Genomic DNA, 72,089 nt, shown 5'->3' on the forward strand with positions numbered 1-72,089 from the left:
TGTGTCGATTATATTGGGTTTTTTTCCTACAGAGAATATTAATTTCCATAGCACTGTACAGATTATGTTGGTTACTCACACAACAATGTTAAATACAGATACTTTGCCTTGGCCTACTATGTTTTGTCTCTGGGCGATTCAACTTTCAACTTTCAAGGACATTTCTGGATGTTTCTATATTACTTCATCTCCGGTAACAACCTTAATCTCCTTTCTGAGTTTTTGTTTAATTTCTATTTCATCCATGGACCATGATAGAAAATCCTCTGCCATCAATTGTACATTAGCCACAGAGCAGATACAGAGTCTTATAAATTTGATTCAAAATTATTTCCCAATTGAATTAATTCAGTTATATATATGCTTTCTTGATAATTTAAACTTTATTCCTGTGTGTTAAACTAATGCAAGGTGGTGCCATCGTGACTGTCTTATTTCTGGTGAACAGACTCTAGAAATCTTATCTACAAACTTCAATAGCTTTGCTCATGTCTATCAGAATTCTGGAATAGTCATATCCCTGTATTGATATTTTATTCCACTTGGCAATTTTTTTGTCATTCACACATTAAGAAAGCAGAAAACAAATACATGCATGTTCATTTGCATTTAGAATGCATGCAGAAATTGATTTAGGATAGTGCATCTTACTGTGTGCTCTCTGCTTTATGTTGAAACAATTTCACTTCTCTTTCCTTAGTAGCTAGGATTTTCACTGTAAAAAGAAAGTAGACGACTGCTTATCATCTTAGATTTCATATTTAGGAATTGTATATGTACATCACGCGATCAAGCTTAAAGGAAAACTTCTTAAGAAATATCAACTGTAAAATAAATTTCAATAAACATAAAAATGCTTTGGAACCCAACATACAACATTTAGAAGTCTAGGCTAGAGACGTATTCTAGCGTTGTAAAGCCTGGTAACTATTGCTTTCATCGTAGGTTTGGTGATTCCTCCTCTTTGAAATGACGAGTAATAGTACGGACTTGTGCTCTCACGTATCGTTGAGTATATATTGGGAGACCATAGTAGGCTATATCCTTTATCCTTAGGAAGTCGTGTCTGTTGCCCTATCGATTGCAATGCACCGAACAGATCGTTCGGGAAGATTGACTGCAATACCATAAAAAGTATTCTGCAGTTTTACGATTGGTTTGGTAATCCCCCTGTCTAGATAGCCAGAGTAGTCACTTTCATTCCTTTTTAGACTCCTTAAAAGAAAAGGTCCATTTGAGCACTTGTCACTTCAGGCTCATTAAAAATCGAAGGTGACTAGAGTCATCTTTAGCTTTTTCTCGACTCTTAAAAATTGAAAAAGCAAGTTGTGTCAAAGCGTCATAAAGTTTATTTAAAACTGAATAACATCACTGTTCCCTCGTTGGTCTTAGGTTGAGAAAATGGAGTCCACCAATCAAGGATTTCCCCTTGGGGGAATCCTACTCCCTTTTCCTCTAGGGGAGATGTTGGTGCACCTCATATGGCTACATTGTCCCTTTCAAGGCTTGCAATTGGCTCGCCAGTATGGCTTTTCTCAACCTTTGTCATTCAAAACACCATGATTCTTGAGCAATCAAATCAGCAACCAAATGATACTAGAGTTACCAAAATCGAAGGCAACTAGAGTCATCTTTAGCTTTTTCTAGACTCTTAAAAATTGAAAAAGCAAGTTGTGTCAAAGCGTTATAAAATTTATTTAAATTGGAATAACATCACTGTTCCCTCATTGGTCTTGGGCTGAGAAAATGGATTCCACCAATCAAGGATTTCCCCTTGGGGGAATCCTACTCCCTTTTCCTCTAGGGGAGATGTTGGTGCACCTCATATGGCTACATTGTCCCTTCCAGGGCTTGCAATTGGCTCGCCGGTATGGCTTTTCTCGACCTCTGTCATTCAAAACACCATGATTCTTGAGCAATCAAATCAGCAACTACACGATACTAGAGCTACCCCCAACCTTCTACTTCATTTGTTTCTCCCTCTCCTTCTTCCTCTTCGCTTGGTGAAACTAGTCAAACTAAAAACCAAGTAACTAAGCAGAAGAAGAAGAAGAAGGAGCCAACGACGAAAGGGGGCAACCATGCATCATCTGACGAAAATCCACACACTGCACCATCCAAACCTAAATCTCCATGTGTCATTTGCAAAGGAAATCACAATCATCAAGATTGTCCTTGCATCCCATGGATCTTACGGGACTGGTCTCCCCGCTTGCCATTCCTTTATAGCACTACTTTTGGCTATTGCATATTCCTTTACTCTTTTGAATGACATACTTCATTTTATCCTCTCATCTAGCTTTCACAAGAGTTGTCCTTTCTTTGTTTTTGAATATGTCAACTAAACAAATGCCAACTGATGCTGAGGATTAAAAACATCTAATTCTAGGCCCGTACAACATACTAAGTACTAGGCAAGTAAGTTGTTCAGAGCTTTTAGATGTTTTAGAATGGTGCAAAAGGTGAAGTTGTTTGGCTTAAAAACACTCTCCTCATTTGACCTAAAACATTTCGGGCCTCATGGCATTACCCAACGCAGGCCTTGACAATGGTGCCAAAGCTGAAGTTGTTTGGCTTAGAAACAATCTGCTTATTTGAGCAAAAACATTTAGGGCCTCATGGCATTACCCATTCTGTGCATATCATCAAATTACAAATCTTGAAATTACATAATTTTATGTAACCTCATCTAACATAGGCATTGCATTAAATAGTTTTAGTGCTTGGTCATTGGACCTATGTTGAGCTTATCCACCTATCATTGCATTTTATGCAATTGCACAACTTCTCTCCACCATTATGTACAACATTCGTTTTCTCTGGAAACAAAATAGTCATGCAAAACCCAAATTTCGCAATACAAATTTGCCCAATACAAAACCCACAATGTAGCTCCAACGTAGCTCTGGTGTTGCTACTTCCAAATTCCCTAAAAAATGTATACATTATTTGGCACGGGAAACTCAATCATCATGCCCTATCTGATTGTTTCTATCTAATTGTTTCTAACATGTGTAGGTTTCTGAAATTGTTAATTTGCAATTTTAACTATGTTTCAAAAAAAATGATCATATAAAAGTTGTTGTAATAAATATCTTTCTTCATTATGTTTACAAGCTTAGATACCCACTCATTTAGAAACAAATTGAACATGTTTCTTTCCCTTTGCCCTTTAATTCATATATTTTCAAGTAATGTTATAGGAATGTAATGAATATTAAACATCTTACCCGAAGAAAACAACATTTTTGTGTTTTGTTTTGTACCAGAAAATGACAACAAACCTTACTCAGAATGCAATTTCCTCAATGTTATCTGGATCAACTCATATTCAACCATACCTACAAATTGTTGAACTTGAACCAATACAATCAATGCAAAATTCAACTCCATGATATCATACTGCAATTTCAGACGGAACACATAAGAAACACATCATGATTCCAAAAGATTTCAATGATCGCGTAGCAACAGGCTTGCTACAAAAGGGTTTTGTTTTAAATGTTAAAAGTTGGACTACCTCAGCTATCGGTCCATCAACGTAAGTTTGTTATAAATTTCTTATTTCAAATTTAACATTTTTAGTCATAACACATCCGCTTCTAACAGTTATTCCTATGACTCTCATTTGTCGTGTAGGTCTATAAAGCTAATAGACTTTGAAATGTCTACTTCATTTGCACCCTTAATTAGCAATCCAAAAACTATGAGTATCCCGATCACATCTTATGAAAACACTCCATCCTCATCGAACCCAAATCCTTTATCAAAAAGACACTGCCCTCTTCCAACTACTCCAACTCCATCCGTTCTGCCAGTTAAAATTCCCACCAAATCGTTAAACCCTTACCACTCAAATTGGTGCATAAAAGGATACGTCCAAAGGAAAACAACTCTTCGACAGTTTCAGAATAAATAGGGACCTGGTAAAGTGTTTGATTTTGACCTGTTCGATACAGAGGGTGGAGAAATACATACTACATGTTTCAGCAATGTCACAGATTATTTTTTCGACAAAATCCAAAATGGAAATGTCTACATTATCTCTAAAGGGATTGTAAAAATAACTAATAAGTAATACAACCACTTGAACAATGACTGGGAAATTTTGTTGAATGCAACATCTACCATAGAACATGTTGCCAGCGAAAAAAAACATAATCCAACAGTGCAATTCAATATAAAATCAATTAATGATATCAGAACAACAAACGTCAACTCCATTGTTGATATTCTTGGTATTGTCATAGACATTTCCAGTGTATGCACTATACGTAGAAAAGGCGGGTCTGAAGTTAATAAATAAACAGTACAACTTCAAGACATGTCAGGGTATAACATAGATGCAATCTTTTGGCGAGATAATTTTAATGCTGTGTCATAGGAAATCTCCTCCCCATGTGCTACAGGAAATAACCCCATCACTGCAATCAAATCTGCGCGTGTTAGAGAATTTAATGGAAAAAATATCGGCACTACAATGAGATCCATTATTCTTGTAGATCCTGACATTGAAGAGGCCCATATGCTAAAGTCATGGTTTAAAAAATAAGGTTTGACTGCAGCTTCTACATCTTTGACAACAAGATCTCCTTTTGGCCATCAACAAAAAAAAATAACAACTGCTGATATTTACAGTATGGATTCCTTAGAGAAACCAACATTTTTCCAATTAAAGGGCACAATAACAAAAATTGCGATGAATAGTTTTTACTACATTTCTTTCCTGTCAATCGTTGGTGGGAAAAAATGCATGAAAAAACTTATTCCACAAAATACAGGGATGTGGTTCTGCCCAAAATGCAACGTTGAAGTAAGTGACTGTGATTACAGATACTTATTGAAAATCGACATACAAGATCACACTGGTGAATTAGCTTCAACTGTTGCCTTCAAAGATGCAGGATCTACAATTCTTGGAAATAATTCCAAAGACTTCTATTTATTATCTTCAGATCCAGAGCTGATCAAGGAAATTGTCTCTAAAGCTCTATGGACAGATCATATCTTCACATTATCAGTGAAGACAAAAACTTTTAACGGAGTGCCACGATTCAAATGCGTTATCATAAAAGAAGAAAAGTTGCATTTCACGACAGAATGCAACAACATCCTTCGAGAAATTCAGAACATCTCGATATTGTAGATAAATATCGCAAAATGTATTCCTTGCTTTTTGACAATTCCTATTGTCTAATTTTATAAATACAACTTTACACGATATACTATTGCATGCCTTCTTACGAAATTTTCTTATATACCATTGAAATAAGTATTCGTCCTCCATTGTATCTAGCATTATGTGAGTAGACAAATTTACATTCTTTTTTTCCTTTATCATCTTCTTCCTTTTAAAAATGACGTAACTTGCTACATTACACATGAAACTATCTACATGTATAAAGAAAAAATACTAATATGTTCTTTCAAACACATTATTCAAATAAAAAAATTCACATAAACTATTCAAAACTTAGATTTTTTTTTCCCTTCTTTCGCTTTCATACAATGACATGGTTGTTGTCTCCAAATAACATTCTTCTTTTCCCCTCTCTTGCTTATAGGTACCATAAATTTTGCGAATGGATTCTTCTTCTAATAATTAATGTGCTCAAAGATACTATGCAACAAATAAAGAACGAATAAATGCACGTCGTCGTGAGCTTTATCAAGAAAAAAAAGACATTAGAGAATGTCAAAAACACAAAAAACAGAAGGAAACCCAACATTCCCCGTCTGAAATGGCCCACCCCGGAAACAATCCTCCCTTGCAATTATCAAACTCTTTATCTTCTAAGAAAACCTCTCAAACAAATACATCCATACCTCATTGCCCTAACCCCTCCTTCGCACATGCTTTCAGCAACGTTTATACTAATCAAGCACATCAAGATTTCCGTGCAAAGATTGATAAACTTCCACCTAAATGCCCTTGCTCCATTTTTCTTGAATCATATCCTGGAATACATATCCTCAATTCCAACCACATGTATCGCTGCTCCAAATGCGTCTCTGAAACAAAGGGTCATCGCTTCTCATTATCAAACAATATCGACCCTAGTCCTCAACCAGCTATCCTTACATCTCTTTCACAAATAGAAGAATTCTCATTGTTAGGGTTAACCCTATACTGCAAGTAACACATGCACGTGGTGGCCAATATAAATACAGTGGCCACACAATTTGTTTTCCTCAAGACATTACAAAAATCACAAACATGATACCACGACGTGTTGAAAACTTGGACATCCTAATTATCACTCGTCATATTAATGACCATAAGGCTTATGATTTCATTGTTAGTAGACATCGCGTTCTCGCTGCATTAGAATACAAATTGGCAAATGACCCATAGTATAAGAATGTTCGTATTGATAACAACGCACTGGCATCCTTACCAGCAATCCCCACCGATGTCTCCTCCTCCCTTAACCATTCCAATACTATAGAAACCACTGTCCACCTTTCACTTGAACCACCATATGAGCTCACCGAAGATTCCGTAGACCCATCCGTAAACCAAACATCATCATTCGTACCCATCATACCTAATATAAATACAGAAATCCAAGAAATCCGCCATTATTTACATGCTTACAACCACCAATCTGATGCTACAATTGAGTGGCCAACAATTGGTTTATCTCTAATCAATGAATACAACACAGAAGGTCTACTCTCTATGGCTTTCCCCACCCTTTTTCTGACAGGAGCTACAATGCCAAATCAGCCAAGAATGAAAGTAGTGCAGTTACATGAATATGCACTTCATCTCATACGTTACTACGATAATAGATTTGGAAAGCACCCATGCTTTCATTATTACATATATAATCTCATGACGCGACATCACAATCAAGCGATAACATCGATTTTTGTGAGAAAGAACATCACAGATAACTTCCCAGTATCTATTCAAGATCTAAACATCCGATTAGAACAATTTCCAGGTGAGCAATTGGCAGAGCAAGTCATGTGATTCGGTAGCTCTTTACGTGGAACAAGATCATTTTGGCACAAAGCTAAAAATGAACTAATGGACATGATATCTCAACTCGGTTGCCCGACGTTCTTCTTCACATTAAGTGCAGCTGATACAAAATGCCCTGATCTTCATGTAATCATGCCCGAATGTCTACCTTCTGATATTGCAAAACAACAAAAGTGGAGAAATGATAACATTATCTCTAACCCACATTTAACATCACTATATATGCACCATAGATTCACAGCATTTCATGAGATTATCTTAGAGAAACACTTGAAGAAAAAACATTACTGGTACAGGTACGTTTTCCAAAAACTCGAAACAAAATTCCTCACCTATTACAAAATTATCTTAGAAAAACGCATACTTGACAAGTATGAATGGCAACATAGTGGATTTGCACACATCCATGGTTTCCTTTGGATAGAAAATGCACCTGATATGGAAAACCTCCACTGGGAAGACACAGAAGTAGTTGATATTACAAGGCAGTTCTTCAACGAATATATTTCCGCTTGGAACCCTCGTACTGCTTCAACTTCAAACCAACCAATTGCTTGGACCAATCTCGAAGAGCCTTGTCTATTGTCCACACTGCAAATCTTCAGAACCAATCCTTTCAATGACTATGAACAGCTCATCAATTGTGTTGAACGTCACACAAAATGCTCAGAAACCACATGCCTATGAAAAAATGGATCCTCATTCCAATGTCGTTATAAAGCACCATGAGAATTACATCCAAAATCGACCTTATTCATTGATTCCAATGGCCAGAAAACATACACCCCTGCTCATAACAATGATCGACTCAATAGCCATAACCCTACCATCCTATCTATTTGGCGTGCAAATGTTGATTGCTAACCAGTACTCTTCATACACGCTATACAAAAATATATCGCCAAATATGCATCCAAAGCAGAAAAAAAAAATCTAAAAGCTTCCACGACATGCTACATAGAATTGTCCTAGCTTCACCCATTGCTGACCCAAAAACATCTACATTTCGAAAATTTCTTGCAGAAACCCTTGTTGATCGTGACATTGGAGCACAAGAAACCTGCCATATGCTCCAAAAATTACCATTAACATTATGTAGTCGACCATTCATTTCTTTAAATGTAAACCAAAAAATTCTTATTCGCCTTTCACAAATGAACACGACCTCCACTACATCCCCACACATCATAGATACATTTATCCAGCGCCCTTCTACCCTAGACACCACACCACTAATAGAATTAGCAATATCCTAGTCATATGATCCTCGTCGCAAAACAAACAAATGGAAACAAAGACCTACAAAAGCAATTGTTCGGGTCATACCACATTACTCCTCCATACCATCCACAACTGAACCTTGCTACACTGACTTTTGCAGAGTTGAACGTATTCTATACAAACCTTTTTGCCATATCGTACAAGATATAGGAGATTCTGTTGCAGAATTCATCAAAAATTGGCAAACATTTCGTCCATTCTACAAACCTTGGCATCAACACCGCACACTATCTGATATTGAATCTGTCGCAAATGATACCTCAACTATTCATGAAACCAATCCTCCAGACACCATGGAAATAAATGAATGGGAATTACTTTCCCAATTACACCCTACAAATGAGCTTCTCATAAATGACCTTGACATGCTTGGTCTTCGTGGCTTTGATGACACCCATAACTGGAATCATACCACTATCCCATTAGATCTACAAAATAATGCCATACAATTCATTGAGAATAGCCACTCCATCCACCGCATTCTTCAAACACATCAACATATCCTGGCGACCCTTACTACATTATCTCCAATGCAAAGAAAAGCTCTAAATATTATTTCTAATCATTTTGCTAAGAAGGATTATTTACCTGTTCTCAAAATGATAATACAAGGCACTGCTGGTACAGGAAAATCCCTCCTTATCAATTGCATCAAAGATATGCTCATGAGCCTTGCAAGCCCATAACCTTCACCGATCATGCTCCTCGGCCCCACAGGGGTTTTTGCCTTCAACATACAAGCATCGACAATCCGTTCTGCTCTTCACCTTCCTATAAAGGATATTATGCCCTTAGAAGGTAATGCTCTTGTAAAATTCCAAGAAGAACTCAGGCATATAAGATACATACTAATCGATGAAATGAGCTTCATTGGGCCAAAGCTTCTCAGCCATATTGATGAACGTCTTCAAGAGGCATTTCCACAGCAAAGAAACACTCCTTTCGGTGGATGTTCCATTATATTGGTTGGTGATCTTAGTCAACTACCACCCATCAAAGACATACCTCTATATGTAGGGACGGGCCATGGAAGCGCACTGTGGAACACCTTCAACACAGTCATCACATTAGACACAATATTTCGTCAACAAGGTGACAACATCGCACAGGTTACTTTCAGGAACATTCTCCAGAAAATTAGAGATGCAAATCCAACAATCGATGACTACAATGTACTCATGTCGCGCACAAATTCCTTTTTATCAGAAGAAGAAATATGTTCATTCCATGATTCCATGCATCTATTTCCAACAAATGCTCAAACAATGGTCCATAATAAGCAAATGATGAAATCTCTAAACACTCCAATCGCAAGATCCATTGCTAAAGATGGCAACACATATTCCAACATTTCCTCAGAAGATGAGCAACTTGAACGAATTGTATTACTATGCAATGGTGAAAACGTTATGTTGACTTGCAACCTTTGGGTTTCAGCCAGACTTGTTAATGGTTCCCTTGGAGAAATTGTAACCATCTTTTACAAAGAATCAACTGCACCACCACAAATTCCAATATTTGTTGTTGTAGATTTTCCCAAATACATCAGGCCTCCTTGGGATGAAAGAAACCCCACTCACTTGCCTATTCCAGCAGTAAAAAGAAATGGGCGTACACAAATTCCACTGAAGATGGCTTGGGCTTTAACCATACATAAATCTCAAGGTATGACACTTCCAAAAGCAACAATTGGCATTCGAAAAATAGAACGTCAAAGTCTCACATTCACAGCAATTTCAAGAGTACCTTCTCTACAAGATATCCGGATTAGCCCCGCATTCAGTTTCGATCGTTACAGTAAGATGAAGAACAACAAAAACATTACTCGCAGAAAACACACAGAAGAAATTCTTTGTTCAATGCCGCCTCCAGATAATCTGCTCCAACCCGTACTTTAACATCACAAAAAGGTTTCCTCCATTTATTTACCTCATTCTATTTCATAACATACTTTTCATATCTTTCAGCAACAACCAACTTTAATCAATATTAATAATTAATAAAATACTAGAATGTCTTTATATTATCTATACATCTCATTCTAACATTTTCTTTCTTTTGCAACAGGACACATGGACTTAGAAATATCATACCTAAGCAACTACAAGTAGAATGGCAAGAAAAAAATTCATCTCCAACTACGCATAAACCTCCAATGGTGTTCAATATTCCATTATTCACCATGCATCTTCCACTAAAAATATATAAATCCCCATGGCAAAGGTAACTTCATTTCCATTCATTCCAAATTCATTTTAACACAACTCACATGCAAAGTATTACTAATAAATTTCCACAACTGATTTACATATTACTAATTCTAACAAAATATACATTTTGCAGGTCCATTACTGCTTCTTCAGGTCTTCGATGCCTCCAACATGTTTTGATACAACTTCAAATATGGAATGACAAGCACAATGTTCTTTAGAATATTATATTCCTTCTCGAACCTCTTCTGTTACAATTCACTATTTGTATTTTCCATTTCAAACTTAAAAAATGATGTTTCAAGATCAAATACCATTTTGATGGTTTATGTCCTCACAACTATTTGTATTTTCCATTTCAAACTTAAAAAAGGATGTTACAATTCACTATTTGTATTTTCTATTTCAAACTTAAAAAATTATGTTTCAAGGTCAAATACCATTTTGATAGTTTATGTCCTCACAACCAATTCATTGTCAATGGGTTTTAACATATTTTGTTAACAAAATCAATTGATTTTAATAAATATAACACATGTTTTCAATATATCTTCATATTAATTTAATTTCCCGTTCGAATAATGATTCCAAATCAATATGGATACCCTATTGTTGTTCGTGTGGATTCATTCGTTTACCTTCACCTTTAACTACACAATTTTTACCAACTACAAACAAAGGTCTCTAAACAAGTTCAATGGATATTTATGGCTACTTGCATTCCATTTCAATGGTTTTCAGCATGGCTTCCTCAAATTAAAACTCGGAATCATCGACCCTTGCTTTCAAAAAATCCCACAAAAGCCCATTCACATTTCAATATTCTTCCACACACTATGCCTTACGACGTTTCCTTTGCAACATTAGGTGCAAATGCTAGTTTTATTTGAAACTTCAATTTTTTGCAAGTCATATAAACTGTATAATCAAGGTAGATAATCACTTGACTGGTGACTTCTCACTTTCCTTCAACTTTCCATCCCCATTCAATACGCCGATTTTCTCGTCAAACGCTGCAAGACCGCCACCCCACGACGAGCAGCAGTCAATACGGCAACTCTCTTCACCTTTCATTCGCCAATTTCCGGGCCTATCGCTCCAAGACCACCGCCCCAACACGACCAGCAGGCAATACATCGAGTTTCTTTGTGGCTATTTCTATCACATTTCCCTTTTCCAACCCAGTCACGCCATTTTTCATGACTTCTTTATTATATAAATAGATTAATACTCTCAAAAATTTTAAAATATTTTTATTATGAAAAATTTAACCTAGTCATTTTTTCTTTTTCCAACCTAGTCACGCCATCTCTTATGACTTTCTCATTATATAAATAGATTCAATACTCTTAAAAATTCTTAAATACTTTTATTACTATAAATTCAACCCAATCACTCATCTCTCATGACTTCTTCATTATATAAATAGATTAACACTCTCAAAAGTCTTAAAATACTTTTCATTATGAAGAATTTAAATTTGAAATGAATCGCTAAAACATTCTGAACCAATTAAATCAAAAAATAAAATGAAAATTTTTGAAAAAATCTCACATGTAGAAAATTGCCTGGTTTACCAGTCCGCATGGGGTAGCTCAAGTGGCAATGGCAGTGGAAATGAAGTCTCACCGAACCGGAGATCTTGGGTTCGATTCTTGTGCTACCCTCCCTGGAAATGGGGTGAATAACGGACATGTAAAATCTCAAAAAATGAGAAGGTCCCACCTAAGCTTACAAAAAAAAAAAAATTTCCTGGTTTACCCACTCACGGCATCTGTAGCCACTTACTTCTCTCATGAAATTTCCGATGACTCCGAGTCAATACCCGAACCTTCCTGCACCTTTCTATCTCCCATTCTCTACGGCCATTGCTGCAGGAATTGAGAGTATGAGGACTGCTCTACCTTTATATACACCTATATGGCTAACAATACAACTCACTAAGTTTTTGAAGGACGATTGAGTTTCAGCGAGGGACCAATGGATCATAAATGCGCTGTTCTTCTGATGCTACCGTGCTTCCTCATCATGGTGGCCACTGCAGCAACTATTGATTATCTTAAGCTACATTCTCGTGATCATGTCTCTGGTCACATGGACGGATTGAGTTATCATCAGATTGATTCTTCTTATGATGAATTTGCTTTTAATGGACGTGCTCTGCTGGAGGAGAAAAGCGACGAATTCAGATCATCCATGGATCGTCACGAGAAAAGGGATGTGGAAGCCCTTCTGGCTTTTAAAAAGCAGATAAAATCAGATCCAACTGGAAAGCTGTCCAACTGGACACCGGAGAACTCGCAGGAGGTGTGCTCCTGGCATGGTATTACCTGCAGGAAACACACCAGAAGAGTTGTGGCTGTTATACTCTCTGTTCCTGTACCTCTTCTTAATCCTGCATTTGGGTTTGAAGGTACCCTCTCGGCATCTCTTGGCAACCTCTCCTTGTTGCATACGCTGAATCTTTCTGGTAATCATTTGACAGGAGGAATTCCAGCCGATTTTGGGCATCTTAAAGCTTTGGAAATACTGGATCTCAGCTGGAATTCTTTAGGAGGACCGATTCCGGAAGCATTGTGTAACTGCACAAGCCTTAAATGGATCGAACTTTCATGGAACAGCTTCAGAGGGACCATACCAGCAGAGTTTGGTCGTCTAGTCAAGTTGGAGCATCTGGACCTGAGCATCAATAATAATCTCGGCGGCACTATTCCAAGTTCTCTCGGCAATTGCACCTCCCTCCGAGAATTGTCACTCGGATCCAACAATTTCAGTGGTCCAATCCCTTCCACTTTGGGATCAATAAAAAGCCTGGCCTCTCTTTACCTCGGAATCAACTATTTCACTGGTCCAATCCCTTCCACTTTGGGTTCAATAGGAAGCCTATCTTCTCTTCACCTTGAACGCAACCTACTAAGTGGTCAGATCCCTCCATCTCTGGGCAATTGTACTCAATTATCGGGGTTCGACTTGTATGATAATGATGTGAGTGGGGAAATACCAATTGAAATGGGGTTGTTGCAGAGACTAGAATACCTAGACTTAAGCAACAATAAATTGTTAGGGAGTATGCCATTTCAATTAGGTAATTTGAGCAACCTTTTGTCTATGGATTTTGTTGGAAATAATACTGAGAGGGGGGGTGAATCAGTATTATCAAATTCTTTTCAATATACCATCCAAATTTATACTTTAAATTATTCTTCAGATATTGATGATTAACTTATCTGTCAGTACCATATAACAATGAACAAGAGCAATGAAAAACAAATAGTCACACCAAAGAACACCAGATATAAGGTGGAAACCCAATGTGGGTGAAAACCACCTGCTGTAATATGTCTCTATCTTCTTTCGATTAGAAACTTCTTTTACAATGATTTTGTACTGGTGCAATCCTTTACCAGTACGCAGGCTGCAACCTGCAGAGAGCTACAACTCTCTCTTGTTTTCCAGTCTCTCCTAGAAGGGAGTTACAACCCCCTACTTCTTTTCTTTCAAGGACCACTTTTCATTAATTTTCAGACTGGATCCAAGAACATCAAATAATCAAGTACATGTGAATCAACCAATCTCCTTATACAATTAATCCAATGAACCACCCAAACTTCTCAGAATGCTGTAAACAGAAAACCAATACCAGTAATATAAACCCAGAATACTGCAGCAATAGATAATGGGAAGCCAATAGATATTTCAAAACAAGCCCGCAACTTCACCAATATAAATCTACAGATATCCGCAACTTTTCTTTGCTTGGACTGCGCAGGTCCGCACCTGGTCCTTCTGCTACTCTGCGTACCAATGCACCTACTCCTTCTGATGAACTGCATACCGCAGCTCAGATCTGCACCTGCATTGTCTGCTTGACGGCGTACCTCCGCACTGGTCCTTCTGTGCCTATGCGTACCTCTGCACCGTGCTTTCTTCTGCGCTGTGTATCTCGCACCAGCGCCTTTTGCTTTGCTGCGGACCCCCACACTGCATCTCTTGCTCCGCTGCGTACCTCCACACTCACACCGTGGATCGCCTGCAAACCTTTGATTAGGGCCAAATTAACAGTCCTCTAATGTGCCACAGATAATCATATCCACAGATCTGATCATGCGCTCGAGAGATCACGACTTCTCAATAGATTCGCCTTCAATTTCACCTTCATTTAGGTCTAGCCTTTTGAAACTGATAACCCAATATTTCAAATCTTAAGATATTCAAATTTCACAAGTGACTAGCCAAATGATCTCCTTTCCTTTTTATAGGTAAGCCCTTACTAAAACCATGAAGTAAAACCATAGAGAACTAATACAAGGGACACAAAAACCTGGGGCTCAATAATTTAGATGCTATACCACAGGCCAAAACCATAGGATCATAAATGACGGGCTAAATACCACGGGCCAAACATAAGAAACCCCACGTGAGCGCGCTTCTCTGCATTGGAGTGAGTGAACTGGGGTCCGCACCTTCTGAATGGAGCACATGTGGGTGTGTCCACACCTCTTGGTCGAGGTACCTGCAGGTCCGCACCTTTTGAACTATGCACCTACGAACCTCTTATTTTCCATCATTTTGAGAGCCTGATCAGAGTTTTTCCACTTGAATGAGTTGCCATCAAGTACAACACCTGTACCATATAGCCAAACCAGAATCATAATGCTAACAATCTCCCCCTTTGAACTTGATGGGAACCTCAAGATCCTCAACATCATTCTGCCCCTTTGACATCAAGGGCAAAGGGTTATGCTCCCCCTGAGAACATGCTTAAGCCTTTGCTTTGCTGATCATGATCCCCTTGACTGTAAACTAGATCTGCAAAAGGAAAGAAGTTTCTGCAAGAAGAACCATACTCCACCAAACACCATAAATGACCATGAAAGAGATAGAGACATATTGCAGCAATATTCAGATTAGCATCCATGATCTCCTTCTGTACTTCCTCCAAGATCTTCTACCATAATGCCAACAATGCATTATATGCTCCCCTGAAACTGTTCCATTCGATCTTCGACCAATCCACAACCCAGAAAATGTACGTGTATACCCCATATGGACTTGCGTACAACCAACAATCTTTGGTACAGATGAGATTCAACAACAAGATGATGCATCAACAACCCCTAACTTTTGCCTAAGGTATTCAAAGGTCTCCATGGGCAATGGTTTGGTGAGTATATCAGCAACTTGTTCCTTCGAAGGAACATACTCCAACTTGAAATTTTGTTCAAGAACTTGTTCCCTAAGAATATGATACTTGATCGGTATGTGCTTGGTCTTTGAATGCATGACTGGGTTCTTTGAAATGGTGATTGCACTTGTATTATCACATAAGATGGAGATAGGTGGTGTACAAGTGATTTGAAAATCCTATAAGGTCTGCATCATCCAAAGAAGTTGAGTGCAACAAGATGCAGCAGCCACATATTCTGCTTCAGCTGTAGATAAAGCAATCGAACTCTGTTTCTTGCTGAACCAAGATACTAATCTGGAACCCATAAAGAATGCACCACCACTTGTGCTCTTCTTGTCATCCACGCTTCCGGCCCAATCTGCATCAATATAAGCATGAAGTGTGAGATCTGTATCTCTAGGATACCATAAGCCATAATTTTGAGTTCCTTGGAGGTACTTGAAAATTCTCTTCACTTCTTGAAGATGAGTTTCCTTTGGATTTGCTTGAAATCTTCCAACTATTCCCACTGCATGCATAATGTCTGGTCGGGTACCTGTCAAGTAAAGTAGACTTCCAATCATAGATCTATAGGTTGGTTGATGCACTGCTGTTGATTCATCATTTGCACTAAGGCTACATCATGTAACCATGGGGGTACATATTGGTTTTGCATCTTCCATGCCATATTTCTTCAAGATCTGCTTGAGATACTTGGTTTGAGACAAAAAGATACCATCTTCATTTTTTTGGATTTGTAAACCAAGAAAATATGTCAGTTCTCCAAGCAAATACATTTCGAATTCTTTCTACATCACTAAGGAAAAGCTTTGACTCATAGCTTCTTCATTGCTGCCAAAGATAATATCATCTACATACACAACAAGTATTAGCAATTTGTCATTTTCAATTTTTATATAAAGATTGCTATCTGCTGATCCTTTTGAAAAACCTTGTTGATGAAGATATTTGTCCAAGTGGTAGTACCAAGCCCTTGGAGCCTGTTTAAGACCATAGAGGGGCTTTTTCAGTCTGCATACAAGATTTGGGTCATTCCCAAGAATGAAACCATCTGGCTGCTCAATGTATACTTCTTCTTCTAAGTCTCCATTCAGAAAGGCTGATTTCACGTCCATTTGAAATACTTTGAACTTTTGAAAGCTTGAGAGAGAAAGGAACATTCGAATGGCCTCAAGTCTTGCAACAGGAGCAAAGGTTTCTTCAAAGTCTATTCCTTCTTGTTGAGCATACCCTTTACAAACAAGTTTGGCCTTATTTCTAATTACTTCCCCATTTTCATTTAACTTATTTTTGAAGATCCATTTTGTCCCTATGACATTCTTATCTTTTGGTTTAGGAACTAACTCCCAAGTGTTGTTCTTTTCGATCTGCTCAAGTTCTTCATCCATTGCCTTGACCCAGCATTCATCTTTGCATGCCTCTTTTACATTTTGTGGCTCAGTGGAGGAGAGCAATGCCAAATAGCTTGAGGCTTCTGCAATTGTTCTTCTTGTTTGTACACCTGCCTCTTTCTGCCCCAAAATCTAAGATTCTAGATGATTCTTCTGAACGTACCTGGATGGAGTCTTTTCTTCTATCCTTATCTGTTCCTTTGGTACTTCTTGAGGTTCTTCTTCTTCATCAGTCTGTATTTGAGGGTAGTATTCATCCTCTTCGATATTTTCATGATTTACTTGCCTAGGAATGTATCATTTTTCATCAACGACTACATCAATGCTGTCAACAATTCTTCCAAGCCTTTTATTGTAGCATTTATATGCTTTTCCGTGGGGAGAATAACCAAGAAGAATGCCTTCATCTGCTCTAGGTTCAAGTTTGCCAAGTTGTTCATCATTATTCTTAATATAGCATTTGCTCCCAAAAATTTTGAAATGCTTTGCTGAAGGAGTCTCACCATACAAGAGCTCATGAGGAGTTTGAGTGCTGTTCACTCGAACATTTGTTTTGTTGAGAATAACAACTGCAATAAATGTAGCTTCACCCCAGAAAGTTGTGGGAGTTCCAGATTCATCAAGCATAGCACGAGCCATTTGTTGAATTGTTCTATTCATCCTTTCTACCACTCCATTTTTCTGAGGAGTCCTAGCTGTAGAGAATTCCCTTCTTATTCCATGTTCTTCACAGAAATCGAAAAATTCATTTGAGGTAAACTCCCCACCTCTGTCAGACCTGAGGCACTTAATTTTGTGATCTGATTCGTTTTCAACCAAGGCTTTGAATGATTTGAATTTTTCAAATGCTTCGTCTTTGTGCTTCATAAGTCCTAACCAAACCATCCTGGAGAAGTCATCAATGAATAAAATAAAGTATTCTTCTCCTCGAGGTGACCTTGTCCTAAATGGACCACATACATCTGTATGGACTAGTTCAAGAGGCCTGCTGGCTAATCCTTCCTTCTCAGGCAAGTTAGTTCTGGTTTGCTTACCAAACTGACATGATTTACATATGGTGTTGTCTGGAATTTTGATATCTGGAAGACCACGAACTGCCTGGTATTTGCATGCTTTCCTTATTTGTGAAAAGCTTATATGCCCTAACCTTTGGTGCCATAACCAGTGTTCATCATCCTTGCTCAAATAGCATTGTTGTTGTCCTTCTTCAAATATGTATAGATTATTTGGAGTTCTTCTGCCTTTGATCACTGTTTCTCCTGTATCAAGATCACGAAAATTACATCCATTTGATCGAAATATTACCTCGGTTCCTTGATCGCACATCTAACTGACTCTCAGTAGATTATGCTTCAAGCCATCAACATACAAAACATTTCCAGCTTTGACCTTTTCTTTTAATTGAGCAATGCCTTTTCCTTTTATGGCTGCAGGAGTATCATTTCCAAAAGAAACTTTCTTTCCCTTCTCTAAAGTAGTATATGATTCAAGTTTTTCTTTATCACCTGTCATATGCTTCGAACATCTGCTGTCGATATACCATTGATTTTCCTATCCTTCTGCATAAAAGGCTATCCCACATATTTCTGGTCGTGGTTCCTTTAGTCTCCACGTTTGGTGCTTGAGGTCTGTTCCTTTGTCTGCCGAAACCTGCTCCTGCATTCAGAATCTTCATGACCAAAGTTATTACAAATAGAGCATTCAATTTCATTTTCAAGGGCCGAAAAGTTGTTATAGGTCCTTTTTGTAATCCCAGTCATACTTCTTTGTTTTTGAGCTTCTCTAGTCATGATTGTCTTATAGGCAACACATTGAGCTGCTTTGTGACCAAAGTTATGGCAAGAAAAACATTGGCCATTGAAGAAACTTCTGTGATTATCAAATTTACCAACCATATGATTGTAGTTTCTATTGTCATCCATTCTTGAGGCAAATTGAGAAGATCTTACCTGTGGTTGATTGTAGTTTTTGTTCACTCTTAAGGTGGATTGTCCCTGTTTTACCTGGTGATCTCCATTTGGCTTTTGCTCATACCTCCTTGCTGCATCAAGATAACTCTTTGAGGTGGATGTTTGAGATGTTTCTCCATTATACCCCAGACCTGTCTTGATTAGTGGAGAACGCTGTACATTGATAATTTCATCCAGAGTTTCAGATCCTTTAACAAACTTAAGATTAAGAGCATTTGTTTTCTCAATTTCTTTTCTAAGGCCAACAATTTCACATTCTAACTTTTCAAGAAATTTTTCCTTTTCATCAAGTTGAAATTGTAGAGTATCAATGATCACATTCTTTTCTTCTAAACATGTCTTGAGACTAGAAATTTCTTCATAAAAGCTATCCATATCTATAGCATCCATGTAATCATCATCTTCAAAAGCCATTAAAATTTTATAGTGATTACCTCGTTCATCTTCATCACTATTTGATATTCCATCACTATCTTCATGAGTGTAATAGCTTTTCTTATTTGCATTCTGTTTCTTGTTCCATCTAATAGGTTCCTTCCCTTTGTCAATCTTATCCTTATGAGGACATTTGGAAGCATAGTGACCTACTCTTCCACAAGCAAAACATATGAAAGGTAACTTACCTCTAAATCTTCCAGTACCCCGTTGAAGATTTCTGACAAAATTTGATTCTTCTTCTTCTTCTGACACATGTCCTGACTCATAGTACTTTCCTTTGCCTGAAGCCTGGAAGGCAGCTTCTCTCTTATCTGATGGACCTCCTTTCCTCATTTCATAAGCAGTTAAAATTCTATGTAGTTGTGACATCTTAAGGTTTTGTAGATTCTCTTTTTCTTCTATTGTAGAAACTTTAGATTCAAACCTAGGGGACAAAGATCTTAGAACTTTTTCAACCACAATAGCCTCTTTTATTTCTTCACCCAAATTTTTCATACAATTAACAATCTCATCTACATGAAGAAAATAGTTAGCAACACTTTCATCATTGTACATTTTGAGATTTTCATGCTGGATTCTGAGGGTTTGAACTTTTGCTCGTTTCACTTGATCATCTCCTTCATAGCTCAGAACAATCTTGTCCCATATTTCTTTTGCGGATTTATACTGCATAACTTTCACGAATTCTGATTGAGATAGACATCCTAGAAGAGTATTGACTGCCTTTGCATTTGTTTCATATTTCTTCTTCTCAGCTGGATCTATAGGAGTAGCTGATGGAAAAGTATACCCTGTTTCTATGATGTCCCAGACTTCTGTACCCAGAGATTGAAGATAGGCAGTAACTCTTACCTTCCAATATACGAAGTTTGTCCCATCAAAAATCGGTGGCCTGATTGATGCTTCCCTCTTGTAGTTGCTCATGATGGACGATCTTCCTTCAAGCGATCAAGCTTCTTCTGAAGGACCTGCTCTGATACCAATTGTTGGAAATAATACTGAGAGGGGGGGTGAATCAGTATTATCAAATTCTTTTCAATATACCATCCAGATTTATACTTTAAATTATTCTTCAGATATTGATGATTAACTTGTATGTCAGTACCATATAATAATGAACAAGAACAATGAAAAACAGATAGTCACACCAAAGAACACCAAATATAAGGTGGAAACCCAATGTGGGTGAAAACCACCTACTGCAATATGTCTCTATCTTCTTTCGATTAGAAACTTCTTTTACAATGATTTTGTACTGGTGCAGTCCTTTACCAGTACGCAGGCTGCAACCTGCAGAGAGCTAAAACTCTCTCTCGTTTTCCAGTCTCTCCTGGAAGGGAGCTATAACCCCCTACTTCTTTCCTTTCAAGGACCACTTTTCATTAATTTTCAGACTAGATCCAAGAACATCAAATAATCAAGTACATGTGAATCAACCAATCTCCTTATACAATTAATCCAATGAATCACCCAAACTTCTCAGAATTCTGTAAACAAAAAACCAATACCAGTAATCTAAACCCAGAACACTGCAGCAATAGATAAAAGGCAGCCAACAGATATTTCAAAACAAGCCCGCAACTTCACCAATATAAACCTGCGGATATCCGCAGCTTTTCTGTGCCTGGACTGCGCAGATCCGCACCTGGTCCTTCTGCTGCTCTGCGTACCAACGCACCTACTCCTTCTGTTGAACTGCATACCACAGCTCAGATCCGCACCTGCACTGTCTGCTTGACAGCGTACCTCCGCACTGGTCCTTTTGTGCCTCTGCGTACCTCCACACCGTGCTTTCTTCTATGTTGTGTATCTCGCACCAGTGCCTTCTGCTTTGCTGCGGACCCCCGCACTGCGTCTCTTGCTCTGCTGCATACCTCCGCACTCACGCCGTGGATTGCCTGCGAACCTCTGATTAGGGCCAAATTAACAGTCCTCCAATGTGCCATAGATAGTCAGATCCACAGATCTGATCATGCGCTCGAGAGATCACGACTTCTCAATAGATTCGCCTTTAATTTCACCTTCATCTAGGTCTAGCCTTTTGAAACCGATAACCCAATATTTCAGATCTTAAGATATTCAAATTTCACAAGTGACTAGCCAAATGATCTCCTTTCCTTTTTATAGGTAAGCCCTTACTAAAACCATGAAGTAAAACCATAGAGAACTAATACAAGGGACACAAAAACCTGGGGCTCAATAATTTAGATGCTATACCACGGGCCAAAACCATAGGATCATAAATGATGGGCTAAATACCACGGGCCAAACATAAGAAACCCCACGTGAGCGCACTTCTCTGCATTGGAGTGAGTGAACTAGGGTCCGCACCTTATGAATGGAGCACCTGCGGGTATGTCCGCACCTCTTGGTCGGGGTACCTGCGGGTCCACACCTTTTGAACTATGCACCTACGAACGTCTTATTTTTCATCATTTTGAGAGCCTGGTCAGAGTTTTTCCACTTGAATGAGTTGCCATCAAGTACAACACCTGTACCATATAGCCAAACTAGAATCATAATGCCAACAGATTTAGGTTTGAATAGGCTTATTGGTGTTATACCTGAAACCATTACAAATTTGAGCAAGCTTCAGTCTTTTCAATTTGAGAACAACAATCTCACAGGTATCATTCCAAAATCTATTGGGAATCTTCAATCTCTCCAATATATGAATTTATATGCAAACAACTTAGTTGGATGTATTCCATATAGCATTGGCCAACTAAAATCTCTCACCACTTTGAACATAAATAGTAACAGTATATCAGGGAGTATTCCTAATAGTATCAGCAGTTTGCTTTCACTTAAGATCTTAGTTATATCCAAAAATAAGTTAGAGGGACCAATTCCTAGGGGCATCAACAACTGCACTTCTTTAGTTATTTTCTCTGCCTACTCTAACAATTTCTCTGGCAGTATATCCACATCTTTGGCCAACTGTACCAACATTCAACTGCTCGATTTAAGTGAAAATGGACTCACAGGGGAATTCCCTAGTCATCTCACATTTTTTCATGATTTGGCTATTCTGAGACTTGGTTATAACAATCTCCATGGTGATATTCCTAATTGGATTACAAATCTCACTAAATTAAATTATTTGGATTTATCCAACAACAAATTTAGTGGAAGAATTCCAATTGATCTTCAAGGACTTCAGGGATTTGCACTCAATGTATCTTGGCTTGGAATAAGTCAAGGACCATCTAATATATTGTCAATTCCAGACATTAAAACAATGGAAGTAATATCATTTGGGATATCATATGTGGATGACACTTCATTTGATTTGTCTAACAACAATCTTACAGGGGAAATACCTACAAGCATAGGAAGTTTGAGGAGCTTGCGATCATTGAATTTATCTGGGAACCACTTGGAAGGCCCAATACCCAAATCTCTTAGTAACATATCTACTTTGGAGGTGTTGGACCTGGCAAAAAATAATTTGAGTGGACCAATCCCTCAAGAACTCTCTCAGCTAGACTGGTTGCACAAATTGGATGTTTCATCTAACAGCCTATGTGGGACAATTCCAACAGGGACACAATTTTCAACTTTCGATGCAACTTCATTCCAAAATAATAAATGCTTACGGGGGTGTCCATTAGATTCATGTAGCAATCAAAGGGAAAATCCTATAACAAAAGGTAATAGCACTAGTAAGAGTAATCATGTTAAAGTGGAATGGTTGAGTCATGTAAATGAAAAAATGTCATTGTTTGCATTGGCAATCGGAATGGGGATTGGATTTGGGGGAGTTGTTGCTATGTTCATATTGTGGGAGAAGGCTAAGTGTTGGGTATTATGTGTGGCACCCCCAAAGCCACAAATATTTTATGGATTGTATCGGCTCCCTGCATAATAGGTACTATAACCTATTATAGCAAAATATGAAGTAGAAGTTGTGTAGTATGTATTTCTTAATGATAATTATAGTAGGCTTAACATATCTAAGTTAACCTCCATTCTATAATATAAAGTGATATTTATAAACATGGGAAGATTTCTAAGGTTATATATTTGACAATTTTCCTTCTTAATTGTCATTCTTGGGTTTTGTGTAGAGATTTTATTTTAAATTTACTTTGATTCATGGTATGTAATAATGCATGTTTTCTATTAGCATTTAACATTTTCTTAAAACTTTCTTTACTTTAATGTTAATATTTTATATTTATTAAAATTAAAATTTTAAAAATATTTTAAATAATGCTATTTTAATAATCCCCATGGAGGGTGCCATCACCGATGGAGGACACGCAGTAGAAAAAGCTAGGCAATGATTACACGCAACAAATACCAGTTAGGTTGCGAGTACCAGAGTCTTAAAGCTAGCCTAGATTGCAGGGCAACTAATATTTATGGAGGCTTACAACGCCCAAGTTTTTCTATGAAACTCAAACACATCTTTTCCTAATGAATTAGTAAATATATCAACCAATTGATCACTAGATTTACAAGGCTTCAAGTGAGCTTATCCATTGCTCACAAGTTCTCTAATAAAGTGATATCGAGTATCAGTATGCTTGCTCTTTTGATGAAACAACTATTCTTGGATAGTGAAATCGCTGAGGTGTTGTCACAATATATTGTTGTTGATCCTTGTTGTTTCTACTTGAGTCCATCAAATACTCTTCTTAACCACACGGTTTGACATGATGTTGATGTTGCTGCTACATATTATGCTTATGCTAACGAAAGTGTCACAATAGGTTGCTTCTTAGATTCCCATGAAATCACACTTGAACCAAGATGGAACACATAACCAGAAGTATTCTTCCTATCATCCAAACTGCCTGAAGAATCACTATATGTGTACCCAATCAAATCCTTCTTCTCTATGCTAGCATACATTATGCCACAATTTCTAGTTCCTGATATGTATCTCAAAATTATTTTTCCTGCTCTCTAATGTGTGTCTTTTGGAGTCTCCATAAATCTCGAAATCAGACTTACTCCTTGCATAATATCTGGTCTAGTAGCTGTGAGATACATGAGGTTGCCAACCAAGCTTTTGAATAGAGTTGGATTGACATCTGATACTTCATCATCCTTGCTTAAATTTTTACTTGTTGCAACTAGTGTAGGGACAGGTTTGCAATTTTCCATCCTCAATCTTTTCAGCAAATCTCTAGCATATTTATTTTGACAAATAATTTTTTTTTCATATTTCTCAACTTCTATGCCAAGAAAATATTTCATGAGACCAAGATCTGTCATTTCAAATTCTTTCATCATGGCTACTTTAAATTCATCCAACTCAAAATCACTTGTATAAATCATGTTGTCAACATATAAGCAAACAATCAAAATTTGTCCATGCTCATTTACCTTTGTATACAAGGTAGGCTCAATGTTGCTTTTGCAAAATCCATTCTTGATCATATAACTATCAATTTTTCTATACCAAGATCTAGGCACTTGCTTGAGTCCATAGAGCACTTTCTTCAACCTATAAAATTTATCTTCTTTACCTTCAACTTCATAACCTGGAGGCTGCTACATAGATTTCTTCTTCTAGAATTCCATTCAAGAAGGTTGATTTCACATCCATATGATATACTTTCCACTTGTTTTGAGTTGTTGTGGCTAGAACTGCTCTACCCTCCTCCCACATATACCCAAGTAACCATGCCAATCGGGTAAACATGTGACGAGAGGCTACTATGATTGGATTAGACCTCCAATGTGACCTTAAGGAAGTGGAATCGATGGAGCACAACAACCAACCTATCCACATTAGCAACAAAACCCTCTAGAGACATGTCAGCCACTCAAACATCTTGTCCCTGGGTCCCACTGATGATCTGGACATCTTAGGCCTTAGTTTCTCCTATTCTATAGGCAAGAGAGCATCTAGAAACCCAATGTCACTCTCATAGGCTTGCTACCAATGACCAGAGACTAAATTTGTCAATGATATGCCAGTGACCTCAAGATTTGAGACACTTTTTCAGGCCCACAACCCAGGTCACTGCCTAGAATGGAATGATAACTCAGGAACAATAAAAGAGTTGGGAAACAATGATGTAAAAGCAATAAGTTGAACAAGACCTTAATCAGATCCCTACTAGCCATGCCATGCATTTCGTCAAACATATCATCATCATGTAACCTACATGTGTAAACAACAAAATTAAGCATATGTGTCTCATACTTATCTGAGATTCACCATGAAGCATTGTTTCCTTATCACTTTAACTATCATTACATCCATTAGGTCATATATACATTGTTCATTCATTTACAAGAAAAAACATGTTGAGAGCCATACATAGTTGTCATAAAACACACCTATAACTAGCATAATAACAACATAAATATTCATGAAAGTACATCCATATAGACCACATATAATCCATCAAAATGCTCATAGAAATATGAGGAGAAATAACCTTTCATTAATGATACAATTTCCAAACCCGAGATGGGACTTCCACGTTCCACCCGACCATAGAATGGTTGATCCAAATCTCTCTTCAACCATTCACCCTTGTTCGATATTCCAAGCATGAATGTGCGACCCAAAACAAAAGAACCACCAGGGCATACCAAGGCTAAACTACCTCACCCTCATCAATAGAAAACCAAGCTTTACCATAATCCATCTCGGATCACTAGGAAAACAAAATGAACGCATCATAACAGGCTTTACAGTGATCTCCACCTGATCACTAGGCCAAACAAGCATGGATGCCACTGGATTTCTCCACCTACACCATGAGGAATTTTCCTATTTCCTAGCCTCTTAGGCTTTACTGCAATCCAAACCCGAATCACCAGGCCCTAAACTAAGACCCACTCTCTAGGCTTTATCGCATATCCCAAACCTAGGATTAATAGGCCCAATAGAGAGAAAACCACGTCTTAGCTTTACTGTATATCCTGCCATTCACCGACAAGGATTCCTAGGCCCACTGAGGCAACACAATCCTACCTTGATCGCGACCCACATTCTAGCTTAGGGGTCACTAGTTTAGTGGCTTTACCATGATCCACGGTCTAGTTCAGGGACCACTAGGCCATGTGCTCTATCATTCAGAGATCCACCCCACTCTACTTTGAATCCATTTGGAAATCCAACTCAACTAAAACATGAGAACCCCATCACACCATGGCTATCCATAAATGGAAAGGCTAGGCTAAAAACACGGTTACACCTGGAAAAACCCATGCCACAATAGCAAAGGACCACATGAAATACCATGCATGCCAAATCTAGCAAGGAAAATACACATGAAAATTGATACATGCAATGAATCATGATGTAGCTACTTGATCCTATCTTTCCCTGCTTGATCTTTTCTTCCTCTTGCCTTCTTTTCCTTTCTTGCTCCAATGCCAAAATTTCTCCAAGAAACTCTAAGCATCCAAGAGTGAGTGTGTGTGAGAGAGAGAGAGAGAGAATAATGAGAGAGCTCCAAAACTCAACTGACAAAAGGTTACCAATTGATCCTCAGAAGCCTTTTTATGAATGAGGCCTCTATTTTCTTCATTTTCCATTATTTTCCTTCAATTTCCTCCTCACATGCAACCTGTGACATTTCACCTACCTTTTCTCATAATTTCCATTATTTTCATAAATAAATGTGCCAAAAATGCCATTTTTCCTTTCCAAAGCCTTAGCCATTTCCTTTGCCAATTTCCTTAGCCATAAAAAATCAAATGAACACCCCCTAGGATGTCTTGCCCAACATTCAGCTTGGAATAAGTGTCCCATCAACTGTGGTTATTGATTTTGCCTGTATTAACTTTTATTACATGGAATTTTCACCAGGGTTGTTATACAACCCTCCCCCTTGGGGAACACCTTCCTCGGTGTTAGACCACACCAAGACCTCAACAAAAACCACTGAAAATAAAACATACTACTCATGGAGCTTTATAACATAGCTCAATGTAGTATTTACAATGATCACCCTGCTAAAAGCAAAGCACCATAACAACATAATAAGATGACATCATAATGACATCACACCCATACCGCTTATTGGATATTTATAACATAGCTCGTGGCGATATTTACATCCATATACATATGTACATATAGAAAAATCATCAAAAGATATACCAGAACATATACCAAAATCACACCAAAACACCAAGCCAAAACTGGTTTGCCTCAATCGGCAAACAAGGAAGGATACATAGCCCACATCTGATCCACCATCTCCCATGTAGCTTCATCATGCCCAGAGTGCTTCCATTGCACTTTAACTTGCTCGATTGCTCAGTTCTGGAGCATGAACACCTTTTTTTGCAATATACACTGAGGTTCTAGCTGGAATTCTCCATCTGGTTCCGCCTGTAATACACACCAGTCAATCATATGATCAACATCTTTAACATACTTCTTAAGAAATGATACATGGAAAACATCATGGACTTTCACTGTCAAAGGTAGTGCAATTCGATAAGCTACTAGACCAATCCTCTCAATGATACTGAAGGGTCCACAAAACTGTGGTGCGAGCTGTTGAACCTCAGAATTACCTTCCCTTTGACATCTGTTCTCACCTTTTTCTCTCGTTTCCTCATAAGACTACAGATCCACTCAATGATAAATGATAGGTTTTGTCTCAAGTAAGCATTAAAATGATCACCATATTATATTTTCATGTTCTTGCTATTTTAATAGATTTTTGCAAATTAGCTACAGAACGCAACCTATTCTGTAGCTAATTGTGGGTTTCGTAGCTATCTCATGGTTTGGCAGGTTACATGTGTCAAATAGAGAACTGGGCCACATGGGCATTTCCAGAATCATCTCCACATGGATTCTATCCTACTCACTTGGTCCAGATCGACAGAAAGGCATGCTTAAAGTCATGGTCAAAGATGGAGTCAAATACGTTATCCAGTAGCAGTAGGACTCTTGATTTTCTCTTTCGTAGCTAATCAAGAGTCTAACAGTTCTGTTGAGGAGTTAATTTGGATTAAGCCACCTATAGCTGATCAAAAGTTGAGGAGTTAATTCGGATTAAGCCACCTGTAGCTGATCAGAAGTTAAACAGTCTCATTAAAATTCAAATTAAGCCACTTGTAGCATGTTTTTCTTACAAACAGTCATGATAGATTTCGATTACCAATATTTTCTCTTAGAATGTTATGTTATTTTCCTATAAATATTGGTTGAATGAAACCGAGAAGGGGTAGAAGCTAGAAGGAATTACATGCTTTTGTTAATACTCTATATTCAGACTTCGTTTTTGTTCATAATACAAACTCTATTTTGTGAATGGTGGTTTAAAAGTGCATCTTTAACTAGCTAGCATCCAGCCACATCAGTTGCAGAGGGCCCCTGCACTGAAGGAGGTTTTTCACTTGTTGCTTTCAATTTAATTTCTATTACTCTATTTTCTACAAGTCTGTTTCCTCTAATTTTATTTCATTTCAGTTTGTAACCAATAGTGTAAAGATAAAATTACAATTGTGCAGTCTTGTTCTTCTGAGATATTGTATGAAAAATGACTGAATGAAGAATGAAGTAATAAGAATACACAGTTGCTAGTTTCTTACTATTTTGTTACTCATTTTCTTAGCATAGAACTGTCAATTAGCTGTATTAATATATGTTCTCAAAACCATTTCAAAATGATGATAATTCTATCTTAAATGGTTAAATATATATTCCATGCAGTGATTGAGCTTACTCAGTACATTGTTAGTTTTACATGATGTTATCTTTTCCTTTCTGCTTTAGGTCCTTACTTAGTTGCATCACTTGACATTCCAAAAAATCATTTCAAGAAGATTGATTCTATCATATTCCAAAATTGAATGGTTAAATGAATGCAATTACTAAATCACCTTCTGCATTAATATCACTTTTGGTTTTAAGAATTAGATCCATGGATTAGGACTAAATGGTAGGATAAGATAGATTCTTTGTTTTTCTTATTAGGTTCTAACTAGTTAAAATGGTTCTTGGTCCATTTTTAGGAGATTAGACTAATGTAGGAACCTTTCCTTTCCTTTAAAACTCATTAGATCCATGTAAATCTCTCATAGATTGTATATTCTTAGACATAAAATAAGAAAAAACCCCAAAACAAACATAAAAATACAAAACAAGGAAGTAAGAGAAAAGTTAACTAAGCACATATAGTGCATCACACTTCATCAATCTACAAACCTCAGTTGATAATTCATGCAAGCAATTTAGGACACTAAATTGACTAAACATTTTGGCACCGTTTCTAAGGAAGTGTAATTAGGTAACCTGATCTCTTACATTAAAAAAAAATGATATGCGTAGAGAAAGAGGCTCTAGGGGTAGATTCATAGCTAGAGGCAGGAGTTCAATTCCTACAACACCACCTACTCCACCAAGACTAAGAAGAGATATACCTCCATCTCAAGCTCATATTCCTAGCCATAGACCTCCTGAAGTTCTAAGGTTAGAAATTCAACCAAGAGGATCTCCTACTTCATCTACTGAGGTAGTCCTAGAGGAAGAAAATATTGGATCTCCAACAGAAGGAGTAGCCTTTTTCACCTCTACAGGAGAACATATCTTAGTTGAAGAATTAAGAATACCTAGTGGAGAAGAATAAGTAGAGGCTTTCTTCCACATACCATTAATAGAGGAACCAGAGGAAGAGCAATTAACCTTGTAGGTTGAATCTTATACTAACTCTGAAGAAACTATAATGGCAGAAGAAGGAGATGATGGATAATTTTCATTATTGGGAGGAGGAGGAGGTAGAGGAAGAGGTAGAGGAAATACTGGAGAAGGTAGAGGAAATAATGGAAGAGGTAGAGGAAATAGGGAAGTTGATAATTCTTTTGGATTCCCTATATTTGATGAAGAAATAGATGCCACAATGAAAAATATCTCGCCTTCTGTCCTCCCATGTTTTCATGGATTAGAAAGTGAAGACCCTGAAACCTTCTTATTTGAATTTGAAGTCTTGTGCAAAACTTATGATTATTTACAAGACTCTCAAAAACTCAAATTGTTTCCTTCAATGTTGAAAGGAGCTGCTTTAAAATGGTTCATGGGATTAGTCACTCAGTCTATTAGAACATGGAATGACATGAAGAAAGTGTTTCTGGACAAGTATTTGGATTATTGCATGCCTATCAATCACAGAGATGAAGCATTCAAAATGATGCAAAGAGAGGATGAAAATTTGGAGGATTTAATTGAAAGATTCAACTATAATTTAAAAAGAGCAAAAATGGATAACTTAGATCAAGATACTTTAAAAGATCATTTATTAAAAGCCAATAGAGATGAGTGGATAGATATCCTTAACATGATGGGAAGGGAGATGTCTCTCAACTACCATTAAGTGACATTGGAGAATTATGTGTTCATCTCTCAATAGGAAAGTCCAAAACTAGGAATGGTCCAAGAGATCCTTCTCTAGTTAGAGTGAATAAATCTGCAACTGGATCAGTGAGTAGGGCAGAAATTGGAAACATTCTTGATGAATTTAAAATAGATATTCTAGGGAGCCTTAATGAATAGATAGACACCCTTAAGTTAGAAAACAAGCAGAAAGCCAAGACTGATGCTTTAGCTATTTTTTGTCCTAAATGCAGAAAGAAGCATGCTTTAAGAGAATTCCCTCTGGATGCAAAACTCATAAATACTTGTGTGATTTGTTCAGAAAACCATGAGACCAAAAGTTGTCCTTCAATTCCTAGTCTTAAGGCTGTTTTTCAAGAGGAAACAATTTCGAATCCAACAGAATCTCTTTGCTTTGTCTCTAGAAGACCTTGGCAGGGGCAACAAAACCAGAGTTTCAACAACCAAATGTATATGCATCCCCCTCCAAATTGGAATTCTTGGCAGCAACCTTGGCCTCAATCTCAATCTCAAACTCAACCTTGGGATCAAGGAATGCAAAATCCTTATGGAATATTCTCTCCATATTATCAATATCCTCCATCATATCCAAACTATCCTCCCCAAAAAATTCCTCCACAAAATCAACAGCCCCAACTTCAAAACCAAAATCCTCAACTTTCACTACCATTTCCACAGAGACCAAATCAGTTACCTGCCCAACCATTACCTAACCCCAACAATAAAAATCCTTAAAATACCTATATGGTGGAAGGACAACAACTTACAACTTACATGATCAATCCATTAGATCTCAATGATGTCCAATTGAGATCTAGTAGGATATTAGAAAAGAAAAAGCCTTCTATGGTTATTCAAGAACAAGACAATTCCGAGGAAGATTCTCCACAACAAAATAAATGTTTTGAAGGAACATCTCCTCAAAACCAGAATACTGAAAATAAAAAATAGAAAGAACCAATAAACTCAACTCCTATCATAGAGCAACAAGAGAAACAACCAGTATCCACTTCTACACCTCCTTTTCCAAAAAGGTTACAAGTTGATAGAAGGGTAGAAAAGCATATTATTTTGCCTAATTATGATTTTCTAGATGAATTGAAAAATGTCTGTATCAAAATTCCTTTGTTAAAAGCCATTAAGGAGATCCCAATTCTAGCTAAAATAATAAAGAATTGAGCATGAAAAAACTAGGAAGAAAAACAAAAAAAGTAAAAAGAATTCAGCGAGCAGGAAAAATAGCAAACATAATGATGGGAAAAATTGCCATACAAAAATATATAGATCCAGGAAGTCCCGTAGTAAAAACACATATCAATGGTGTTGAAATCCTGAATACACTGATTGACTTAGGAGCAGCAATAAACATCATGAGCAAACAAACCATGGAACATCTCAAACTTCCCAATCTTCTTTATACACCTACATTATTGCAATTGGTAGATAGATCTGAAATCAAACCAGATGGTGTGTTAGAAGATATTTCAGTGTCCTTAGACTCTTGGGAGTACCTTGTTGATTTTATGATCCTACCCCGAAAGAGCAATGTAGGAGGACATCCACTTATCTTAGGAAGACCTTGGTTGGTTACAGATGATGCTTTTATTCGCTGTAGATCTGGTGATATGTATATCTGTGATGGTAATTCAACTAAGAAATTCACTCTATATCCTCCAGCAAGAACAATCATAGAGATAGATGACAAGGAATGGAATGATGATGAAAATGATCTTCATCCTCTCTTTACTATTTCAACCATTAGTGAAGATAGTCAAATTTTAAATACAATTGAAAATTTTGAATCATCTCCAGAATATGAACATGATCAATTTCAATAAAAATCCAATATTGAATATTTTTCATCTAGGCAGATATATGTTTATTATATGGAAGAATTTAGTAGCTCTACAGTTGAAATCTTTCCAGGGAAAACATTGAACATAAACAATAATTTGGAAAAATCACGACAGGAAAAGATAATCAAAACTTTACAACAACATTCCTCTACATATGCATGGGAATACACTTACATGAAAGGTATCAGTCCTAAGACTTGTATACATCACATCTACATTAAGGAAAATTGTAAACCTATCAGACAACCTCAAAGAAGGGTGAATCCAAATCTTAGGGAAATTGTGAAAGAAGAGTTGCAAAAATTGTTGAATGTAAACTTTATTTACCCGATTTCAGATAGCTAGTGGGTTTCTCCTCTAGTGATTGTGCCTAAACAGAATGGTTAATGGAGGGTTTGTATTCATTATTGAGAATTGAATAAAGCTACCCTGAAAGATGATTTTCATTTGCCCTTTATAGATCAAGTGTTAGATACATTGGCAGGTATGAAGTATTTCTCATTTTTGGATGGCTTTAGTGGTTATAATCAGATTCAGGTAGCACCTGAAGATCAAGATAAAACCACATTCACCTGCCCATGGGGAACTTGTGCCTACCAAGTACTCCCTTTTGGATTGTGCAATGCACCTTCAACATTCCAAAGAGTAGTACTAGGAATTTTTTCTGATATAATACATGATTGTGTAGAGGTATATATGGATGACTTTATAGTTTATGGGAATACATTTGAAGAGGTTTTAGAAAATTTGGAAAAGGTCCTTGAAATATGTAAGGAAGAAAACCTTTCACTAAGCCATGAAAAATGTTTTATGATGTTTACAGAAGGGATTGTTTTAGGACATCACATTTCAGTAGATGGAATTAGGGTTGATAAATCTAAAGTTGAATTCATCTCTAAATTATCAATTCCAAGTTGTCAAAATGATGTTAGAAGTTTTCTAGGATTCACAAGATACTATAGAAGGTTTATAGAAAATTTCACTAAACTAGCATCCCCACTCTTCAGATTGCTTACCAGAGATTGTGAATTGAATTGGAATCCCAATTGCCAGTTGGCATTTGAGACATTGAAAGAAAAAATCTATGAAGCACCCATCTTAAGAGGTCCAAATTGGAAACTACATTTTCATATTTCAACAGATGCTTCAGATACAACTCTGGGAGCTATATTAGGACAAAAATATTTGATCCCTTATGCCATCTATTACACAAGCAAGAATTTGACTCCCAATGAGTTAAATTACATTGTAACTGAAAAGGAATTCTTGGCCATTGTTCATGCTATCAACAAGTTCAGACATTACATAATAGGCTATGAAACCTTTGTTCATACAGATCACTCTGCAATTAGGTACTTAATGAATAAACATATTACTAATGGTAGAGTTACAAGATGGTTATTACTCCTACAAGAATTGAACATCACTGTTTTAGATAGACCTAGAAAACAAAACACAGTTGCTGATTTCTTGTCTAGAATTCAAAATATCAAAGATGACACTCCAATTGAAGATAAATTTCCTGATGAATATCTTTTCGTAGTAGCTACTCAAACCCCTTGGTTTGCAGATATTGCTAATTACCTGGTCACAGGAAAATTACCTTCACATTTGTTTCCTAAGGAGAAAAGAAAAATCATTCAAACAAGTGCAAGTTACTCATGGATTACTAATGAATTGTATAAAATAGGTCTAGATCTCATGATCAGAAGATGTGTTTGAGAAGATCAAATGCCTCAAAATTCTTAAGGCATGTCATGATGAACCTTGTGGTGGACACTTTGCTGACAAGAGGACGGCCTATAAAATCCTTCATTTAGGATATTATTGGCCCTCCATCTTTAAAGATGCCAAAGAATATGTCAAAAGGTGTGACAGCTGCCAAAGGGTAGGGAAACCTGCTCCTTCAAATGAAATGCCACTACAACTCATTGAACCTTTTGAAAAATGGGCCTAGGATTTTGTTGGACCAATTAATCCTCCATCTAAGCAAAAGAAGTATATTCTGGTATGCACTGATTATGTCACCAAATGGGTACAGGCTAAAGCATTACCTTTTTCAAATGAAAAATCTATAGTTAATTTTGTTTTTGAGGACATCTTCACTCATTTGGTGTTCCAAGAGAAATTGTGACAGATCAAGGATCTCAATTTACATTTAAAATGGTGGAGATACTTGTGGAAGAATACAAGATAAAATATAGGAAATATACTCCTTACCATCCAGAGGCAAACGGTCAAGTTGAATCTACCAATAAGGTTATTGAAGGAATTCTCACTAAGACTGTACATCTACGCAAAAGAGATTGGGAAGAAAGGCTTCCTGAAGCCTTATGGGCCTACAAAACTACATGGAGGAACACAATAGGACATACTCCCTATGAGCTTGTTTATGGGAAACAAGTCTTGTTCCCTATAGAGTTTCAAATCAGAACCTTCAAGATGACATATTAATTGGGACTGGATTTATCAGAAGCACAGAAACATAGATTGGAGCAACTCAATGAGCTTGATGAAATCAGAAAAGGTGCAATTCAAATAACAGTTCAGTCCAACAGCAAAGAGCTAAATGGCATGATAAGTATATCAAGGAGAAGAAGTTTCAAGCAGGGGATTGGGCACTTTTGTTCGATTCATAATTCAAAGATTTTCAAGGGAAGTTTCAAACTCATTGGCTCAGGCCATATGAGATTGAAGAAGTTTTTAATAATGGAGTAGTGAGAATAACGACAATAGATGAGAGAAAGGTACCTCTTCTTGTTAATGGTCATCGATTAAAGATATATCATAAGCCAATTTCAAGGGAGGATTTTGTCAGAATTTTCCAAGATAACACTAAGATGAAGTTGGTGAAAAAGAATTCTTCTTCTCCACTAACTTAGTTTTTCCTGTATATATATATATATATATATATATATATATATATATATATATATATATATATATATATATAAATCTGAAAACCAATAGTTCATTGGCTTACTTATACAGGAAATACAAGGTGAAAATCAGAGATTTCTGACATCCTATATTTCCTATTTTCTTTCTGTAATAAGTAGTGACATAAAGCTACATTCATTTGTAGTTCCTAATCTGCAAATTCATTTCATCTCACTTCACTTTCATTCCCTTCCACTGTTATATTCCATTTTCATTTCATTTCACATTCATGTTCCATAGCCATATTTCATCTTTATCATGTTCTGCAGCTAATTCCATTCCGCAACTAATTTGATTCTGCAGCCATATCTCATTCCGTAGCTCTGTTCCAAACAAATGATGATTGTAGGGAATTGAAGAATCTTGTTTTTGAAGACTGATATGCCAAAAAGGGTATCTACAGATCAACATCAAAGAAAACAACAAACGAAAAGGTTAAGTTCTAAGAGGTAAAGTGAAAAAATTTATTTTAAATAGAAAGGTTAGAACATAAAGCATGTATCATATGGGCATTCATATGTTTCCTTGACATATCATCATTTGATTTGATTGCAATCTCTATCGTACTGCATATCCCCCACATCCTCCATATTCCATCACATAACGGTCCATAATTAACTCCCTCATTGTTTTTAACGGTCATAACAATGACGCGACATACTTTTCCACGTTTCTCCAAAACCCTTACCATCTACTTATTTCATGCAAACCCGCAGTTCCTTTCACCATATTCACAGTCAGTCCATTTCATAAACCAGGAAGGGTAATTCTTAAGGTTGAATTTTGCGTAGTAGAAGGCATGGGGCTCATTGTCAGATCAGAACCGGTAGGAGAAAAGTATATGGAAGGATACCCACAGCTCAAGGAAATGTTGCAGAAGGCTGGATGGCTCAAATTCATCGAAAAATTTGATGGTTTTCATAAAGGGATCACAAAATCCTTTGCTAGATATTTTGATGGCACAGAGGTAGAGATTGGAGATATTAAGTTTGCAGTTACTGAGTTGTTCATAGCTGAGGCCACAGAACTTCCAAGGCATGGTGAATCATGGAAAATAATACTCAGGAACCCAGGTATGGATATCTCTGTTTTTAGAAAAGGAATTCCCATTTCAGCTCTTAAAACGTAAATGGAGGAACATGCTTTTGATATTACAGAAATTTATCACCTGTGAGGGGAGATTCAGTTGCATGTATGTCTACCATATTCATTTACTGATGAATTTCCTAGAAAACAGAGAAATCAATCTTCCTTTCTTCTTGCTAAATAGCTTAAGAAGGATGGCCTCAAATGTGCAAAAGAAAATAGAGTTCATAGATACAACCATGTACCATCATGGGTTGGTAAAGATACTAATTCAGTTTCATTTAAAAGGCATAGGAGATACCTGGGAGGATTTCCTCATTAGAAACCATTTCCAAGAAGCACCAGAGTCACCCAAAGAAGATAATGTTAGAAGAAGCAGAAGAAAGGAGATTGGTATAACTATTAAAGACAAACCTGAAACTTCATTTCAGAAAGATGATGAAAAATTAATATCTGAAGAACAGACATAAATCAGGAAACAAATCAGGGCAAGAGGAAAAATAAAAAAGGAGAAAAAGATCACAAAGGAGGAGAATGTAATTCATCCACAGCCTAGAAGAAGCTCTAGACTCCAGGGTTTGATAAATAAAACATCATCAAAAGAGACAGAGTTCATAAACTTAGAAGAAGAAACCCCCAAAGCTTCTCCTATTAACATCTCATCTGCACACAGTCCTCAAAATTCTCCTAACCATCATTTTGAAGGTAGCCTAAGAAAAATATCTCCAAGCATAGACCTAGTGCCTCAATGAATCCAGAACCTTCTATCAATCCACAAGAACTTCTAATTGACTCTCTTAAAGAGGAAATTTATGAATTAGAGATATTGAACAGACATATCAAATAGGAGAATGAAACCTTGAAGGAACAAAATAAATTGGACAAGGCAATTCATGATAATACCATTCTGCATCTAGGACTATGGTATAAGAAAAATAGGAAGTTGAAAAGAAAGAATAAAAGTCTAAATAGAACAGTCATCAACCTCAAGTATAGACTTCTTATGAGGAAACCCAGAATGACAATCACTTCAAAGAAGAGCAAAAGAAGAAACTTGGATGTACTAGCAAAAGTGTCTGAGCAAATGCGTTAGAGAAGAAAAACTCACATTTTTGGCAAATTGCATGAGGGCATGCAATTATTTTGTAGTGGGGGTATGTTGAACCTTAGAATTACCTTCCCTTTGACAACTATTCTCACCTTTTTCTCTTGTTTCCTCATAAGACTACAGATCCACTCAATGATAAATGATAGGTTTTGTCTCAAGTATGCATTAAAATGATCACCATATTATATTTTCATGTTCTTTCTATTTTAACAGATTTTTGCAAATTAGCTACAGAACGCAACCTATTCTACAGCTAACTATGGGTTCCATAGCTACTTTCATGGTTTGTCAAGTTATAGGTGTCAAATAAAGAATTGGGCCACATGGGCATTTCCAGAATCATCTCCACATGGATTCTATCCTACTCACTCGATCCAGATCAACAGAAAAGCATGCCTAAAGTCATGGTCAAAGATGGAGTCAAATATGTTATCCAGTAGCAGTAGGACTCTTGATTTTCTCTTTCATAGCTAATCACGAGTCTAACAGTTTTGTTGAGGAGTTAATTCAGATTAAGCCACCTGTAGCTGATCAGAAGTGGAGGAGTTAATTTGGATTAAGCCACTTGTAGCTGATCAGAAGTTAAACAGTCTCATTACAATTCGAATTAAGCCACTTGTAGCATGTTTTTCTTATAAACAGTCATGATAGATTCAGATTAGCCACCTATAGCAAGATTTTCTCTTAGACGGTTATGTTATTTTCCTATAAATATTGGTTGAGTGAAACCGAGGAGGGGTAGAATCTAGAAGGAATTACATGATTTTGTTAATACTCTGTATTCAGACTTCATTTTTGTTCATAATACAAACTCTGTTTTGTCAATGGTGGTTTAAAAGTGCATCCTTAACTAGCTAGCATCCAGCCACATCAGTTGCAGAGGGCCCCTGCACTGAAGGAGGTTTTTCACTTGTTGTTTTCAGTTTAATTTCTATTACTCTGTTTTCTACAAGTTTGTTTCCTCTAATTTTGTTTCATTTCAGTTTGTAACCAATAGTGTAAAGATAAAATTACTACTGTGTAGTCTTGTTTTTCTGAGATATTGTATGAAAAATGACTGAATGAAGAATGAAGTAATAAGAATACGCAGTTGCTAGTTTCTTACTATTTTGTTACTCATTTTCTTAGCATAGAACTGTCAATTAGCTGTATTAATAGATGTTCTCAAAACAATTTCAAAATGATGATAATTCTAACTTAAATGGTTAAATATCTATTCCATGCAGTGATTGAGCTTACTCAGTACATTGTTAGTTTTACATGCTGTTATCTTTTCTTTTCCGCTTTAGGTCCTTACTTAGTTGCATCACTTGACATTCCAAAAAATCATTTCAAGAAGATTGATTCTATCATATTCCAAAATTGAATGGTTGAATGGTTAAATGAATGCAATTACTGAATCACCTTCTGCATTAATATCACTTTTGGTTTTAAGAATTAGATCCATGGATTAGGACTAAATGGTAGGATAAGATAGATGCTCTATTTTTCTTATTAGGTTCTAACTAGTTAAAATGGTTCTTGGTCCATTTTTAGGAGATTAGAATAACTTTGGAACCTTTCCTTTCCTTTAAAGTTCATTAGATCCATGTAAATCTCTCATAAATTGTATATTCTTAGACATCAAAGAACAGAAACCCCCAAAACAAACATAAAAATACAAAACAACAAAGTAAGAGAAAAGTTAACTAAGCACATATAGTGCATCACACTTCATCAGTCTACAAACCTCGGTTGATAATTCATGCAAGAAATTTAGGACACTAAATTGACTAAACACCAGCTTGGCACATGATCAAATCCACAAGGACCTCTTCTTCGATTTGATGCGTAAGTACACCTATTCCCCAACTTGGAACTCCTTGAACAACCTATTCTGATATGCATAAATTTTCTTCCTATCCTGTGTTGCCTTTATATTTTTCTTTATAACCTACATTTCTTATTCCATCTCTGCCAACATCTCTGGTCCAATCAACACCTTGTTAACCAGATCACTCCAACTGATGAGAGTTTTACAACTCCACCCATATAATGCCTCAAAAGGACTCATCCTCAATCACTCTTGATAACCGTTGTTGTATGAGAACTCTACCAATGGGAGATACTCTTCCCACTTCCATTGTTGATGCATCACATACATCCTTAACATGTCCTCCAATATCATGTTGAACCTTTATGTCTATCCATCTATTTGTGGATGATAAGACGTATTGAAGGCCAACTCTCTATGAAAACCTACAAATAACTCCTTCCAAAACTTGGAAGTGAACCTTGCATCCCTATCTGACACAATCTTCTTTGGAACACCATGTGATCTGACCACATCTCTGATCAATACCTTTGCTACATCACTAGCTAAGAATGTAGACTTCACGGGAATGAAGTGTGCAACCTTTGTCAACATGTCCACAAAACCCATGATGGAATCATGTTGTCCCACTGTCTTCGACAACCCTGTAATGAAATCCATGGAAATGACCTCCCATTTCCACTCTGGAATCGCAATCGGCTCTAGTAATCCACCTGGGTGGTTACACTCTGCCTTCACTCACTAACAATCAAAACACCTAGCCACAAACTCTGCTACATCCTTCTTCAGATTCAGCCAATAATAGAATTTCTTCACTATAGTCAATGTCTTTTGATGACCTGGGTGACCTGAATAAGGTTTCAAATGAAAATGTCTCAAGATCACCTTCTTGAACTCACTGTTATCTGGCACATATATCCTGTCTCTGAATCTAACCAATCCATCCTCTGTAGGACAATATTCCATACCCTGTGCACCTATACCTGTACCTGTGCCTGTACCTATAATGCCACATGTACCTGTACCACTACATGTACCTGTACCTACACCTGTACATGTACCTATAATATCACCTGTACCTATACCACTACATGTACTTGTACCTTCACTGTGCTGCAACTTGTGCACAATCTCCATATACCTAACATCATACTGACCTGCCTGCAAGATCATATCCTATAAATATGTCCCATAGGAGCTCATAGATTCCAAGTGATTTACCTGTACCCACCTGCTGAGAGCATCTATCACCCTGTTCTCTTTACCTTTGATGTACCTGATATCGAAATCAAATTCACTAATCATGGCCAACCATCTAGCCTGCCTGACGTTCATATTTGGATGGTCAAACAAATACCTCAACCCAATATGATCACTCATAAGTACAAACCTCCTGCCAAGAAGATAGTGTCTCCACATCTTCAATCCATGTATGATTGTTGCTAAATCAAGATCATGCGTCAAGTAGTTCTTCTCATGCTCGTTTACTTTTCGTGACTCATAGAATACCACCTGTCCATCTTGCATAAGGACTCCACCAAGTCCTCTCTTGCAAGCATCTGTGCATACTAAAAAGTCTTTGTCTAGATCTAAAATCTATAGCATTGGTCCATGTGTCAACCACTGCTTAAGCTACTCAAAACTAGCCTCACACTTCTCTGTCCATTCAAACTTCTTACCTTTCCTCTACAATGATGTAATAGGATATGCAATCTATGAGAAGTTCTTGATGAACCTCCTATAGTATCCTACCAACCCCATGAAAGATCTCACCTCATCCACACTCTTAGGAGATACCCACTCCATGATGGCTCTTATCTTCTCTAGATCTACTGCAATGCCCTCCTTGGAGAAAACATGCCCCAAGTAGTGTACCTCAGTCTGAAAGAAAATACACTTGCTGAGTTTAGCATACAACTGATGCTCCCTTAACAATCTCAACATTGCATCTAAATGCTTGGCATGCTCTTCCTCATTTTTACAATATACCAATATATCATCAATGAACACAATAACAAACCTATCCAAATACAAATGTAACACACTATTCATCAAGCACATAAATGTAGTTGGGGCATTAGTTAAGCCAAATGGAACAACACTAAACTCGTAATGCCCATACTTGGTCCTGAATGCAGTTTTTTAAATGTCCTCCTCTTTAATGCATACCTGATGGTATCCCGATCTCAAGTCGATCTTGGAGAACATTGTTGCTCCCTTCAGTCAATCGAACAAGTCATCAATCCTCGGCAAAGGGTACCTGCTCTTGATAGTCACTTTGTTCAACTGCCTGTAGTCAATACATAATCTGAGAGTACCATCTTTCTTCTTCACAAACAATACCAGTGCACCCCAAGGTGATACACTTGGCCTAATGTATCCCTTTTCCAACATTTCCTTCAATTGTAGCTTTAACTCAACTAACTCAGGTGTGCTCATCCGATAAGGTGCTTTTGATGCTGGAGCTACCCCTGGCACTAACTCAATAGAAAATTCTACCTCCCTGTGAGGTGGCAACTATGTAATGTTCTCAGGAAATACATCCTGAAACTACTGCAAAACTGGGTTCCTACTCAACACATTTGCGTCCTCAACCTCCTTATCCTTGTCACTAGAAATGTGCAATGCAAATAATACACACCCTTTCATGTGGCTATGCTTTTCTTGCATAACTGTCACCATCCTAACTGATGTGGCTTTCTTCTTACCCTGTAAGACTCTTGGTTCTCCATTTTCATCAACACACTCAATGACCTTGTCATAACAGTCTACCTTGGTTCTATGAAGATACAACCAATACATTCCCAACAACATATTGTATGATCCTAATGGTAATACATTCAAATGTGTTGCAATGATGAACTCACTTCTTTGTACCTATAGCCAACTGCACTAACCAAGACTCTGCATGCAATTCCTTACTCAAACCACACTTATCTAGCAAGTCAAGACTAACATAGCTATAATTAGATACAGGGTTAATCAAAATAGAAATAACTTGATCACAAAGCTTACCATCCATATCAATTATAGATGCCTGGTGTTCTCCCTGTTTGTTGTCCACTGCTGCATAGATATGAGGAATTCTCTGCCCAACATCCCCAATAGTTTGTGCCTCTTGCACACTATATATCTGAGGCCTACCACCCTGATTCTATGGACAATATCTCTTAACATGCTCCTTACCGCATGTCCAACACTCCAATCGACTAGTACCAACACCTTTATGCTACAGTTGCGACCTGTTATCACTTAGAACTAAAATTGATATATGTAACTTTTCATCCTAGCCCGATGACAAAGGTCAGTGCTAGTTTATTTTTGTTTTAATTTTCTTCACTTAGAATCTGAAGTTTTGAAGAGTTTTTGAGTCAAGTTATTCTCAGCTCCCATTGGTTCCCCTCCATCTACCATTGTTTTATAGCCACCTGTTATCTTATGTCAGTCACCGTGTCTTTTTATAATTTCGCAGCGCAATCTTGATTAGGCAATTTCGCAGCGCAATCTTGATTAGGCAGTTTCGCAGTGCAATCCTGATTAGGCAGTTTCGCAGCGCATCATTCAAATTTAAAACTGACAGCGCTGCGAAATCATGGATTCATACATTTCCCAGCGAATCTTTCCTGAAATGTCAAATCCGTTAGGTGAGTCATAGGCTGTGTCTTCTCATGTCAGCTCATGTACCCCTCTTATCACATTTCACCACTCATTGCCACTATCACCACCACTAGATCTGTTGATACGCATGAATCATCATTTCCAAGAAAGACCACCATGCATAAAACTTAATGATGGTCGTAAGTCTTGCATGAAATGACAAATCTGCAAGATTACAACTTGAAAGATTTTAAACGGCAAAATTTAAAATTCAACTGCAAAGATAATCAAGCGAGGCTGATAGTCAAGCAAGGCTAAATTCAAATAGAAGCTGAATCACAATTCCAACCAGAGCTGGTAGTTATTGTTTGCGAAGATTTGGAAGAATCAATGGAGAAAAAGGAGCACAGATCCGGCAAATGTCTAAGGAATGAGCCTGAAGGCTTAGATATAACGCTGAGAAATAAAGAGGTGGAGAAAGCATTTAAAAAGGCCGGGTGCTGGAATTTTTGCAAAAAGTTACAAGGAGGGCACGCACAGGTAACTAAAGAATTTGCACTTAACTTCACAGGCTTGAATTCAAAGGTAGCCATGATAGAATTGCAGGTTTCGCCAGAAGTGATATCTACTATGACAGAGATACCACGAGGACAAGAGCAATGGTTTAAAAATTTCAAGTTTGACATGAATCCTTGCAAGGAGTTTTTGAAGGATGAATTTGTAAATGAATATTTAAGTAAGGCAGTCCCCAGGAGTTATGTCAAAGAATATTATGCTCATTTACTCACCTGCATACAGAAATATCTGACTTGTGAAGGAAGGTATAACAAGGTTTACTCTCACCATTTTAAACTCCTTTTCCATTTCACCGGGAAGGTCTCCATAGACTTACCTTTTTATCTTTTCCGTAGTTTGAGTAAGATGTGTGATAAGGTACAGCTGAGGAAAGAGGATTGTGAAACCTCTTTGTTTCATCATGGTTTGATCAAACTACTGGTTTTAGATGGGCTCCAAAAGGTAGACAGATATTGGAATTCATTCATTTTTATGGCCGGCTTCAAAAGCCAGACTGGCCTCACTCCTCTACCTGCTAGAGATTCTACAATAGCTGAGCTCCAAACAGAAGCAAGAGCTAAAAGAGTTCCAAATTCACAAGTAAGAAAACAAATGAAGCCACTCATCATCCAAGATCAACCTCAGCAATCAACTAAGGAAAAAGATCATGGTAAAAAGACTGTACCTGAAACAAGCACATCTGAAGTAGTCTCAAGGATAAGAACAAGAAGCCAGATGAATAAGGAAAAAGGTAAAGCTGTAGCAGTCGAAGAAAGTCCAGTGTCCAAGGGAAGTTTAAATACCTTATTACAGGCTATTGACTTTGAGCAGTCTCTACCAGTTCAAATTGAGTTGATACAGTTAGAACAAGAAAGCACCAAGAAAGCCAAGGCCTCAAAAAGGCTTAAATTTGATGAGCCAGCTTAAGAGTTTGTTTTTAAACCTAGAAGACCTATGACAAGGAGATTCCAGCAAGTACAGGAAGCACTGTCAAGAACAGAGGAAACAGGGGAAGGGACACAACGTTGGCAAAAGAAAAACACAGGCAAAACAGTCATCACATCTAAAGAAGATAATATAGCAGACCTGAAGAGCCAATTAGAAGCAGCTAAGCATGAGATTGCCAAATTGAAGAAAGATGCTAGAAGACATGCAGTCATACAAGCAAACTATTATAAAACTCTATGGAAAGGGAATGAAACTGTAGAAGCCCAGTTGAATTCAGTGGTTGATGGCCATTCACAATTTCACACCTGGACAGTACCAGCAATCAAAGAAGCCAAGTACATCAGAAGGATCAATATGCAACTGAGAGCTGGGAATAAGGTTATGAAGAAACAAATTGAAGATCTGAAGGCACAGTTAAGCCAGCTTAAAGGACCTGCTAAATGAGTTTTCATTTCAAGTAAGATTCTATTTCAAAATTTTGATAAGTTTGCTTAATCTTATCTTTCTGAAGAAATCTAAATCCCTATTCGGCCTTTGGAAAGTCTAAAGAAGTTTTTGGCAATCAAGCACTCGGTTAATAAAGGTCTCAGGTTAAAAACAAGTTGTTTTAAATAACTCAGTAGTTTCGTAGCGCGCTACGAAACTGCTGAAAGTGATGATTTCAGCATAAATCAAGCAGTTTTGAAGTTGAAGCGGGAATTTTGAAAAGGAAATATATATAAGGCATATAAGGCATCATCTTAAACTATTAACATTAAACCAGGACAAGACAGGTGGAGAAGATATGTATTCGAATCCAATTTTAAATTTTTTGTCATAAAGTGAACATATTTACCACAGTTCAAGATATTTCATAACAGCTTGGTGCCTTCACACATGAAAAGGGTGGCCAGCACATCATGGACGTGGCAATCTGTTCTATTTGGGTAATCAAAGATAAAAGGCATGCTTCTTTGGATTCGAACATTTTGAGGCAAACTGAGGACCGACAAACAGGGGTAGTTTCCTATGTTTCAGGGCAATGGAAAAGATGTGTCATTGAAGATCAAACATGGAGCCTTGAACATCCATTACAGCCAAACTAAAGGGGAGCAGATGTCAAAGAACGAGAACCATTGTAATCAAGGCTATTATTAGCATAACACGGTGTTAGAATCCTACTTGATTTAGATCTCTAAAAACTCCAGTCAACACTTTGTTGTATTTATTAAGTAGTTAGAGTTTAAGAGTTGTCAGTAATAGAAGTAGTTTTCAAATTCCCCTCATGCTGGAGGAGGAATCTCGATCAGTTAGAATAAGAGCTCTATATATAGCTGAAACAACAATGTAATCAGGGTTGGAAACTTTATGGAAAAGCTTGCATTTATCCTATGTAAGACTCATTTTCAGTAATACATGCTTGACTTTACTTCTCAGGATTCATGAAGGATTTTTTATGTTCAGAATATGTGATGTTGTCCTTTTCTTAATTCTTACAGTGGTATAGATGTATAATCACTCAGAATTCACTGAATGTGCTCTGACTTCCTGTATACATTTATAAACTGTGTGGTACCATATGAGTTTATGTTCTGAATGTTTAAATGCTGAATGCCCTGACTTCCATGTAAGGTTGAGTTCATTGTTATATTGAGGTGTTGTTGACTCCATAAGCCCAATGGATAGTTTTGTTTAATCTGTTTCCACCATTCATATTTTTCACAGTTGTTCTATAAGAGTTAGCCATCTTATCTTTAATCAAAATCATTAATCCATCAAGAGAGAGCCCTCTCAGGTTGAGGAGGCTAAGCCTCAACCTAAAGTAGGTTGAAATAGTTACTTAGAGTCAACCTGACCAGCAGCCTATCAGGATCTGATTTTGAGATAACACGACCCATGTCCCTATCTAGATACATTAAACCTCTTTTGTGGTGCCACATTTTCTTTCTCATCTACATTTTGAGGCCTTGTTCTCTTAGGCTACCATTTACCTTTACCTTTTTCTTTTCCCTTCCATCCTTGTTGAGATTCATTCTTACGCTTTGAATCTTCATAGAAGTGCTTCAATTTCCCAATAACTTCCTCAAGTGACCGAGGCTCATCATACTCAATCTAATCTCTAAATGCTAATGGAAAACCACTGAAAAATCATTGAATTTTAGCCTTCTCATCAATAAGATACGGTACATACCTCAATAGCTCCAGAACTTGGTCGTGTACTCTTCATCTATCATTGATCCCATATTTATCTCATAGAACTCTTTAGCCTTATTGTCGTAGTACCTCTCTGATAAGTAATTCTTCCTAAAAAGCCTCTTGAACTCCTGCCAACTTAAATCATTTGTCCTAATGTCTATGACCCACTTAACATCTTCCCACCAAATGTCTACTTTACCTTTCAAGCTGAAGATCACTACTCTGACCTTCATGTTATATGTGTACTCATGCAACTCAAATAATTTATTCATCTGAAGTATCCAAGCCTCTGCATCTTCCAACTTCTTCACATCTCCATCAAAAGTAGGTGGCTTCGCCTTCTTAAACTCATTTGGAAAGTATCCCATATCATTCCTCCTATAAGGATGATAGTGATGACGATCATGATGTCTATTAGAACCATAACTAGAATAGTACATGTGCTCATCACCCCTCCTATCTGGAGTGTCCAACAACATGCCATCTCTCACCGTATCAGATCTATCTGACCTGTGTCTACCATAAAATACCTACTACCATATGCCCCATTAGTTATATCCTCATTTCCATGGCTGATCCGAAGCAACCCTTGTCACTAGAAGTCTAACAAACTCTGAAGAAGTATAGCATTAGCCTCTGCTTGTTTCTCTTGTGCCTATATAATCCGGTCCTTATCTGCCTTACAACTCCTTATCTCTTCCTTCAATCTTCTCAGTGTATCTTCCAAATCAAAAGAATGCCCCACACCACGCTACTCATCTGATGCATAGGGAGATTCTATGTAGTCTACCACCTTGCTAGCCATTTGATCTCTTTCCTATAATGCATAATATGTCAGATAAATCAAATCACACTAAATTAGCATACCTTAGCATAATTCGGGGAGGATACATTATCTGCAAGATCAACAATTAGTGTGATACATGTATAACATAAACATAATAGCATATAGCCATATAAAAAGTAATTTCATCAACGCATAAACATCATTCTAGCTAGGGTCCATTCATCAATGAAAGTCCATATCAACAATGCATGCTATGACCTCATGCATGACAACAACCATTACTCCATTGCACACATTACCACATGCAACCATCAACATGCATAAGCAATGCCAAATCAACTACACATACACATAGACACATGTAGTTGAGCATAAGCGATCAATTCTTGTAATCAACCTACAAGACTTATACATCTAATCAAACCTACAAGAATGTAGACTAACATGCAAGGATGTCAGTAGGAGTGTTATAGACATTTTTGGGCACTGCAACCCCAATCATAAATGTCCATAAACCAAGGGCTCTTAAGTCCCTAAAAGTGTTGTTCTGACCCCTAAAAGAACAAGGTCAACTGATTACATCTTCTCCCAGAAGTTCTCCATAAGAAACTACTCAGAATTGGTCAAAACTGGACCATTTCACCTGCTCCATAGTCAAAGTGCGCTTCATCCCACCTATGTACACACAATAGGTGCGATGCATGTTGAAAAGCCCTTCTATGGGGTGCGATGGGCGAGAGTGGACAAATGGAAGGGTCAATCTGCAAGGTGGAGAAGCAAAGAATCTTCTAGAAACTTCTCCTGTGACACTTGCCTCTCTGCATTCACCCAAGAATGAGTAAGAGATCATCAATCTCCAAGTGGATTCAAGAACTATCAGAGATAGGACACTAATCAAATCTCAAAAGCTGACTCACCCCCCTTGCAAACATCTATATATGGATCCCTCATCCTAGAGATCCAGAGGCTGGAATTTTGTATCTTGTAAGGAACTGCTGCTGGTTTCTTGGTGCTACATCATAGTGTTGGGTCATCTAAGCTTTTCATGAGGTGATGAAGGGCTTCTTGCTGAGAGGATGATGCTGGGTCAGAACAATTGGTTGTAATCCTCTTTGCTCTTTCTTGATTATTAATAAAGCTATTCAAGTTTTCCTTCACATTCTTGTGTGATTGATGTTGTATGCATTTGTGTGGTTAATATACATCTGGTCCTATATTGTTTATGATAATAGATCTATGTTCTCATATAGTGTTATGCTGCTTTGATTCTACAAGTGCTCTTTGAAGCTGGGTATACAAGGAAGCAAGTAGCAAAGGACTATCAGAAGGGAGAGGAATCAAGCAAGGAACCAAGCGCAAGACTGAGGTTGGTCTCCTTTATTCTTCTTTCATATATTTCTCATAAAGGAAAACGAAAGTAGTTTTAACGTGTTTGTTTCTAAGCTATCTATCACCCTTAGTGGGACTAGCAGTTCTGCATAGACACTAGTTTTCCCAATAACAAGGAGACATAAAATCAACATGTAAGTGACATGTAACAATATGTAACTAGTCATATTCTCATGACGATGGGTTCCAAAAAATCAATCATCAAATTCTCCATGACAACCTTACTTCAATCATAATTAATCATCAATAAAATGTAACAAGCACGTGGAATGCAAGTGTAAGAGACATAGATGCAACTGACATGCATGCATGACCAACACACACTGCCCATCCAGTCTAAGGGATGAACCAAACCGAGTAAACATGTGACGAGGGGCTACTATGATTGGATTCGACCTCCTATGTGACCTTAAGGAAGTGGAATTGATGGAACACATCAACCAACCTATCCACATCAACAACATAACCCTCAGCAGACATGTCATCCACTCAGACATCATGTCCCTAGGTCCCACTAATGTGTTAGACATCTTAGGCCTCAGTCGCTCCCATGTTATAGAAAAGAGAGCGTCCAGAAACCCAAAGTTGCTCGGACAAGCTTGTCTGCCAACAACCAGAGACTAAATTTTTCAGTGCTATGCCAATGACCCGAGTTGAGCCACTTTTTCAGGCCCAGAGCCCATATCGCTGCCCAAAATTGAATGAGAACTCAGGAACAATAAAATAACAAGGAAACAATGATGCAAAAGAAATAAGTTGAACAAGACCTTAATCAGACCCCTACCAACCATGTTAGGCATTTCGTCAAACATATCATCAACATGTAACCTACAGGTGCAAACAACAAAATTAAGCATAGGGGTCTCATACTTATATAAGATTTTCCATGAAGCATTGTTTCCTTATCACTTTAACTGCCATTCCATCCATTAGGTCATAGATACATTGTTCATTTGTTTACAAGTAAAAACATGTTGAGATCCATACATAACTGTTGTCATAAACACACCTATAACCATCATAATAACAACATAAATACTCATGAAAGTGAAACCATATAAATCACATATAATCCATAAAAACTCTCATAGAACTACAAGGATAAATAACCTTTCATTAATGATGCAATTTCCAAACCCGGGATGGGACTTCTACATTCCACCCGACCATAGAATGGCTGAGCCAAATCTCTCTTCAGCCATTCACCCCCATGCCATATTCCAAGCATGAATGTGGGACTCAAACCAAAAGAACCAACCAGGGCATACCGAGGCTAAACCACCTCACCCTCATCAATAGAAACTAGGCTTTACTGTAATCCATCTCGTATCACTACGCAAACATAATGAACACATAATAACAGGTTTTACCATGATCTCCACCCGATCACTAGGCCAAACAAGCATGGATGGCACCGGATTTCTCCACCTACATTGTGAGGAATTTTCCTGTCTCCTAGTCTCTCAGGCTTTACTGCAATCCAAACTCGGATCATTAGGCCCTAAACTGAGACCCATTCTCTAGGCTTTACCGCATATTGCAAACCCAGGATTAGTAGGCACAATGGAGAGAAAACCACCTCTTGGCTTTATCATATATCCTTCCATTCACCGACAAGGATTCCTAGGCCCACCGAGGAAACACAATCCTGGATTTACCGCAACCCACAGTCTGGCTCAGGGGTCACTAGGCCACTGGTTTTACCATGATCCATAGTCTATTTCAAGGACCACTAGGACATGTGCTCTATCGTTCAGAGATTCACCCCACTCAGCTTCGAATCCATCTGAAAATCCAGCTCAACCAAAACATGAGAACCCAATCACACCATGGCTATCTAGAAATGGCAAGGCTAGGATGAAAACATTATTACACCTGAAAAACCCATGCCATAAAAAAAAAAAGAACCACATGCAATACCATGCATGCCAAATCTAGCAAGGAAAATACACATGAAAATCGATACCTGCAATGAATCCTGTTGTAGCTACTTGATCCTACCTTTCCCTACTTGATCATTGCTTCCTCTTGCCTTCTTTTCATTTCTTGCTCCAATGCCAAAATTGCTCCAAGAAACTCTAAGTGTCCAAGAGTGAGAGAGAGAGAGAGAGTAATGAGAGAGCTCCAAAAATCAACTGAAAAAAGGTTACCAACTGGTCCTCATAACCCTTTTTATGAATGAGGCCACTATTTTCTTCATTTTTCATTATTTTCCTTCAATTTCCTCCTCACATGCAACCTGTGACCTTTCACCTCCATTTTCTCCTAATTTCCATTATTTTCATAAATAAATGTGCCAAAAATGCCATTTTTCCTTTCCAAAGCCTTAGTCATTGTCTTTGCCAATTTCCTTAGCCATAAACAATCAAATGAACACCCCTTAGGATGTCTTGCCCAAAAATCCACTTCGAATAAGTGTCCCATCAACTATGGTTATTGTTTTTTTCCTTTATTAACTTTTATTACATGGAATTTTCACTAGGGCTGTTACACTTTTCATCAAATCTCTAGCATATTTATTTTGACAAACAAAAATTCCTTTTTTCAGATTGCTCAACTTCTATGCTAAGAAAATATTTCATGAGACCAAGATCTGTCATTTCAAATTATTTCATCATTGCTGCTTTAAATTCATCTAACTCAAAATCACCTGTATAAATCATGTCATCAACATATAAGAAAACAATCAAAATATGCTCATGCTCATTTACCTTTGTACACAAGGTAGGATCAATGTTGCTTCTGCAAAATCCATTCTTGAGCATGTAACTATCAATTCTGCTATACCAAGCTCTAGGCGCTTGCTTGAGTCCATAGAGTGCTTTCTTCAACCTGTAAAATTTATCTTCTTTACCTTCAACTTCATATCCTAGAGGTTGATACACATAGATTGCTTCTTCTAGAATTCCATTCAAGAAGGTTGATTTCACATCCATCTGATATAATTTCCACTTGTTCTGAGTTGTTGTGGCTAGAACTGCTCTTACAGTATCCAATCTGGCTACCAGAGCAAATGTTTCTCCAAAGTCTATTCCCAGTTGCTGCAAGAACCCTTTTGCTACAAGTCCTTCTTTAAATCTGTCAATTTCACCTTTCTCATTCAACTTTGTCTTGTACACCCATTTTACACCAATGAGATTTTTATCCTTTGGAAAATCAACCAAATCCCATGTATTATTCATTTTAATAGCTTCAATTTCTTCATCCATGGCTTGCACCCAATTTTCAACTTTGATTGCTTCTTCAAACGAAGAAGGTTGGAATGAAAACAATGCAAAATTTGAACTAACATCGAAATCATCATAAATATCTTTCAGACTTCTCATCTTTCTCTTACCATTGCTTGATTCACCACCTGATTGATTGCTAGGAGAATCTCGATCTGTTGATCTGCTTGAAGATCCATGCTTCTCAGAAAATCTTGGAGTCCTTGTTAGTGTGTCTCTGTTTGGTGTCTTCACTTGTGATTCTTGCTACTCCTTTTCTGCTACATCATATTCTTCCATCAATGGCACTTTTGCATCAACTGTTTTGTCTATACTACCATTCCATGACTCTTGTTCTTTGAACACAATATCTATGCTAATTATGGTCTTCTTTGATGACAGGGTTATACAATTTGTAAGCTTTTGATTGCTCACTATAACCAGTAAATATGCATTTTCAGTTTTATCATCCAATTTTCCTCTTAGTTCCTTAGGAACATGTGCATAAGCTATACATCCAAACACTATGAGATGAGATACGTTGCAAGACATACCTGGCCATGCTTCTTCTGGTCCTGTTTTCATCACACTCTTTGTAGGAGATTTTCTTATCACATAAACAACACATGCACCTGCTTCTGCCCAATGCTCATTAGACAAGTTTCGTCCTTTCAACATGCTCCTTTCCATGTTCATAATTGTCCTGTTCTTTCTCTCAGCTACACCATTCTGCTATGGTGTGTACTTGGTTGTAAATTGTATTCTGATTCCATGTTGTTTGCAGTAATCATGGAATTCCTTTGAATCATATTCTCCACCATGATTTGACCTCAATACCTTGATCTATCAATCACTTTGGTTCTCTTCTAAGGCTTTGAATTCCTTGAACTTGGAAAAAGTTTCAGACTTATGCTTCAAGAAGTAAACCCAAGTCTTTCTGCTATAGTCATCAATGAAAGTGAGGAGGTAACAACTTCCACCAATCGACTGTGTCTTCATAGGTCCACACAAGTCAGTATGCATTAACTTAAGAGGTTGCTTTTCTCTATATGCAACTCCCTTTGGAAAACTTTCATGATGTTTCTTTCCCAAAATGCAACACTCACAAGTACTATCAGGTTCTTTGATGGGAGGTAATCCTCTGACCATCTATTTCTGGTGCAACAATTTTAATCTAGAAAAGTGCAACTGTCCAAACTGAAAGTTCCATAACCAATAATCATTAGAACATGCAACTGTAAAAGAACTGACATGATCATTGTAATTCATAACTAGAGGAAAGAGTTTGTTCCTTGTCATCTGCACCTTTGTTATCAGCTGCTTTCTTGGGGGCTTGTCATATATAACACTCCCTTGTCCTTAAAAGATAACTCTGTATCCCTTCTGTGCCAATTGACCAACACTTATCAAATTATGTTTGAGACCAAGGACATAATATACCTCTGAGATTGTCTTTGGCTCCCCCTACTTGGTCAGAATGTTGAGCACTCCTTTGCCATTTACATCCACAGTCTTGTTAGTCCCCAAATTTACCTTTGTCTTCACAGATTGATCCAAATTGCAACAAAATCATCGTTGCGTGTCATGTGATTACTACAACCACTATCTAATAGCCACACATTATCAGAAGGTTCATGCATGGTATGGCAAGCTAGGAACATGGAGTTAGTACTCTCTATAGTGACATTAGCTCTCTAGTTCCCTTGATCAGCTAATCTCTTCCTGCAATCACGGGCATAGTGACCAAATTTATTGCAATAATAACATCTCACCTTTGATTTGTCAACACTTTGATTATTGTTAAAGCTTCTGCAGTTGCTTCCACTTTAAGGTTCATGCTCTTCTCACCCATCTCTCTGACCAACATGTCTTCCGCTTTGTCCTCTGCTTCCCGATCTACTTCTTCCTCGACCTCTGTCTCTTGAAATAGAAATTTGGATTTTGAAAACGGTTTCTAAAATGGAATCCTTATTTCTATCTAGATCCCATCAACTCATCAATTGTTAACGATGTCAAATACTTGGCTTCTTCTATGATTGCTACCACAACATCAAATTTGGTAGACAAATATCTGAGGACCTTCTCAACCATTGTTTGATCTTTAATTTCCTCACCATAAATTTTTAACTGATTTACGACAGTCATGACCCGATTCATGAAAGAATCGATGTCCTTTGTCTCCTTCATCTACATAATTTCAAAATCTCTCCTAGTATTTTGCAACTTAACAATATTGACTTTGGTCATACCTTTATAGCTTGTCTCCAAGGTCTCCCATGTTGTCTTCATTGAAAACGTGATCATAATCTTCTGGAACATTGCTCGATCCAATCCCTAATGGATAAACTGCAATGCTTGTGCATTCTTATTTTTGTCTTTTTTCCATGGTTCCCTCTGTGCATTAGTGAGGGCTACTTCTTCTTCATTTTTAGGTTCTAAAAACTCAAACTGGACATAATCCCAAACATCATGAACCTGCAACGTGACCTCCATCTTAATGGCCCACACATCGTAATCTTTCCCTATAACCTATGGAAACTAGAACTGAAAATTTGAGAAAACTATTTTTCTTCAAAAATTTCTCTTCAAATAATACTAATACTAAAACCTTTTTAATCAACCAAAATTATTTTTTTTTATAAAAAAATTTATACATCAAGAAAAAAACTTTTATAAATTAAGCCTTTAAAAAAAACTCATTTAAAAATACCTTTTAAACTTTTAGAAGTCTCTTTGATTAAAGCCTTTTCAGTAAAATTCACGTATTGTTTCAATGAAGTCTTTTTTAAATACATTAGGGGATTGTAATATGACGTACGCGGACCCTTTTAATATTACGTACGCAGCCCACGTGGTCTCGTTCAAAAAAAAAAAAAGGTCAAATGTTAGAATAATGTGGTTTAGGCTTTTAATACTTTACGAGATATGTATATTTTTTATTTATACAAGTTATGCACTTAATCTGATGTTTTGGCGGAGTCGAAGGTAAGTAAGATTTGCGCAGTTTTTGTATTAATTGTGGATTTAGCTTCACTGGTGTATTTGTCACTTTTAATATTGCGATATATTTGTAATGTAAATTAAAAAAAAATTGTTTTTGGTAGTCTTCACATACAGATGTTGTGATTCATCATTCTTTCTTATTTTTGATAACATTTTGTTGGAAAGGCATGGCGAAGACATAAAATAACACACAATAATATGAGTTGGGTTTTTTTTATTGATCACACAAACTTGATGATTACAATAAATCGAGTGAAAGGTATTTAACATTTTCCAATTAGTGACTCGCCTCAAATAACTTGACATGCCATCACACACTAAATTCCACTACTACTTAACTCGACTTGACTCAATGCTCAGTTAACTGAGTTAATTTTAGATTTGTTAATTCATTATTTTAACACCAAAATACATTAATAAAGTTATAGCTCCACAAACATTACATTAATAAAGTTATAGCTCCACAAACATTCATACTCTGAAATATGACTTAATCCGACTTACTCACTTAACGGACTCTCTGATTTTAAATAAATCTCCGTAACAATTTATTATTTTAACACCACAATGCATTAATAAAATTATAACTCCATAGACATTAATAACCTCATCACACAGATTGAGTAGTACATCGAAGGCGATTCCTATTTCCGCCACAGTTTTTTAATTAATGCCCCTGACATGGGGCGCGATAGGGAAATATAACGCGAGAAAAAAAACTGGAGGAGAAAAAAAACAGTCTCGCGTTATATTTCCCTATCGCACTCCCATGTCAGGGGCATTAATTAAAAAACTGTGGCGGAAATAGGACGCGAGAAAAAAAACTGGAGGAGAAAAAAAAACAGTCTCGCGTTATATTTCCCTATCGCACTCCCATGTCAGGGGCATTAATTAAAAAACTGTGGCGGAAATAGGAATCGCCGTACATCGAATGTACAGTCATAATGTCAATCCGAGGTGATGGATTAATGATGTTAATGTCAGGTGTAAGGAAAATGATGAATGCCAATCCAAGGTGATGATTCATGATGTTAATCTCAGGTGTTGGTTTTATTATCCAAAGCAGAGCCCCTCCGAATGCAATTACCTCCTGCAAGCTCTCTGTAAGCCCACAGCGTCGAGCTCCTCGTCCAGCGTTGTGGTCATGCTAGCTGTGGTCGCTCTTCAATTCTGTTCGACCATGGCGCCGGTGAGGGGAATCCTGTGGCTCTCACAATGGTGGAAAATTGGCGGCGTTGTTCATATTGCGTGAGGATCCTCTCCTCCAACACAATTCTTCTGGAAGTGCAATCAGTGAACTTCTCGCTCAGGTTCTGCGTCCCTAGCAACCTCCATGGCATCGTCACCCTTCGGTATTTCGCTTAAGGAATGGTTCAGTAGCACCTCATAATTGGCAGTGTGCTCAGTGCCGCGGACCTGCAAAGGATATCCTCGTGGGCAAAGGGTGCATTACAGTTAAGCAGGGTCAAACTAGCAATGAGAGTCACCTGGGTAAGCTCAGCATCGAAACTCTCTGCTCACCGACCGGCAAATGGAAGGCTTCTCCCTCTTCTAAATGCACGGGCATGGGTTCGTGAGTTATATAGTTACAACAATTTCAATTTTGGTTTTGATATGTCTAGTTCTCTTGAAAGTTCCTCTAAAAAGGAGTCTTAGTCTTATTCGCTATAAGTCTGTTTTGTCGGTTATTAAAACTTTAAACATGTGTTATGGGGTTGGTTTCTCAATAGAGTTGTTTGAGCAATAAGGATAAATCATGTATTTTTATGTATTGTTTTCAAGAAGTAATTAAAGTCGAACTCCTAAAAAAAAAGTTATTTTAATAATTAAATATAATTAATTTGTTTGTTTTGAGTAGTTTAATTGGTAATAGTCATGATTTATGAAAATGAAGTCTCACTGAATTAGAAATTTTGAGTTCAAATTTCATATTATTCCTTAAATAAAAAATTGGACATGAAGAAGATATAGTCTTACCAAACTTAAAAAAAAAATCAAATATAATTAATTTTCTTTCAAATAATTAAAAAATACACTTACCTTATATACTAGTTTAGATTCTAACTTAATCATATATTAATTTATTTTTAATTTTTAATAAAATTAAAGTCAATTAAAAATTATTTGTAAATTAATATGAAACAGAATTTTAATTTTTAATAAATTAAAATCCATTAAAATTTATGTTTTATATGAATATTTATTTATATTTAATATCATATACAAATAATTTTTAAAATAGAGAGTTTTAATTGATGAGGATATCAATTTATAATTATATTTATGTTTATGATTCGGTATATATTTTTTTATTTTTAAATATAATAATAACATAGAAAAGAGTTAAATATGATTAATTTTATTTCAAATAACTAAAAAAATGCATTTATTTTATATACTAGTTTAGAGTCTAATTTAATCATATATTAATTTAATTAATATGAAATGGAATTTTAATTTTTAATAAAATTAAAATCAATTAAAACTTAATATAAACATTACTTTTTATATAAATATTTATTTGTATTCAATATCATGATGATGGTGGTGGTGGTTAACGTCCATTTGGACCAATCTTTGGTCTATCGGACTTAAAGAAACCAATCCTTGGTCTATCAGACATAAAGAAACCAATTATTTAGTTTGATTTAAGATTTTATTCCTATACTCAAAAAGCTTGGAGAGAAGCCTCCTGAGCTCACTGTAATTTTGACAACGTAAAAGGCTAGGAAGGTCAGTGTTACAACAAAGATTTTGAACTGATATCTAATGTGGTTGTATGCCGGCACTCTAAGAAGAAGTGATTTTCATCCTTGATCTTCGTATTCTCACAAAGATGACATAAGTTTTCCATACAAATTTTTAAAATAGATAATTTTAATTAATAAGAATATCAATTATAATTATATTCATGTCTATGATTAAGTACATATTTTTAATCTTTAAATATAATAACATAATAGAAAAGTATCATAAATTTAATTTTTAAAAATACATACATATATATATATATATATTTAAAATTTATCAAATTTTATAATAATTTAAAAAATTTAACAAGAAAATATTCATTTTTATAAAAGTTGAAATTATGATATATATAAAATTTCACATAATTGAAAAAAAGTTGAGAAATGGATATAGTTACACATATTTTATATTTATAATAATTAAGAAAACAAAATTATTTTAAATGTCACCTATCCTCGCATTTGGTTATTAAAAATGAATTAACATGATAACATATTATATTATTTTTATTGTTTTTTTTAATCATGCAAAAGAACTGCTCACATTATTAACTCATAAATTTACAAATTATTTATGCAATAATACAAACTACAAAAATAATTTTTTATTGAAAATATTTTATTTATTAATGTGGAATGAGTTTAAGTTTATTTATTTAAATCATTCCACTTACTTTAAATATGAATTTAACTAAGTACTATTGGTTAAGATTAAAACATAAGATGAAACACTATTTGAATGAATTGCTTCTCACTACAAAATCTGGTTGAAAAATATTTATACACATAATAAGTAAAATATAGATATGATCGAAAATGTAATATAGTTGTCACAATAAAATTTGTTAGTTTGATAAAGGTATCATGTGCTTTTTTCTTAGGCATGTACATATTATTATATTTTTGTTACTAATTTTGTTAAAAATATTAAATCCTTGTTATATTATCTTTGTATTAATACATGAAATGTAATGTGATACTATGTTTAGTTCATTAATTATAAGTTAATATAGTTTTTATTATGAGCATTAAGTTATTAAATTGGAAAAGAATAGATCCATTTAATAGGGATTTTTTTATTTTTTATTTAATTATAGGTATGTAAATGCTTTAGTATCATTTGAATTAATTAGATTTTAAGGAAGTCTCACTTATAAGATTTATAAGGTTGGATGAAAAGGTGAGAGTGAAATGCTCAGATGTAATATTAGTAGTTAATTTGTTGCGTGAACATCGGTCATTTTATCACAAACAAGAGAGTCTTATACACCAATTTGGTGTTTGGATTGACCATGACTTTAAAATCTGATTATTAGTATAACTTGAGTGGGCCTAGTTATTAAGAGCATGTGTTTCTTTTTAAGAGGTCCCAAGTTCAAATCAAGAGGGGGTAGATGTTGGCTTAGTGGGTCTTGACCCAGGTTCAGAGTTAGTTGCACTAAACAAATCCCTACACTAATAGCCTTTTCGGCATCAATCTCTGGAGCGCGGACTGAAGTCTCACCGGAAGCAGTATGGGGGGATCCTAGAAACAAGTTTCCACACCTAGAGATCAACATGATGTTGTTTGGTGCCCTGAATCTTTCTTCACACAGATCGATAAGCCTTTAAGGATTATCAATATCACTTCCTTTAATCTGCCTCTAGACCTCCATGAAGGTCTATGACTGGCTTTTGTGGACCCTGAATAGGCAAGTCAACTACTTACGCACATCAAAGATTACCCTTAACCCAGTAACTACTCAGATGATCTTAAGTGTTTGATAACTTCGACATACAACAAGATAATCTTCGTGTAAACAGTTAACATTAATTGCGTTCATATAACAATATAGATCAAGTAAAGTTGTGCATCAATACATCATTATTTAATAACCCCATCATTTATCACAACATAAATCACATTCATTCATAACAGAAGTAAATTGGCGAAACACAGGAATTTCTGCAATAATATTCTTTATTAATTTTTTGTTGAACTTACATGCTCAAAACTTCCCTGCGCAGTTATATGTAGGGGTCTGTGCACTCAGCTGCGGACTCTACTCTAGGCCTTTACACACATAGCTGCATAGTCTTTCTTCATACTCCTCTCCGCTAATTTTCTAGTCTTCTCCCATAGACAAACTTCATTACTTCCCTTAGACATCCTAAGACACACCTATTTATACAATCCCATGGTCTGCGGACCATGGGTGGGTCTTCAAAAGCCGACTCAACTTACATAAAAGAGGGTAAAACCCTTTTTGACTCTTTAATTATCTACACGCTCTATGACCACATTTTGCGGAGACTTTACATTTTTATACAACATCACATGGGCTTTTCCCCCAAAACTGACCTTAGGGGACCCCATCCCAATAGCCCCCCAACACAAAGATCGCGACTTGCCCTTAAGTCACTGAGATGGCGCAGAGATCTTACTGCGAAGATCCCCCAACTCCACTTGTGCAACTGCTACTTCGGTCGCGCTCTGTGTGGCTTCCTGCTTGATCTGTTCCACCAGTTGCTTTGCAGCTGGTCGTGCACTGTCCTGCTTGATTTTCTACTCCGTACTCTACAAGTTTGCCAATTTCTCTTGAATAGTGGTAGAGACGATGTAGGCCTCATCCAACCAGGGTCCCAATTTGGCCTTAAGAATGACCTCTTTCTTTTATGTTGCTTCCACCTGTGTAAGCAACTGCTTCACCTCCTACAACTTGGCAAGGTGTTGTGCTGTAGCAACAGTGTGCGTCATCGCCATCACTTCATCATATAGCTGCTGGAGCTTGCGAACTGCTTTATTCAAGACCTGCTGGGTGGGATCTTCCTACAGAGTCGTGACTACCTCCATAGCCTGCTTGAACAACATGGTGCAGTCCACCACCGCAGCATCCACCGTCGCGACCCCATCCTTCACAAGGGCTTCGCATTGTTCCCTAACCTATGGCAGGGTTGAAGGTTGTGACTTTAGTTCCAACTCTGTTATCTTCATATTCACCTCAAACTGGACTTTAGCCACCTCTTCCTTGGCATCGCGCACACCTGTAGCAAGTTTTCTGACATTTGCCTCCAACGGTGTGTCCTCCGAGATATGCAGTTTCGGCACCATTCTGCATGCTTCGGCCACTGCGACTGCTAGCTGGGTGCTCTACGCATGGATTGTGTCCTTGGCCTTCAGCGCCTCTATCTTCTCGACAAACATATGCTCATTGTTCGCCCGATACTCACTGATGAGGTTGAGCACGCGCTGCTCTCGTGCCCGGAACTCTATTGTCATACCTGCCTGCGGCATGTGAAGATACTCATTCGTGAGCACGGCTAGGTTGAGGCTGATGTTCTTCAAAGAACTCACGATGACCTTGTCATCAACCGCCTCTATGCTCAAGGATCCATTTGGCAATGTGAATTCCCAGAGATCTAGTGATCGAACCATCTTTGTTGCTTGAGTGGTCCCCGGTGCCAAAATTGTTGATGCAACACTAATGTGCCCTACGCCGACCTGGATCCGAGTCATCTGAATCTGCAACTCATGTAGATCCTTCTGAATGGTACTTAGTGCCTTCTGTTGTTGCTGCTCCAACTATTGTATTAGTTCCGCGGTGGTATTGTGCACCTTGTCTCTAATCTCATCAAGTCGTCATCTATCAAAGTGATTGGGTCTAGTGATGGCTTTGTCGCTTTTGATTTCCTCTGTGACCCTTCCTTTCCTTGTTCTCTGTACTTTTTGATTCAGAAGGGAGTGCTCTCCTGCTCCTCCTAATCACTGCCGCCCTACTATGACTACACCTCCTCCTATGTTTGGGGTGAAGGAGACTTACCAATGTGCTCGAAGTCGTGCTCTTCTTGTTTAAGTTGTTGCTTCGTAGCGCACTCCACTTCCACCTGGGCCTTCTCCTCGGCCTCTTTTCTCCACTTCTTAGCCAATTGTTGGACCTTCTACTTTGTTTCTTCCTTCTTCTTCTTGTCTGCGGATTTACTGGTGCCCGCAACTAGATCGGATGGAGTGTGCCAATCTTCCAGCCAGCGCTTGATTACCTCCTGAATAGCATCTTCTGTAGCGAGGTAAGGTAGGTGTTGTAGCAGCTACAACCACTCTCCAAAATTTTTCCTTAGCTTCATTTTGGAGCCTCCCTTCCAACCTTCACAGCATCTTGCGTTGCTTCAACAAGTTCACAAGCTTCAGTGTCTTTCTTGGACAAAGGAAGCCTGTCGATCATAGCTTGATCCATTCCCCTCACAGGCTGTTCACCCAGACTTGGTCCAGATGTAGGATGAGCAGCTTCCCCAAGAAAATTGTGCATTTCTAGAGGGAAACCAACCTTCCATCCAGAAATTACGCAATCCTATCTGGCAGCCTATTGGGCTCTAGGATTGCGCAATCCTGCCAGTCAACACTCCCAGCAGGAATTGTGCAATTTTTCCCAGCAAGGCTGCTCAGCCCATAATTTTCACAAATCTGGGCAGCAGTCAGCTGCTCTGCCCAGAAATTGTGCAAATCTCCTAGGCATTCAACCCAACTCCCAGGCAGAAATGTGCATTTCCTTCAAGCAGTCAAACAACCTCTTACATGTGCAATTGCGTTGACTGATTCTCTCCAGGACCAAGAGAAATAGACTTGCATGCATAGGCTGCTTCTCTTAAGGCAACATGTAAAGGCATCCCTTTTCTCAAAGATCTATGTTTAGCAGCTGGAGGTTGCATGCAAGGAGAAATTAAAAAACCCAAGTGTCGCTTCCCCTAGATTTGTGGCATGTGCGTCACAACCTCTATGTTATCAAAACTCATCAACCGGATGTTGTAGAGCTCATTCCTCACATCAACCTTGTAGCTCTAACATCCCACATCACATCTAGGAGTAGTTAGCACATTCAACTCAATCATTTTGGGGTAAGCCCGTTTCTTATGCCTTGTGTTGCATTTCTGATGCTTCTTGGGCTTTTGCTTGTATGAGTACTATTTTCTTGATTTCTTTGAATGCTTGTTGTGGTATACATGTATACTAGCTTGTTCTAGCTCAGTTTTAGTTTTAGTTGATATCTCACTATTGTCAGATGCATGAAACTGTTTTGCATGGACGTTTGCCGAACTAACGAACTGCCTTACCCACATGCATGTTGATCTGTTTGCTAAATCTTTCATTCATGTTTTTCATGCATTGTCAATCACTTCTACTATCACTTAGTGTCACCATGCATTCATTGACTTACATGGATTCAGTTGCCCGTCACGAGTCGGGCCAACCTTGGCCTAGGCTCTGCCTTCACCAAGGCTGCATTGCACAATCTGGGAAAGGAAGGCTCACCTTCCTCTCCAAATTTGCGCATTCCTACCCAACACTGGCCTCCAAGACTGTTTTGCACATTTCTGGAGGACAGTGGCTACTTGGCCCAAGAAATTGCGCAAATCTGTCCTTGGGCCAGCAGCCCTTCCCAGTTGGAATTGCACATTGTGCAATCCCAATAGCGAGCAACCATACTGGACTGTGCATTGTGCAGTTCCAGCAATCAACCAGTCTCCCAGTAGCCCAAAATGTGCCTTGTGCAGTATTTGCAGTCAGTCTCCCGAACTCCCATCCGAAATTGCACAACCTTCATGATCATTCACTGAGGTATGTTGCAAGTTTGTTCTCATGTGAAGTAGGAAGTGCAATCAGTGAACTTCTCGCTTGGGTTGTGCGTCCCTAGCAACCTCCATGGCATCGTCACCCTTCTGTATTTCGCTTAAGGAATGGTTCGGTAGCACCTCATAATTGGTAGTGTGCTCAGTGCCGCGGACCTACTAAGGATATCCTTGTGGGCAAAGGGTGCATTACAGTTAAGTAGGGTCAAACTAGCAATGAGTGTCACCTGGGTAAGCTTAGCATTGAAACTCTCTGCTCGCCGACCGGCAAATGGAAGGCTTCTCCCTATTCTCAATGCACGGGCATGGGTTCGTGAGTTATATAGTTACAACAATTTCAATTTTGGTTTTGATATGTCTAGTTCTATTGAAAGTTCCTCTAAAAGGAGTCTTATTCTTATTAGGTATAAGTCTATTTGTAGCAGCTTAGCTGGTTATTATTTTTTTTGTCATGTATAATCTTAAGATTTTAAACATGTGTTATTGGGTTGGTTTTCCAATATGGTTTTTTAAGCAATAATGATGAAATCATGTATTTTTATAGTATTGTTTTCAAGTAGTAATTAAAGTTGAATTAAAAAAAAAATTTGTTATTTTAATAATTAAATATAATTAATTTGTTTGTTTTGAGTAGTTCAATTGGTAATGGTCATGATTTATGAAAATGAAGTCTCACCGAACTGCATGTTTTGGGTTCAAATCTCGTGTTATCCTCTAAGTAAGAAATTGGACATGAAGAAGATATAGTCCTACCAAACTTACAAAAAAAAGTTAAATATAATTAATTTTATTTCAAATAATTAGAAAATACACTTACCTTATATACTAGTTTAGAGTGAAATAGAATTTAATTTTTAATAAAATTAGAGTAAATTAAAAATTATTTATAAATTAATATGAAATGGAATTTTAATTTTTAATAAATTAAAATCAATTAAAATTTATGTTTTATATAAATATTTATTTGTATTTAATATCATATACAAATGCTTTTTAAAACAGAGAGATTTAATTGAGGAGGATACGAATTTAGGATTATATTTATGTTTATGATTCGGTATATATTTTTTTATTTTTAAATATAATAATATCATAGAAAAAAGTTAAATATGATTAATTTTATTTCAAATAATTAAAAAATCATTTATCTTATATACTAGTTTAGATTCTAACTTAATCATATATTAATTTAATTAATATGAAATGGAATTTTAATTTTTAATACCATTAAAATCCATTAAAAATAATATGAAATGGAATTTTAATTTTTCATAAAATTTAAATAATATGAAATGGAATTTTAATTTTTCATAAAATTTAAATCAAATAAAATTTATGTTTTATATAAATATTTATTTGTATTTGATGGTAGTGGTTAACATCTATTGAGACCAAACTTTGGTCTGTTGGACTTAAAGAAACGAATTATTTAGTTTATTTAAGATTTTATTCCTATGCTCAAAAAGTTTGGAGAGAAGCCTCCCGAGCTCAATGTAATTTTAACTCACTGTAATTTTAACAACGTAAAAAACTAGGAAGGTCAGTATTGCAACAAATATTTTGAAACTGAGATATAATGTGGTTGTATGGGGGGCACTCTAAGAGGAAGTGGTTTTCATCCTTGTTGGCATTCTCACAGAGATGGAAGAACCTTTCCATCCATAGTGTTTTAGGAACCTTCCCATACAAACTTTAAAAATAGCTAGTTTTAATTACTGAGAATATCAATTTATAATTATATTCATGTTTATGATTCTGTATATATTTTTAATCTTTAAATATAATAATATCATAAATTTAATTTTAAAAAATACATATTATTTATATATATATATATATTAAAACTTATCAAATTTTATAATAATTTAAAAAATTTAATAAGAAAATATTAATTTTCATAAAAGTTGAAATTATGATATATGTAAAATCTCACATAATTAAAAAGAAGTTGAGAAATGGATATAGTTACACATATTTTAAATTTATAATAATTAAGAAAACAAAAATATTTTAAATGTCACATATCCTCGCATTTAGTTATTAAAAATGAATTAACATGATAACATATTATATTATTTTTATTGTTTTTTTATCATGCAAAAGAACTCCTTCTCACATTATTAACTCGTAAATTTACAAATTATTTATGCAATAATACAAACTACAAAAGTAAATTTTATTGAAAATATTTTATTTATTAATGTGGAATGAGTTTAAGTTTATTTATTTAAATCATTCCACTTTCTTGAAATATGAATTTAACTAAGTACTATTGGTTAAGATTAAAACATAAGATGAAACACTATTTCAATGAATTACTTCTCTCTACAAAATCTGGTTGAAAATTATGGATACACATAATAAGTAAAATATAGATATGATCGAAAATATAATATAGTTGTCACAATAGAATTTGTTAGTTTGATAAAGGTATCATGAGCTTTTTTGTTAGGCATGTACATATTATTATAGTTTTGTTACTAATTTGGTTAAAAGTATTATATCCTTGTTATATTATTTTTGTATTAATACATGAAATGTAATGTGAAAGTATGTTTAGTTCATTAATTATAAGTTAATATAATTTTTATTATTAGCATTAAGCTATTAAATTGGAAAAGAATAGATCCATTTAATAGGGGAATTTTTGTTTTTTTGTTTTTATTATTATAGGTATGCAAATGCTTTAGTATCACTTGGATTAATTGGATTCTAAGGAAGTCTCAGTTATAAGATCTATAAGGTTGGATGAAAAGGTGAGAGTGAAATGCTCAGATGTAATATTAGTAGTCAATTTGTTGTGTGAACATCGGTCCTTGTATCACAAACAAGAGAGTCTTATGCACCAATTTGGTGTTTGGATTGTCCATGACCTTAAAATTCGATTATTAGTATAACTTGAGTGGGCCTAGTTATTAAGAGCATGTGTTTCCTTTTAAGAGGTCACAAGTTCAAATCTAGAGGGTGGTAGATGTTGGCTTAGTGGGTCCTGACCCAAGTTCAGAGTTAGTTGTGCTAAACAAATCCCTACACTAATGGCCTTTTCGGCATCAATCCACGGAGCGCGGACTGAAGTCTCACCCGAAGCAGTATGGGGGGATCCTGGAACCAAGTTTCCACACCTAGAGATCAACGTGATGTCGTTTGGTGCCCTGAGTCTTCCTTCACGTAGATCGATAAGTCTTTAAGGATTATCAATATCACTTCCTTTAATCTGCCTCTAGACCTCTACGAAGGTCTACGACTGGCTTTCGTGGACCCTGAATAGGCAAGTCAACTACTTATGCACATCAACGATTACCCTTAACCCAGTAACTACTTAGATCATCTTAAGAGTTTGATAACTTAGGCATACAACAAGATAATCTTCGCGTAAACAGTTAACATTAATTGTGTTCATATAACAATATAGATCAAGTAAAGTCACGCATCACACATCATTATTTAATAACCCCATTATTTATCACAACATAAATCACATTCATTCATAACAGAAGTAAATTGGCGAAACACAGGAAGTTCTGCAATAATCTTCTTTATTAATATTTTGTTCAACTTATAGGCTCAAAACTTCCCTGCGCACTCAGTTGTAGGGGTCTGTGCACTCAGCTGCGGACTCTACTCTAGGCCTCTGCACACATAGCTGCATAGCCTTTCTTCCTACTCTTCTCCGCTAACTTTCTAGTCTTCTCCCATAGACAAACTTCATTACTTCCCTTAGACATCCTAAGACACACCTATTTATACAATCCCATGGTCCGCGGACCATGGGTAGGTCTTCAAAAGCCGACTCAACTTACATAAATGAGGGTAAAACCCTTTTTGACTCTTTAATTATCTACCCTCTCTATGACCACAATTTGCAAAGACTTTACATCTTTATACAACAACACTTGGGCTTTTGCCCCAAAATTGACCCTAGGGGACCCCATCCCAATAGGCCCCCAACACAAAGATTGCGACTCGCCCTCGAGTCACTCAGTTGGCGCAGAGATCTTACTCTGAAGATCCACCAACTCCACTTGTGCAACTGCTACATCGAGCACGCTCTCCGTGGCTTCCTGCTTGATCTGTTCCACCAGCTGCTCTACGGCTAGTCATGCACTGTCCTGCTTGATTTTCTGTTGCGTACTCTACAAGTTCGCCAATTTCTCTTGAATATTGGTGGAGACGATGTAGGCCTCATCCAACCAGGGTCCCAATTTGGCCTTAAGAATGACCTCTTTCTTCTGTGTTGCTTCCACCTCTGTAAGGAGCTGCTTCACCTCCTACAGCTTGGAAAGACGTTGTGTTGTATTAACGATGTGCGTCATCGCCCTCACTTCATCATATTGTTGTTGGAGCTTGCAAACTGCTTTATTCAAGACCTATAGAGTGGGATCTTCCTGCAGAGTCGTGACTACCTCCATACCTTGCTTGAACAACATGGTGCAGTCCACCACCACAACATTCACCGTCGTGACCCCATCCTTCATAGTGGCTTCGCATTGTTCCTTAACGTTTGGCAGGGTAGAAGGTTATGACTTTATTTCCAACTCTGTTGTCTTCAGATTCACCTCAAACTGGACTCTATCCACCTCATCCTTGGCATCGTGCACACTCATAGCAAGTTTTCTAATATTTGCCTCCAATGGTGCATCCTTCAGGATATGGAGTTTTGGAATCATTCTGGATGCTTCAGCCACTCTGACTGCTAGTTGGGCACTCTGCACATGGATTGTGTCCTTGGCCTTCAACGCCTCTGTCTTCTCAAAAAACATATGCTCGTTGTTCACCCAAACTCATTGATGAGGTTGAGCGCATGCTACTCTTGTGCCTGGAACTCTGTTGTCATGCCTGCATGCAGCAGATACTCATTCATGAGTGCGGCTAGGTTGAGGCCGACGTTCTTCAAAGAACTCACGATGACCTTGTCTTCAGCTTCCTCTACGCTCAAGGATCCATCTGGTAGCGTGACTTCCCAGAAATCCATTGATCAAAAAATATTTGCTGCTTGAGTGGTCCTCGGTGCCAAAATTGTTGATGCAGCGCTGATCTGCCCTGCACCGACCTGGATCTGAGTCATCTGAATCTGCAACTCATGCAGATCCTTCTGAATGGTACTTAGTGCCTATTGTTGTTGCTGCTCGAACTATTGTATTAGTTCTGTGGTGGTATTGTGCACCTTATCTCTAATCTCATCAAGGTCGCCATCTATCAGAGTGATTGGGTCTAGAGATGTCTTCGTCATTTTTTATTTCCTCTGCAGCCCTTCCTTTCCTTGTTCTCTATTCCCTTTGATTCGGAAGGGAGTGCTCTCTTGCTCCTCCTGACCACCGCTGCCCTACTCTGACTACGCCTCCTCCTATGTTTGGGGTGAAGGAGACTTACCACTGCGATCGGAGTCGTGCTCTTCTTATTTAAACTGTTGCTTCGTGGCACGATACGCTTCCACCTGGGCCTTCTCCTTGGCCTCTTTTCTCTGCTTCTTAGCCAATTTTTGGACCTTCTACTTTGCTGCTTCCTTCTTCTTCTTTTCTGCAGATTTACTGGTGTTTGCAGCAAGATCGGATGGAGTGTGCCAATCTGCCAGCGGTTGATTACCTCCTGAATAGCGTCTACTATAGCGAGGTAAGGTAGGTGTTGTAGCGGTGACAACCACTCTCCAAAATTTTTCCTTAGCTTCATTTTGGAGCCTCCCTTCCAACCTTCACAACATCTTGCATTGCTTCAACAAGTTCACAAGCTTCAGTTTATTTCTTGGACAAAGGAAACCTGTCGATCACAGCTTGATCCATTCCCCTCACAAGTTGTTCACCCGGACTTGGTCCAGATGTAGGCTGAGCATCTTCCCCAAGAAAATTACACATTTCTAGAGGGAAACCAACCTTCCCTCCAGAAATTACGCAATCCTGTCTGACAGCTTGTTGGGCTCCAGGATTGCGCAATCCTGCTAGTCAACACTCCCAGCAGGAATTGTGCAATTTTCCCCAGTAAGGCTGCTCAACCCATAATTTGCACAAATCTGGGCAACAGTTAGCTGCTCTGCCCATAAATTGCACAAATATCCTAGGCATTCAACCCATCTCCCAGCTAGAAATGTGCATTTCCTTCAAGCAGTCGAACAACCTCTTACATGTGCACCTGAGTTGACCGATTCCCTCCGGGACCAAGAGAAATATACTTGCATGCATAGGCTGCTTCTCCTAAGGCAGCATGTAAAGGCATCCCTTGTCTCAAGGATTTATGTTTAGCAGCTAGAGGTTACATGCAAGGAGAAATTCAGAAACCTCCAACCAAGTGTCGCTTCCCCTAGATTTGTGGCATGCGCTTCACAACCTCAATGTTATGAAAACTCATCAACTAGATGCTGCAAAGCTCATTCCTCACATCAACCTTGTAGCTCTGACATCCCACATAACATCTAGGAGATTTCAGTACATTCAACTTAGTTGTTTTGGGGTAAGCCCGTTTCCCATGCTTTGTGTTGCATTTCTATCGCTTTTTGGGCTTTCACTTCTATGAGAACTATTTCCTTGATTTATTTGAATGCTTGATGTTGTTTACATGTATATTAGCTTTGTTCTAGCTCAGCTTCAGTTTTCGTTGCTATCTCGCTATTGTCGTTTGCATGAAACTATTTTGCACAGACGTTCGCCCAACTAGCGAACTGAATTACCCACATGCATGTTGATCTGTTTGTTGAATCTTTCATTCATGTTTTGCATGCACTGTTAATCACTTCTACTATCACTTAGTGTCGCATTCATTGACTTACTTGCATTCAGTTGCCCATCGGCGAGTCGGGCCAACCTTGGCTTGGGCTCTTCCTTCACTAAGGCTGCATTGTGCAATCTAGGAAAGGAAGGCTCACCTTCCTCTTTAAATTTACACATTCCTACCCAACACTGGCCTCCAAGACTGTTTTGCACATTTCTGGAGGACATTAACTACTTGGCCCAACAAATTGCGCAAATCTGTCCCTGGGCTAGTAGCCCTTCCGAGTTGTAATTGCACATTGTGCAATCCTAGCAACTAGCAATGATACTGGACTGTGCATTGTGCAGTTCCAGCAATCAACTAGTCTCCCAGTAGCCCAAAATGTGCCTTGTGCAGTCTTTCCAATTAGTCTCCCGACCTCCCAGTCGAAATTGCGCAACCTTCATGATCATTCACTAAGGTATGTTGCAAGTCTGTTCTCATGTTCATTTTAGTTTTCGAATGACATATTGCTTGCTATGAGTGTTTCCATGTCTCCAGGTATCGCAGGTGTTCATATGACTCTCAGCAGTATGGGTGCAATGGTTTCTAGGAGAGCAGAGAGGAAGAAACCATTCAGAGCATACTTGGCGATGTAGTCAATCAAGTGTCTATGAGCTTGCCTACTCATGAAGACATCAAGTTCTTCATAGACAAGGACATCAAGCAGAAACACCACAATGAGCAGCATCATGAACAATAGTAGAAGGAAACATACCGAATGCAGTGAACGCATCGAATGCACCTAACACAAAGAAGGTTGTTGACAACACATAGGCGGAACAAAGTTACAAGATCAAGCAGATGCATTGATAATGAAAGCAACTTTGGAGACTCGGGCTATGAGGTGACAAGGTGACATGAAGTTCGTACAAAGATAGATGAATTAGTTTCAGCGAGATTAGGAACAATAATGGGCGCAACATGCACTCACGGATGAAACTGTGCCCATACAATTTAAAGTTCCATCCCAATAGTTGACACAGAGCAGACATGGTGAGCAATGTTATTGATCAAATGCAAGGGATTCAACATCATGCATGTCATTGAACGCACACATGTAATCCAAACCATTCAACACACTCACTAAGGCGAAGACAAGAAGCATGTCCAACTAGGGCTGACCATGTACTTCGACAAGTTGATGTGCATGACCACCAGCACACACTTGAAGATCAACACGGACACTATGCATCAGTGTGTTTCCATTTCAGCCACAACCAAGAAGACCATGCGCATGTTAGCAGAAGAGTTGGATGAAGGATCCAAACCAATGCACTAGTTGCAACGGAGACAAGAGTTCGCTTCAGCAAGATGTCACCATGAGGTGCATGAACACCATCATGGATGACCAAGCTTGGCATCAACTCACCACCTTCACCATCACAAGCATGTCAAAGAGTTAGTCTCATCACAGGGAACTGAGTGTCAGTGATGTCTTGCAAGACTTTCTCAAGCCATGTTGTCTCACATGAGTACATGTGCATTGTAATGTTGAGTCATGTCAAATGTAAGTCAAGTGTCAATGGTTGGATGTAATAGTCATATAGCAGGTGAAGAGACATGAGGGTAATTGAACTGTCACAAAGGGGAATGTCAAGGGTCACCCCACCCTTTTCTATAAATAGTCCCTCATAACTCATTGTATGGGCTTTTGGTCAGCCAAGCTTCTGATAAGACTATCTTGGATAAAGCTTGGACAATATTGTAACGCGCCTTAGCTTCTCCACTACACGAACCTAGTT

The 72,089-nt window shown here is 37.3% G+C and overlaps 1 protein-coding gene across 1 annotated transcript; it reads left to right on the forward strand.

The window, feature by feature from the left end:
- The first annotated feature begins 12,441 nt into the window (after nt 1-12,441).
- On the forward strand, nt 12,442-56,507 carry LOC149200844 (uncharacterized). Its single transcript, XM_089401096.1, has 3 exons — nt 12,442-13,586; nt 22,389-23,274; nt 56,322-56,507. Exons 1-3 carry the CDS (start codon nt 12,463-12,465, stop codon nt 56,505-56,507), a joined length of 2,196 nt encoding a protein of 731 aa, XP_089257222.1. The 5' UTR covers nt 12,442-12,462.
- Nucleotides 56,508-72,089: the final 15,582 nt, after the last annotated feature.

This window comes from Pinus tabuliformis, chromosome 2_1 (genome assembly GCF_031772625.1).
Source record: "Pinus tabuliformis cultivar Carrire ecotype Pingquan chromosome 2_1, CPIR1, whole genome shotgun sequence".
NCBI lineage: Eukaryota > Viridiplantae > Streptophyta > Pinopsida > Pinales > Pinaceae > Pinus > Pinus tabuliformis.

Bases quoted from the DNA above. Each gene is read 5' to 3' on its own strand.
- LOC149200844 (XM_089401096.1), top strand. From the start codon at position 12,463: ATGGATCATAAATGCGCTGTTCTTCTGATGCTACCGTGCTTCCTCATC. The intron at 13,587-22,388 runs GTCTATGGATTT...TTTCTCTGGCAG, and splicing joins GGTAATTTGAGCAACCTTTT to TATATCCACATCTTTGGCCA. The intron at 23,275-56,321 runs GTATTATGTGTG...TATCCAAAGCAG, and splicing joins GGGAGAAGGCTAAGTGTTGG to AGCCCCTCCGAATGCAATTA.